This window comes from Aegilops tauschii, chromosome 2, assembly GCF_002575655.3.
Source record: "Aegilops tauschii subsp. strangulata cultivar AL8/78 chromosome 2, Aet v6.0, whole genome shotgun sequence".
Taxonomy (NCBI): domain Eukaryota; kingdom Viridiplantae; phylum Streptophyta; class Magnoliopsida; order Poales; family Poaceae; genus Aegilops; species Aegilops tauschii.
In genome coordinates, this window is record NC_053036.3 from 541413834 (window position 1) to 541485922 (window position 72089).

Below are 72089 nucleotides of genomic sequence, written 5' to 3' on the forward strand. Positions count from 1 at the left end.
ATGCTAGGAAACAAGGCCTAGGGTTCATACTTTCACTAGTGCAAGTTCTCTCAACAATAATAACATAATTGGATCATATAAATATCCCTCAACATGCAACAAAGAGTCACTCCAAAGTCACTAATAGCGGAGAACAAACGAAGAGATTATGGTAGGGTACGAAACCACCTCAAAGTTATTCTTTCGAATCAATCCATTGGGCTATTCCTATAAGTGTCACAAACAGCCCTAGAGTTCATAGTAAAATAACACCTTAAGACACAAATCGACCAAAACCCTAATGTCACCTAGATACTCCAATGTCACCTCAAGTATCCGTGGGTATGATTATACGATATGCATCACACAATCTCAGATTCATCTATTCAACCAACACATAGAACCTCAAAGAGTGCCCCAAAGTTTCTACCGGAGAATCACGACGAAAACGTGTGCCAACCCCTATGCATAGGTTCATGGGCGGAACCCGCAAGTTGATCACCAAAACATACATCAAGTGAATCACGTGATATCCCATTGTCATCACAGATACGCACGGCAAGACATACATCAAGTGTTCTCAAATCTTTAAAGAATCAATCCGATAAGATAACTTCAAAGGGAAACTCAATCCATTACAAGAGAGTAGAGGGGGAGGAGCATCATAAGATCCAACTAAAATAGCAAAGCTCGCGATACATCAAGATCGTGCCCAATCAAGAACACGAGAGAGAGAGACATCAAACACATAGCTACTGGTACATACCCTCAGCTCCGAGGGTGAACTACTCCCTCCTCGTCATGGAGAACGCCGGGATGATGAAGATGGCCACCGGTGAGGGATCCCCCCTCCGGCAGGGTGCTGGAATAGGGTCCCGGTTGGTTTTTGGTGGCTACAGAGGCTTGCGGCGGCGGAACTCCCGATCTATTCTGTTCTCCGATCGTTTTAGGGTATATGGGTATATATGGGAGGAAGAAGTACGTCAGGGGAGCCATGAGGGGCCCACAAGGGTGGAGGGCGCGCCCGGGGGGTGGGCGCGCCCCCCTGCCTCGTGGCTCCCTCGTTTCTTTCCTGACGTGCACTGCAAGTCTATCGGGTAGCTTTCCTTCCAAAAATAACTTCTCCAGAAGGTTTCATTCCGTTTCGACTCCGTTTGATATTACTTTTCTTCGAAACACTGAAACAAGGGAAAAAACAGGAACTGGCACTGGGCTCTGGGTCAATAGGTTAGTCCCAAAAGTAATATAAAAGTGTTTAATAAAGCCCATAAACACCCAAAACAGATAATATAATAGCATGGAACAATAAAAAATTATAGATGCGTTGGAGACGTATCAACGGCGGGGCATGACTCAATGTTCTCTCCATCGAGACGTTCGACCGCCTCCAAGTGCCATATGATAAGCTGCAGCCCACCAAGCCGTTCTCAGGAGTGACTGACGGCTCCACCACTCCGATAGGGCAGATCCGCCTCCCTGTCACCTTCGGCACCGAGCTCATCGACTTCGACGTCGCCCACATCAGCCTACCGTACAACGCCATCCTTGGGTATTCGGCCCTGGCCAAGTTCATGGCGGTCACCCATCACGGCTACAACGTCCTCAAGATGCCAGGGAACCACGACGTCATCACGATCGCCTGCGAGGAGAAGGACGCGGTGTGCTCTCTCGAGCGCGCCTACCAGGCCGCAGCGGTTGAGAACCCAGACAACGAAGGCGTCGTTTACCCTCCTGAGGCTGTCCCCAAGAAGAAGAAACAACTGCACTGCCAAGAACCTCAGGAGAGCCGTTTCTCCAGCCATACCACCTCAGGACCAGCACCCACAGATGGGGCGCCTCCCTCCCTCACATAGGAAGGCGCACCCGGCGCCCTCCTTGGGCTGGGCTCGGGGGCTCTCTTCTGGAGGGCCTCAGACTTAGCCAACATCACGAGTGAGGCGCTCAGGCACCACATGGAGGCATGCTTCATCGCACGCTTCCCTCATGAGGGCGTGAGGCACGAGGTGCCTGGCGCTCAGGAGTTCATCACCAAGGCCACCAAGGAGCTTCAAGAGGCGAGAGCCATGCGCAGCGACCGCCGCCCACCACCTGGCGCAGCTCCTTGTCCTGGCGAGGACGACGAGCCGCGCTTCTGCGTCAACATTCCAGAGCTCAACCGGGCCGCTTCTCAGGAGCGCTTCTGGCCACCGCGTGTTGGTCGGTGCGAGGGCCCCCCTCACAGCTACGTTCGCATGCCTTATGGCCTGCCGAACGCGGCTGTCATCTTCCAGTGCCACTCGCGGCGTGTCCTAGCGGCTCAGGAGACCAGGCACCACACAGTCCTGGCGGAAATGGCGACGGTCCTTCACGAGCTTCCTGAGCCTCCAAAGCCTCCCGAGGCTCAGGGCCCTGGCGGCTCATGAGGAGCAACCTCTTCAGCACGCGTCTTCAGCTACAACAACATCTCCCCAGCAACGGTGCCAGGTCACATTTTCTGGTTTATTCAGTTGGGGCGCCCCTCGGGCTGCACTATCCCCAGGTCGCACGGGTCTGCCCCAGCGACATGTATCCTTTGGATTCTTAGTTTACTTGGTTGGGGGTGCCCCTCGGGCTACATCATCCCCAGGCTGCACGGGTCCGTCCCTGTGGCATGTATCATTCTTGCACCTACTTGAATTAGCATTACATTCTACTTCAAGATAACTCCTGCTTGCCTGTTACCCTTCACGGTCCTCCCGCGTTGCTGACCGGCCTTCTGCTCATCCCGCTATGCATGCTGGCACGGCGCTTGTGCTCGGGTCCGTCCCTGCAACGCTGACAACCCTGAGAGATTGAGCTCTGGCTCGCGGCCCGCCCCGCGTACGTCACCTCACCAGATCCCCAGCCTTCATCTTCTTGCGGAAAGATCAGCGGCAGGACAACAAACGCGATTTTGAGCTATGTTCTTCCCTCAGACTAACCCGCAGGAACCTCCAGAGCTTAACTACGGGTGGCCTCGCCGGCTGCCCCCCTTTTTCACGTGATTCGCTTGCGCGTTAAAGGGGGGGCTCCTGAGCATCGCGACTCAGGAGCTCTTACTGACTCTCCAGCCCTCACCCCATGGCCTTGACCACGGCACCGCGACCTGGCATACCAACGGCGACTGAGCCTCGCTCGAGGGTCGGGACCCGAGGACGCAGAGCACCAGGATGAGCAAGAAAAGTGGGAGGCTGGAGTGAGTCGTACCTAATATCACTACTGACGCGACGTGGATGGGGCGCGCTCCGTAGAAGATCGCTTCAGGCTCATTAAGATAAGTCACATGTTCATGTCAACACGACACTGCAGTTCGGGAATTTCGACTTCGGCAGCCCTGCTCCGGCAATGTCGCCCTCCTGTTCAGCCTTCAAAGAGCTGCTTGCATGCCAAGGGGGACCTCTTGAGCATCGCGCCTCGGGAGCTCTTACCGGACCTCGGGCCGCTCACCTCCTGGCCTTGACCACGACATCGCGACCTGGCATACCAGCGACGGCTGAAGCCTGCCTGGGGACTGGGGCCCATCGGCGTAGAGCGCTAAGCTACCGCGGGGACGAACAGGGGGAACAATGTCGTAGCATGACATGCATCCACCATATCATAATAGGAGTAACGAGCATTGAGGCAAAAGCGCTACATGTCCTTTACACACCCCCACAGGGTTCATTCCAATTCCTCGCAGGGAACAAAAGAAGAAAAACTTAAGGGGTCCTAACTACGGGCGCCGCCACTGACGCCATAATCAATAGTGGGCCACAAGAGGCCAGCCCCAACTCCATCCAGATCATCAGCGACGGCGGGCGAACGTCGCTGCCATGCTCCGCGCACGGCGAGAGCTCGGAGGCGCGTAGCTGTTGTCGCTCGTCTCCGGAGACTCGTCAGGCTCGGGAGAGTCGCTAGACTCCCAGGAGTCATCGCTGCTGCAGGAGGAGCTGTCGGCAGGGACGGGGGTAGGCGATGTGCCTGCCGCCGCGTCATCCTAGCGGCTCCCTCCAGGGCAACACTCCAGGCGACGGCCTTCCTCGTCGAAAACCTTGAAGAACAACGTAGAGGCGCCGTCGTACTCGAAATGGATGGCGAGGGCCCTTCCACGCGGCAAGCGCGGGCGACCTCGCCCCATCCTCGGGTCATGAAGATCTTGCCTCCGGGGACTGCTTCAACCTCGGCCCCTGTGGCCAGGTTGCAGCACCCGGCGTGCTGCAGCCACAACTCAAGTGCCCCCCTCGGCGGCATCTCCTCGGTGAAGAACTGCGGGAACTGGATCCACGTGCGCGGGGGCATCACCGCCCACAACACGAACTCGCGCGAGGATCCTTCGGCGTGAACGCACAGGTCTGTTGCCCGTACGGCCCCGGCTTGGCCATCATGGCCGCTGCCGGGGCGGTGCGGGGCGCTGCTGCCTTCTCCGGAGCCTCGCGCTTGCGCGTACAGCGGAAGCGGGTAGCCGGGAGGAGGTCGCTCATACCAAGGCCGCGCCACCGCTGGCCCGTCGCCGGCGTCACGGGGGCGGCTGAACCTCTTCTTCGGCAGAAGCGGCTCCTGTTCCTTGCAGGGGGCTTTCCCTTTCTCCGCGGCGGAGAACCTCCTGATCGGCGCCATGGGTATTGTGGCAAGACCGCGAAGCGAGGAGGAAGAAGAAAGAGCAGACAACGAGAAGAAGGAGATGAGCAAAAGGGGCTCCACCCCTCTCTTCATTTATAGCCAGGAGGAGGCCAACCGCCGGCCTCCACAATTGCACGTAATGATGATTTTTCCTCTGCATGCAGCAGAGTCTCGTCAAGTCGAAGGGTTGCCGAGGCAACATGGGGAGGGGAGGCGCCCACATCCAATCAATCACCATGCGTCGATCGAGGCTGCAGGCAGTTGGGCCCCACGACGCTCCGCACTTGCCCTTTGGCTTCGCCTCGAAGCCAAGTCCGAACGCGCCTTGTGTTGAAGATATGCCCTAGAGGCAATCATGTATGATGATATTTCCTATGTGTTTATGAATAAAGATAGTCCTTGGACATTATCAATGATGTGTATCAGCAAGTACGTGACTTGTTTGTGGGACTATGCATTGTATGATGACTGTCCTAAAAAGGTCCCTAGTCGAAAGGGCTGTGTGGACACGCAACCGACTAGACTAGCATATGACACAGTCGATGACTTGGTCTCACTAGCCATGGAGCATTGGATGCTAACCGGATAATATGGACTTGGAAGGATCTAGTCGGATTCGACGTAGTCGGATCCGAGTCGAGATAAGGTCCGAGTCGGACAGACCCAACTATGAGACACAGCGATATGTCATCTGTGAGTCTCTAGTACAACATATATTCTATGTCCTAAGACCTGAGCTGGCACATGCACTCGGGATGGTGACAGACCTGCTTTGGGCCGACCAAACGCTACTCCGTGATTGGGTAGTTACAAAGGTAGGTTTCAGGCTTGTCCAGACCCATGCCGCGAGACATGGTCGAGCAAGATGGGATTTGCCCCTCCGATGAGGAGAGATACACTCTGGGCCCCTCGTGTGATCCGACCAGGATAAGCATGGCCATGCGACAAGGATTATGAGATAATCCGGTTTGTGGTCGGCATCACTGGAACGAGAAAGAGGTCGGGCTAGTACAAGGATGACAGACTCGCCTTGAGCCCGACAACATATATCGTGTGGGAAAAGGAATGGAAGTATGATGTATAGGTTCGCTAACCAGCTTCATAGTCTGCTTGGTGTTAGGCATGCCTTGCTAGAGGCCGCTACCAACTGTGCAGTTCAGAGGTGATCCGAACTACGACCAAGCCGGCTTGAACCTAAGGGGTCGCGCGCTTAAGGGAAGGAACCTACGAGGTCGGATCCGAGGACACTGGTCGGGCGTGATCCGAGCTGTATTCGGATTGTGGCCGAATAGACTTATGGGCTTTAGGGTCCGTGCGAGGCCCAAGTGTTGAGCCCATGACGGGCGCCTATATAAAGTGGGGTGCGGCACACTCATGTGGTTGATCGCTTCGGCGCTGTAGGGTTTGCATGTGTTGCGAATAGCCACCTCCACTCGCCGCCGGTTGTGTGATCGGACCTAGCAGTCCGCCGCACAACGTTCCTCCTGCACGCGCGGATACCGTTAGAGGCGGTGCACTTGCGCCGCTCCAGCAAACCTGTACGTTGGAACCGATGACCGGCTGTTCGAGGGAGATCGGACGTGGAGGAGACGATCCACGCGGACGCGCTGCCCCAACTCTTCTTCCGCTGCATGGCACTACGCGTCTAGTGGTAATGAACTGTGATCCATCTCCCGTAGCATGTTCTTGGTTGTTCTGCGCGTAGAAAAAAATTTAATTTATAGTCGACGCACCCTATGGTAGAACCCAACAGTGGTATCAGAGCCTCTGCTATAGGATTTGGTTTCAGATCGTATGCATATTAGATATGTGGAGGCGGCAGATGAGATCTGTTGTCGTTAATGAGATCGGCTGTGTGCACGGTTGATGAGATCAACTGCACATGGGGGTCGATGTGGCTATGTTTTCTGATGATCGGAGTCGATGAGGTCGTGACACAACCTACCCCTACCGGTCGGTATCCGCCATCAGGGTTAACAGTGAAACGTAAATCCGAATCAGACTCGCGATGATCGATAAGATCGGTCACATCAGAAAATTCGGCGGGACCGCCGTGTTTGTAGCGCCTTGTATTTCTTACACGATCACTCAAACCGGTAGAATGCGATTCTATGCATAACTTTATTTTGTAGGGTTTGATGTGGATAGTATGGCTCATGTTTATGTGATGCATGTGTGTAAATTATACATGGCCTGCGTGTCATGTTTGTCAGCCGGCAGGAGCCAAAGTGCTGTCATTATATTGTATAACGACATGCGTGTCGACTTGTGACTCTATGTAAAATTCATTACTAGCTGTAGTAGTTGGATAATAGAGATCAGGTTGGTGGCTTGGCGTCCCGGCGTGACAAACAAGATGGAGTTCCTAGATGGTCATCGGAGTCGGAGCCGACCTAGAAGAACATCCATGAAGGAGCCATACTATTTCACAATATGTGTTTATTTGTGATTGTTATGCTTCCTTCTTTCTATGCATGTTAGAATGGTAGAAAGATCCATCATGAATATCAAGCGAATTGCCATCCCCGATGTTGCACCTTCGCACGTCAAGTACGTCTAGTAGTGGGCTCATAAAATTGGGGTGGTGCTAGGTGTCCTTGAACTGAAGGGTTTGTGTCGGACACGGACATGCACTGCGTTAGGTTAACTTGACAATGCTATCAAAACGGTTTTGGGCCTTGTGGCAAAGGAGGTTGGGGGCCGGGGTATGAGATACCTTCCCGACCGACAGGAGTCGTATAGAGATACGATTAGCAAGGAGTTGCTTACCGGATAGGCATGTTGTCTAGTAGTGATGCTAAAGCTCACTAGTCGCATGTGCTAGTCGGATCCTGAATCACTGAGAGTTTGCGGAGGGATGCTGACTTCAGTGGGAGTATTTATGTTTAAGGCTAGAATTACTCTACATAAACACATTACTTAGTGATTGCATATTTTTCTGTTGTAGATCATGGCACCACCTGCTCAACCCAACTTTGCATTGAAATCAATTCTGGAAAAGGATAAACTGAATGGAACAAACTTTACCACCTGGTATAGAAATATGAGAATTGTTCTCAAGCATGATAAAAAGGAACATGTTCTAGAGGATACACTTCCAGGGGAACCTGCCAATAATGCTAATACCACAACTAAGAATGCCTACCAGAAACTCGTTGATGAATCAACGGAGATCAGCTGTCTGATGCTGGCTTGTATGGAGTCCGATTTGCAACAGCATGTCGAAAATGTTAAGGCTTACAATATGATCGAGAGTCTCAAGAGCATGTTTCAGACACAGGCTAGGACCGAAAGGTTCAACGTCTGGCGATCCCTGATGGATTGCAAGCTGAAGGAAGGTGATCCACTGAGCCCACATGTGATCAAGATGATCGGATATGTGCAAGCTTTGGATCGGTTGGGCTTCCCGCTCTTGGATGAGCTGGCTATTGATGCTGTTCTGGGTTCTCTTCCGCCGAGCTATGGGACGTTCATCTCGAACTATCATATGCATGGCATGGATAAGAAGCTCACTGAATTGCATGGGATGCTCAAAGTGGCAGAGCGGGATATTAAGAAAGGCACGCATCAAGTGTTGATGGTGCAGAAATCGGCTAAGTTCAAGAAGAGTTGGTCCAAGAAAAAGGCTAAGGCAAAGGGCACGGAGACGGTAACCTCCGCCGCTATGCCAAAGTCTGGACCGGACTCGAAGACCATTTGCTATCATTGCAAGGAGATCGGTCACTGGAAGAGGAACTATAGCAAGTGGCTTGCAGAGCATGGCAAGAAGGCCGGGAATGCTGCTTCAGGCAAAGGTACACTTGTTGCATATGTTATAGACATTTACCTTGCCGACATACCTAGTAGCTCTTGGGTATTTGATACTGGATCGGTTGTTCATATTTGCAACTCGATGCAGGGGCTGATAAGAACTAGGCGTGTGGCACAAGGGGAGATTGACATCAGGGTCGGCAACAAAGCAAGAGTTGCTGCGTTGGAGGTCGGCACGATGCAGCTCCAGCTTCCTTCTGGATTTATTTTGGAATTGAATAATTGTTATTACATTCCTGCACTTAGTCGGAACATTATTCCTGCCTCATGTTTCATGAGTCAGGGTTATGAATTCAATTTAAAGGACAATGGTTGTTCGTTTTATTTGAATGGTATGTCCCACGGCTATGCGCCCATTGTTGATGGGCTATTTATATTGAATCTAGAACAGGAACCGGTCTATAACATGAATGTCAAAAGGCATAAGCCTAATGAGATAAATCCGACATACTTCTGGCATTGCCGGCTTGGACACATTAGTCTGAAATGCATGAAGAAGCTCCATGATGATGGGCTCCTAACTTCGTCCGACTTCAGGTCGTTCGAGACATGTGAATCATGCTTGCTCGGCAAGATGACTAAGTCTCCTTTCGCAAAGAGTTGCGAGAGGGCGTCCGAGCTCTTGGAGCTTATACATAGTGATGTATGTGATCCAATGAGCACAACTGCCAGAGGTAGCTATCAGTACTTCGTGACTTTCACCGACGACTTGAGTAGATATGGATATATCTATTTGATGAGGCACAAGTCGGAAACTTTTGAAAAGTTCAAAGAGTTTCAGAACGAGGTTGAGAATCAGCTCGGCAAGACTATAAAGCTTCTACGATCTGATCGTGGAGGTGAGTACATGAGCTAGGAGTTTGATGATCATCTGAAAAGCCGAGGTATAGTACCTCAGCTCACACCCCCGGGTACGCCACAAAGAAATGGCGTGTCAGAACGGAGGAATAGGACCTTGTTGGACATGGTTCGGTCTATGATGAGCAAATCGGATTTACCCTTGTCATTCTGGGGATACGCTCTAGAAACTGCAGCTTTCACACTTAACAGGGTACCATCAAAATCCGTAGATAAGACACCACATGAGATGTGGACCGGGAAGACTCCCAGTTTGTCTTTTCTAAATATTTGGGGTTGTGAAGCATTTGTCAAGCGACTTATGTCGGACAAGCTTACACCTAAGTCGGATAAGTGCATATTCGTGGGATATCCGAGGGAAACCTTGGGATATAGCTTCTACAACCGGAAAAAGAACAAAGTGTTTGTTGCTCGGAACGGGGTTTTCCTTGAGAAAGAGTTTCTCAGTCGGGAGGCCAGTGGGAGGACGGTCTGACTCGAAGAAATTCGAGGACCACTCGGGGATGGCTCGGCTGGTGATGAGATCATACCGGAGTCAGTCAGGGAACCCGTAGTGGAAGCGGCACCGGAACCACGGAGATTGGAGAGATTGCGCAGAGTGTGTGATGTATTGTTGCTAGAAAGCGACGAGCCGGCTACATATGCGGAAGCGATGGTGAGCCCTGATTCCGAGGCATGGCTAGAGGCCATGAGATCCGAGTTAAAGTCCATGGATGAGAATCAAGTCTGGGACTTGGTTGATCCGCAGCCTGGCGTAACAGCCATTGGTTGCAAATGGGTCTTTAAGAAGAAAACCGATGTGGATGGAAATGTTCAGATCCAAAAAGCTTGGCTTGTCGCTAAGGGTTATGGACAAGTTCAAGGAATTGACTACGACGAGACTTACTCGCCAGTAGCGAACGACGAGACTTACTCGCCAGTAGCGATGCTGAAGTTGGTGAGGATCGTACTAGCTATAGCTGCATATTTCGATTACGAGATATGGCAGATGGATGTCAAGACGGCTTTCCTTCACGGAAATTTAACCGAGGACGTGTATATGATACAGCCCGAGGGTTTTGTTGATCCGACTAGCACTAGTAAGGTATGCAAGCTCAAGAGATCCATTTATGGGTTGAGGCAAGCATCTCGGAACTGGAACATTCGTTTTGATGAGGTCGTCACTGGTTTCGGCTTCATCAAAAGCGAAGAGGACTCTTGTTTATACAAGAAGTTAAGTGGGAGCTCGATAGTGTTTTTGATCTTGTATGTGGATGACATACTACTGATCAGAAATGATGTTTCGATGCTGAACTCGGTCAAGGAGTCATTGAATGGCAAGTTTTTGATGAAGGACCTTGGTGAGGCAATGTACATTTTAGGCATTAAGATCTATAGAGATAGATCAAGGAGGCTGCTCGGCTTAAGCCAAAGCACGTACATAGATAAAGTGTTGAAGCGGTTCAACATGAGCGAGGCAAAGAAAGGGTTCTTGCCACTCTCACATGGTATAAGGCTAAGCGAGACTCAGAGTCCTTTGACATCTAATGAGCGAAGCAGGATGAGTAGGATTCCATATGCCTCGGCAATCGGATCCATCATGTATGCCATGATATGTACGCGGCCCGATGTTGCTTTTGCAATAAGCCTAACAAGTAGATACCAGGCCAACCAAGGTGAGAGTCACTGCGCAGCGGTAAATACTATTTTGAAGTACCTGAGAAGGACTAAAGAGATGTTCCTAGTTTATGAAGGTGAGGAAGAGCTCGTCGTAAGGGGTTACGCCGATGCTAGTTTCCAAACCGACAGAGATGATTGTCGATCACAGTCCGGATTCGTGTACGTCATGAATGGAGGAGCAGTGAGCTGGGTGAGTTCCAAGCAAGATACGGTGGCTGATTCTACCACAGAAGACGAATACATTGCGGCTTGTGAAGCTGCGAAGGAAGGTGTTTGGATCCGGAACTTTCTGGATGATCTTGGTATTTTCCCAGCCTCGGTAAAACCGTTGGACCTTTATTGTGATAATTCTGGTGCCATCGCACAAGCCAAGGAGCCGAGAAATCACCACAAGGTCAGACACATAGATCGGAAATATCACCCGATACGAAAGAATGGTGATGTAGAGTTATGCAAAATTCATACGGATGCAAATGTTGCAGATCCGTTGACTAAGCCGCTTCCACAACCCAAGCATGAGGGGCACGTTAGAGCTATGGGCATTCGATGTCTATTTGATTGACTCTAGTGCAAGTGGGAGACTGTTGGAGATATGCCCTAGAGGCAATCATGTATGATGATATTTCCTATGTGTTTATGAATAAAGATAGTCCTTGAACATTATCAATGATGTGTATCAGCAAGTACGTGACTTGTTTGTGGGACTATGCATTGTATGATGACTGTCCTAAAAAGCTCCCTAGTCGAAAGGGCTGTGTGGACACGCAACCGACTAGACTAGCATATGACACGGTCGATGGCTTGGTCTCACTAGCCATGGAGCATTAGATGCTAACTGGATAATATGGACTTGGAAGGATCTAGCCGGATTTGACGTAGTCGGATCCGAGTTGAGATAAGGTCCGAGTCGGACAGACCCAACTATGAGACACAGCGATATGTCATCTGTGACTCTCTAGTACAACATATATTCTATGTCCTAAGACCTGAGCTGGCACATGCACTCGGGATGGTGACAGACCTGCTTTGGGCCGACCAAATGCTACTCCGTGACTGGGTAGTTACAAAGGTAGGTTTCAGGCTTGTCCAGACCCATGCCGCGAGACATGGTCGAGCAAGATGGGATTTGCCCCTCTGATGAGGAGAGATATACTCTGGGCCCCTCGTGTGATCCGACCAGGATAAGCATGGCCATGCGACAAGGATTATGAGATAATCCGGTTTGTGGTCGGCATCACTGGAACGAGAAAGAGGTCGGGCTAGTACAAGGATGACAGACTCGCCTTGAGCCCGACAACATATATCGTGTGGCAAAAGGAATGGAAGTATGATGTACAGGTTCGCTAACCAGCTTCATAGTCTGCTTGGTGTTTGACATGCCTTGCTAGAGGCCGCTACCAACTGTGTAGTTCGGAGGTGATCCGAACTACGACCAAGCCGGCTTGAACCTAAGGGGTCACGCGCTTAAGGGAAGGAACCTACGAGGTCAGATCTAAGGACACTGATCCGGCGTGATCCGAGCTGTATTCGGATTGTGGCCGAGTAGACTTATGGGCTTTAGGGTCCGTGCGAGGCCCAAGTGTTGAGCCCGCGACGGACACCTATATAAAGTGGGGTGTGGCACACTCATGCGGTTGATCGCTTCGGTGCTGTAGGGTTTGAATGTGTTGCGAATAGCCACCTCCACACGCCGCCGGTTGTGTGACCGGACCTAGCAGTCCGCCACACGACGTTCCTCGTGCACGCGCGGATACCGTTAGAGGGGGTGCACTTGCGCCGCTCCGGCAAACCTGTACATGGGAACCGACGACCGGCTGTTCGAGGGAGATCGGATGTGGAGGAGACGATCCACGCGGATGCGCTGCCCCAGCTCTTCTTCCGCTGCACGGCACTGCGTGTCTAGTGGTAACGAAATGTGATCCATCTCCCATAGCATGTTCTTGGTTGTTCTGCGCGTAGAAAAAAATTTAATTTGCAGTCGACGCACCCTACATTAGAACCCAACACCTTGGGCCCGGGGGCAACTGTCGGCGTCCTGGGAATGGGGGTCCCAGACTTGCCTGCCTGGGCCCACTACGTGGCTCCATTAACGGCCTGGTATGGCCCAGCTTGAATAGCAATAGCGCAAGACCCTCACGAGGGGCCAAGGCTTGTGAGGCAGACGGCACCAAGACCTCCCTGGGGTAGCCTCACTAGGCTAGCTCCCGAGGAGCGGAGATATCTATGAAAGGTGCACCTCGCGAGCTTCACATGACGTGAGCCATGACGACCAAGGCCATGCGGGCGCCAGCGGGCGTAGTGTACCAGTTTCCCCTTTGGTGTTAAGGAGGCAAGCGCAGGCAAGGAGTCCTGAGGAATCAAGCAAAGGTTTCCTTCTCGGTGCAACGAGACCAAGACCGCCAGGACGGCAGGACAGAGGTCATCGCAGAGCCCACAGCAGCGTCACCACCAGAGCCTTTGGCAGGCGAAGACTACTTTTGTCAGGATAGCTTGTACTAGTTGTCTCCCTTCAAATTTGGCCGTTGTGGGATCCTTCCCGCCTACATTTGGGAAGAGGACCAAGGCCGCTATAAATAGGACTTAGCCACCACCATAGAAAGGGGATGGATCATTCAGATCACCCTCACACCCACCAGCTCATCGAGCTCAAGAACACCTCAGCTCCTGAGGCTGTTCATCCTTTGTACTAGTTCATCCTCAGCCCCTCGAAGCAATCCATCACTACACTGGAGTAGGGCATTACACCGCAAGGTGGCCCGAACCAGTATAAACCCCTGTGTCTCTTGTTCTTCGGGTTCGACGAGCTAGGCCGTGGAATCGCTAGGTAGGCAGGCTGGGGAGAGAGTGTTCTTTGTGCGCACCCCAGAGTTTGAACCTCTCAAGGGTCTGCGGAACCCTGAAACCGACAGACGCCAAAAATTCTTATAAATACCCAAACCTCCGAAAAGAACCCTAGATCGGAAGTTCACCCGCTGCAAGCCTCTGTAGCCACGAAAAAACAATCTAGGCCCTCTCCGGCACCCTGCTGGAGGGGGCCATCATCACCGGAGGCCATTGAGGGAGACCTGGATTCGGGGGTCCTCAGGTGTCCGGCCTATTCAAGAATGGGCCGGGCTAATGGGCTGTGAAGATAAAGCGGAAGGCTATTCCTCGTGTTCGGATAGGACTCCTGGATGCGTGGAGTGCAAGACTGGAGTCCGGGTGTATTGTTTCCTTCCCTTGTAAACCGCCCCTGTACCCCTCCGGTGTATATATAAACCGGAGGGTTTAGTCCGTAGAGGCTATCAGAATTCATATTGGCTAGACATCTAGGGTTTAGCCATTACAATCTCGAGGTAGATCAACTCTTGTAACCCCTATACTTATCAAAGTCAATCAAGCAGGAAGTAGGGTTTTACCTCCATTAAGAGGGCCCGAACCTGGGTAAACATCGTGTCCCCTTTGTCTCCTGTTACCTTCGATCCTCAGACGCATAGTTCGGGACCCCCTACCCGAGATCGACCAGTTTTGACACCGACATTGGTGCTTCCATAGAGAGGGAAATCAAGTCCCCGCCGATCACCCATCTGGTAGCGGTCTTGGATGAACAAGCCAAGAATAGTTCTCTCCCTAAGCTAAGAACAAGCTCTGTTCGAATTTCCGAGCCCGGCGAGCCGGATATCCATCTTCAGGAAGTGACCCCATGTCCTCCGAACATAGAATTAGGTGTTGAGCCCGAAAGTCACCAGGATTCTTTGGATCCTGGACTAACGACCTCGAAGATTCTTCAAACTCCGGATCCAAAAGTGGGCCAGGGTTCGGATTTCAGCCCGCCCACCGACCACAAGCAATATTCCCCAAGTAATTCAGGTCCTCCAGACATATGTGACCTAATGTATGTGCGGCAGCAACCTCAGGAAACGGTCCATCACTTCTGGGCCAGATTCCTCCTTATTAAAAACAAGATCAAAGATTGCTGCGACGACGACGCGGTTTCATTTTTTTGCCGCAAGTGTACAGACGAGGGAATCCTCAATGCCCTTAACTGCCGCCGCATACTGCACTTTGCAGAATTGGCACCCATAGCACAGAAGTACTGCACAATGGAAAGCGCTTGGAAAGCTCGGACAGGCCGGTGGGAACCTCCTCCCTTTAAGCAACCCACCGGATGGTCAAAAAGGATGCACCCTTACGGGGCACCCGATCATCATCCTATGGACAAGAAAATCAAGCCCTTCACGGGACGTAGAACTGTCCTTGACGAATTGCCTAACAAGCCCTATCAGATACACACGACGCCGAATACCGAACCAACACATAGCCTTCGGGCATGTTGGGTACTCCGGCAGGTGGCTAAGAGCGGCGAGGCCATCCTCACCAACACTACCTTAGAGAAACACTCTTAGGAGGGTGACGATCTCAATAATTTCATGGTCTTCAAGACCTTTTCTTCAAATAATCGGCGCAAAAGGGCACTCCGTGACCTCGCCGAAGTCAACCAAGTAGCTGCAATAAATCCTTGGAAGGATACAGCAATAACTTTTACTGCCAATGACGAACCAAGGGCCCGATCAGTCCAAGCACCAGCCGCCTTAGTCTTAAACCCAATTGTGGATGGTTTTCGTCTCACTAAAGTGCTCATGGATGGCGGCAGCGGACTGAACCTCATCTACGAAGACACGCTCGATAAAATGCAAATGGACAAGAGTCGCATCGAGCAAAATAGTACAACCTTTTGAGGCATTATCCCTAGCCGAGAAGCACGATGCTCGGGGAAAATTAAACTTGATGTAGTATTCGGCACGCCGGAGAACTATAGGTCCGAAGAGTTGCTCTTCCATGGGGCACCTTTCAATAGCAGATATCACGCCCTATTGAGGCGAGACACATTCACACACTTTCAAGCCATACCCCATTACGGGTACATGAAACTCAAAATGCCAGGGCCCAACGGAGTTATCACTGTCACCAGTGATCCAAATATAGCACTCCGCGCTGAAAACAAAACTGCATCCTTGGCCCTCGAGTCACTATCTGAGGCCCTCGCAGCCGAGGAGCTAACCACTTTGCGTTCCACAATGGACAAAGACGATGTAATCCTCGATAAGAGACCTAAGTCCACTTCTTTCAAGCCAGCAGACAAAATAGTCAAATTTCAAGTGCACCCGACGGATCCTAACAAGACAACCTCCATTGGAGCACAGCTGCATCCGACGGTCGACGTCGCCTTGCGTGCGTTCTTGCGTGAAAATTGGGACATCTTTTCCTGGCACCCTTTGGATATGCCAGGGATCCCACGCAGACTAGCCGAGCATAGCCTCAACATAATAAAGGGGTTCAAACTAGTCAAGAAAACATTGGGGCGATTTTCCGAACCGAAGCGACAAGCTATGGGGGAGGAGCTAGCCAAACTACTTGAAGCCGGGTTCATTAGAGAGATCAAACACCCGGACTAGCTAGCAAACCTGGTCATGGTGCCGAAGAAGGACAAATCCTGGCGCCTTTGTGTTGATTTCAAAGACCTCAATAAAGCTTGCCCTAAGGATCCCTTCTCGCTGCCCCGCATTGACCAAATCATTGACGCGACCGCGGGACATGATTCACTGTGTTTCCTCGACGCATACTCCAGACACCATCAAATTAAGATGAAGGAATCCGACCAGGCCGCAATGGCATTCATTACCCCGTATGGGCCTTTCTGCTTCAACACTATGCCTTTCGGACTCAAAAACGCCGGCGCCACTTACCAACGCATGATTCAAACATGTCTGGAAAGGCAAATTGGCAAGACGGTGGAGGCATACATAGATGATGTAGTCATCAAGACTAAACATGTCGAATCATTGGTGGACGATTTATGCCTCACATTCGACAACCTCCGAACATATGACATACGGCTCAATCCTGGAAAATGCGTTTTCGGTGTTCCAGCCGGCAAACGGCTCGGGTTCATTTTTTCCAATAGAGGAATCGAAGCAAACCAAGCCAAAATACGAGCCCTAACACAATTGGCAACGCCAATAGACCTAAAACAGGTCCAAAAACTAGCTGGGTGTGTGGCAGCCTTGAGCCGCTTTATCTCCAGATTGGGAGAAAAAGCACTGCCACTTTATCACCTGCTCCGATGCACCGACCACTTTGAGTGGACGGATGCGGCTACAGCCGGATTGGAAGAAATAAAAGCTTTGTTAGCAAGCAACCCAATCCTTGCCGCACCAAGTGTCGGCGAACCTATGTTGCTCTACATATCTGCAACTCACCAGGTGGTGAGCGCGGTACTCGTCGTCGAACGAGAGAAAGAGGGACACAAATTCCCACTCAAAAAACCAGTATACTATGTATCGACGGTCCTTACACCATGCAAATCTCGATACCCACACTTTCAAAAGATAGCGTATGCGGTCTTCATGGCATCCCGGAAGCTGCGGCACTACTTTCAAGAGTGTTCAATCACGGTGGCATCCGAAGTACCACTCAACGACATCATAAATAACTGGGATGCCACCGGCCGCATAGCCAAATGGGCCATCGAGCTCTTGACATTTGACATAACATACAAGCCACTCTGAGCTATTAAATCCTAGGTGTTGGCCGACTTTGTCGCCGAATGGACGGAAATCGAACTCCCTAAAGAGTACAACACATACTCCAACTGGGTAATGTACTTCGACGGCTGTAAAATGTTAGCTAGATTGGGAGCCAGTGTCATCTTAACATCCCCTACAGGGGCCACAGTCCGCTATGTATTACAAATCATGTATACGGACTCCAACAACGCGGCCGAATACGAGGCACTACTGCATGGTCTCCGAATGGCTGTTTCTATGGGCATACAACGCCCCGAGTTGCGTGGGGATTCGAACCTCGCAATATCCCAAATAAATGGAGAATTCAATGCAAAGGATCCAAATATGGCGGCATACTGCAATGCTGTACTAAAAATATCAGCTCGGTTCGAGGGGCTCGAGTTTCATCATGTTGCTCGAGATAGTAATCAGGCAGCGGACATCCTTTCCCGAATGGGCGCTAAACGCGACCCCGTCCCGCCTTGTGGAAAGGCTCTTCAAACCATCTGTGGTATGGCAGGATGAGAGCGGCAATACTAGTCCGGAGCCGATCATACCCCCAGATGCCGAACACAATTCTGATATCGTCGGGGGCTCGGAAACCGAAATGACACCTTCTGCCCATGTAATCATGCTTGTCATTGCTCCATGGACCAAACCCTTCCTGGCCTACCTTATTAGGCGGGAGCTCCCCGATGACCAGAATGAGGCCCGTCGCATAGTTCGACGCTCGAAAGCCTACAAAGTTCATGAAGGAGAACTCTACAAGAAAAGTACTATTGGAGTTCTTCAAAGATGTATCTCAGAAGAGGAGGGACGGCAACTCTTGGCCAAAATACATGCTGGTCTCGGTGGCCATCACGCCTCAGCTCAGGCCCTCGTAAGCAAGGCCTTCCGTACAGGTTTCTTCTGGCCAATGGCCCAAGCGGATGCACAAGCCCTTGTACAACGCTGTGTCGGATGCCAGCTTTTTGCCAATCAAAGTCATATGCCGCCCACTGCCCTAAGAACAATCCCCATTACTTGGCCTTTTGCAATCTGGGGGCTAGATATGGTCGGAACCCTTCAAGGGGGAAGCCATAAGAAGAAATATTTGCTGGTCATGGTGGATAAATTCACTAAGTGGATAGAGACCAAACCAGTCAAAACGGCTGAAGCTAGGCCAGTGATCAACTTCATATCCGACATTGTACACCGTTATGGTGTCCCGCACAACATCATTACTGACAATGGCTCCAACTTCACAGCCGATGAGGTAAAAAATTGGTGTGCTAACCTGGGCATCAAGCTCGATTACGCCTCCGTATATCACCCCCAAACGAATGGTCATGTCGAACGGGCTAATGGCCTGGTAATGAGCAGCATAAAACCCAGACTAGTGCGATCCCTACAGGAGTAAGATAAACACCGGGTTGAGGAACTTGATTTCGTACTCTGGGGGCTGCGGACCACGCCCAATCGCATGACCGGATACACCCCCTTTTTCATGGTGTACGGTGTGGAGGTTGTCTTGCCCTGCGGCATTATTCATGACTCACCTCGAGTGCGTATGTATGAAGAGCGAGAAGCCGAGCTCGGTCGGCAGGATGATCTAGACTGCCTAGAGGAGGAGCACGATATTGCAAAAGCCCGTTCCGCATTCTATAAACAACAGGCTCGGAGGTACCAAAGCAGAGAAGTGCGGGCCAAGACTTACAATGTCGGTGAACTCGTTTTACGCCTCCTAGAGAAGAAGAAGGACAAGCTCAAACCAAAATGGGAGGGTCACTTCATTATAGATGAAGTTCTCACAAGAGGAGCCTACCGCCTTCGTAATGCATCGGATAATTGCCTAGAGCCAAATCCATGGAACGCTGCTCGGCTCCGAAGATTCTACGCATGAGTTCGCCCATACCTCTTTTTTCATTCCTTTTTTTCCTCTTAATTTAGTTTTTTAGTTTTTATACGACTTCTAGGATATGTTCGGATAAGCCGAACACTTAAGGGGTACACATCCTTAAATATATATACCCCACTATGACTGGGGGCTTCTTTAATCGAAGCTTATTCTTATTCGGAGCCTGGAGCTCACAACATATGTGCCATTTGCTCATATATATATATATACCTCTATGACTTAAGTTTTTGCCAAGCTGGGTTGCCTTGCTCCTGTGCTTATGTCGTACGTTCCGGTTGTTCGGCTAGGGTGTAAAGGGAGCACCTCTGCGATTGTTACAACCAGGTTATCCAGACATGTACCTCAGATGGGTGAAGCCGAAAGCTAGCGTTCTTAAGAGAATAATTGGTCGGCAATCAAACGACAAATAGTTACATTATTGTAACCACTTTAAACAGTGTAAGACACTTTTTCCGTATTACGAACCAAATGCCCCAGCACGCATAATTACAGTATGCCGGCCCAAGGAAAGGAACCCTTAACGGAACTATTTTCCTTGGAAGATGTTTCTTACATATGTAATATAACATACATCCCGAACTCAAATTTTTGTCTGTTCGAGCACAATGACAGGGTTGCCTGGTTTCCGGACATAGCAAATACTTCTTTTCATTTCGAGTAAGTATCCGGAAACACTCCACCATTTTGGTTCGGAGGTTAAAGCCGAAAGCCTGCGATGACAAAACTTTTCACATGTTCGGATGAAGATACAGGTTGATCATAAACGTACATTAATACATTACATCAAAAGCCTATTCCTTATCTATTCATCTATAAGACTGTCTAACCTACAGTCTTCCTGTGAATATTTCACAGCTATCATTACTTGGTCATACACCAAATTCAATGGAATTTCTTTCTCGTCTGGTCCCTGTGGTCCCACTCGGGCCATATGATTTGGAGTCAGTTTGGTGAAACGTGTTTTCACCATGGCATAGGCTTCTCGCGTGCCTTCACGACAGGCGGATGTCTTCCATAGCTCAGACCGGTGCCGGGCACCTTTGAACAAGTTTGCCAAATCCTCCATACTCTCTGGAGGGGTATCAGAGGGCCATAATGCCTTCACCATACTCTTCATTGCTTTCCGGGGCCGAGCATGTACGACGGACAGTTCTTTCAGCACATCGCCTTGAAATCCGGATACTTCCTCTTCCGGTCGGCCAGTTAACAGACCTGTGACAACAGAGTCATGGCATTCTGAATTATGGACTAAACATGAGCACCTAGGGTGGTTTTCAATAAGAGAGGAAGACATACCGAATATGCCGCCTTTTAGCTTCTCATTTTCTTTCTGCGTGGCCGATAGGTGAGCCCTTAAGCTTTCTATCTCTTCGTCTTTTTCGTCTTTTTCCTCCTCGTGTTTTTCTTCCCAGACGCGCTCATTGCGGCCTTTTTCATCTCCGGTAGTTCGGCGGTGACGGCATTTAGCTGCGTATGATTTACTTTTAGCTCCTGGGACAACGCAATATTCTTTTCTTTAAGAACCTGCAGGTCATATTGATCCTTAAATCGGTTTGCTTCACCGCTTCAAGTCCCGGGGGCTACTGGCATATGACTATTAAAATTGCGTAAACTTTTACCTGTATATCCTTTGATAATAACTGAGTGACTCCGGCAAGTCCTTCTCGAGCGGATCGGATGTATGCATCCACCGAGCTAAGTGCGGTAAACTCTTGCTCAGAAAAGGCCGGAGCACGCATGCCCTCTTTCAATCGATGGTGATTCATCACACTCTCCACTTCGGAATTCATGACAGATACGTCGTCTGAATCATCATGAGGCGGTGGGACTGGCGTTGCATCGGCTCTCGTCCTATTTGACGAGTCCGGCACCGGATTGGTGGACATTTGGCTAACATGGTGTTTTCCCACCGTCTGCCGCGTGTTTCTCCTGACATTAAGGATAAAAGAGACTTTACACAATCCGGACTCATACCCATGCATGTATTAAAGCGGACATACCTCTTGGAAGGCTGTGTGGTTTCTGCAGTACTTCCGATCCCCTTTCGTTTCGAACGACCACCCCATGTAGGGGATGCCCTGGAGGAAGTACGATCTGCCGAGCGCCGATCCTATTACAATTCGGATTAGCATAATGGGCAAACGTACAAATAGGGATTCTCTTTTAAAGAGCCCTCCGAATACTTACGATGCAGAAGGGATAGAGTCGGGGGTAATCAGTGGTGATAGCCACTTCCGAGCCGTCAATGCTCGCTTGATAAAATACCCCATCATCGAACCCTATGTATATGTCCGGATCCTCGCGAAAGCCTGGGTCTCCATCGCGGTTATGATCCTCTGGCTATGGAGCGGGACAGTGGACGTCCTCGGTCATCTTCCTCCATGACTGTTTATGGCAACAAAGGGAAAACTGATTAGTATCTGTGACAGCAAAAAGGCAACACAGACAATCGAAATCTTACCCATTCTATGTGGTTGTACATGGAATAGCCTTCCCGGCAGTTTAAGCGAAGGAAGTCTTCTTTTTCACCCTTATACAGATCGGCCAAGATTGTGGCCAATTCGGCACGGGTATCCGGACCCTTCTGTCTGCAACGAGACGTGTCATCTTCTCCGTTGTAACACCATAAGGGAGTTACTCTGGATTGGAGAGGCTGGACGCACCTCTTTATTGCGATAGCCAGGACCTCGATTATCGAGAGCTCGGTATGGGCCAGTAACCTGGCCTTGCTAACCAAACTTTTTATTTCCACATTGTCTTCCTCTTTGGGACTTCGGCGAGGCCAGTTGAAACGCTTCTTTAAAGGAGCGCTGGAAAATTCAGGAAGGCAGTGGCGAACTGGGTCCGGCAGTGGGACGTCATCCATGTAAAACCATTCCGAAGACCACTGTGGGTATACCTCTTTGGGAGTTCCTATGAGGTATCCGGATCCGGCTATACGCCATACTTCAAATATGGAGCCTCCTTGATGGCGGGGGACGAGGCAAAAGAACTTCCTCCATAGTTCAAAATGGGCCTCAATGCCTAAGAACAGTTCACAGAGGGCAACGAAACCTGAGATGTGCAGAATCGAACCTGGGGTAAGGTTGTGTAGTTGGATGCCGTAAAATTCCAGTAGGCCCCTGAGAAAGGGATGGATTGGAAATCCTAGGCCTCGTAACAGGAATTGGACGAAGCACACCCTCTCCTCCTCGTTGGGGTTGGGGAAATTCTCAGCCATCACATCATTGCCGATTGAGGCCAACCCAGCTCGAATGGAGACTAGATCTGTGAGGGGAAGATAGCCCTGCGTCTGGAGTCGACTCAGCTGAAGATGAGGCACCGAGCAACTCTGCCAATCACCCTCCTGAGGGCCATGGGGGCACGAAGAGGAGCCTGGAGTGCTGGCCATGTTGGAAGGTTTTTTGTTCGTAGCTAACCTTGGCGGTTTTTCCTTTGTGCGGTGTGAGATGGCATTTAGGGATCTAGGTCTCCTTATATAGATGCCGTCCAAGCATGGTGAGGGGCCTGTTTGCAAATAAATCATGGACCGTTCGTATTCATTCAGTGCACGGAAATTGAAGCGACAACAGGAAGGAATCATAAAGACAACACATCGAGGTCAGAGCCAGACTGTCATTGGTCCGAAGTATAATGAAGAACCCGCCTTGCAAAGCCGAAGACATAAGCTGGATACTACGTCGTCATTGAAGGCAAGTTCGGGGGCTACTGAGGGAGACCTGGATTCGGGGGTCCTCAGGTGTCCAGCCTATTCAAGCATGGGCCGGGCTGATGGGCCGTGAAGATAAAGCGGGAGGCTATTCCTCGTGTTCGGATAAGACTCCTGGATGCGTGGAGTGCAAGACTGGAGTCCGGGTGTATTGTTTCCTTCCCTTGTAAACCGCCCCTGTACCCCTCTGGTGTATATATAAACCGGAGGGCTTAGTCCGTAGAGGCTATCAGAATTCATATAGGCTAGACATCTAGGGTTTAGCCATTACGATCTCGAGGTAGATCAACTCTTGTAACCCCTATACTTATCAAAATCAATCAAGCAGGAAGTAGGGTTTTACCTCCATTAAGAGAGCCCGAAGCTGGGTAAACATCGTGTCCCCTCTGTCTCCTGTTACCTTCGACGCACAGTTCGGGACCCCCTACCCGAGATCGGCCGGTTTTGACACCGACAGCCATGGAGGAGGAAGCTAGAGGGGGTGTCAGGATCCCGTTCCTAAGTCACACCGATCTAGCATGTAAAACATCATATCACTTTGCGGCATCACGCACGGTATTCCCATGACTGCAGCCTTACCTAGGCCGAGACCGTTTTCACCTTTTGGCTCATGTATATGATTGTGTCGCTAGCATCCGTATGACGGAGAACCCTGGCCGACATGACTAGTCGTGAATCCAAGGTGGCACAAACTTACAGGTACAGGCATACGTAACCCAGCAATGAACGTGTCGGTCATCAACGTATGAACCCAAGTCGTAGTAAGCTACAAGGACTTAAAGGAACAACGCGTGACATTTCCCTGAAGGGACAGACACATGAACAAAGAAGGATACATGCCGGCCAACCTAAGTGTTCCGGAGCAGTAGCGAGCTACCATGGCTTAGTGGAAGCACTAGGATACATTTCCCCATAAGGAAGGCTACCAAGAATAAACAAATAGGTGTCGGATCCCACACATAGCAATACACGTTACATGTAAAAATAACATGCAAGTATGTGAAGTACAACATGGCATCACAACATAACTCAACAACTCATATAGATAAAGGCCCAGAAGAGCCATCATAGCATTTATTACAAGCGGCGAGTCTCATGACCCTTCACTCAAAGTCATACAAGCCAAGCGGAAGCATAAACATGTCTGAGTACAGACATATGAAAAGAGAGAAGGCTAGAAAGCCTGTCTATCTACAAGACCCTCCAAAGGAACCAGACCTCTGTCCTGGATTCCCAAGCTAATTTCCGAAGCCCACAAAGAACTACTAGCGAGACTGAAGTCTCTTTGCAAAACATAAATTAAGCAAATGTGAGTACAAATGTACCCAACAAGACTTACATCAGAACTAGCTACATATGCATCAGTATCATCAAAGGGGGTGGTGGAGTTTAACTGCAACAAGCCAACTGACTCGATGGCTATCCTAAACTATGATTGTTAGTAACTTCTTTGAGGTGGCGCACATGAGTCCACATATTCACCATATCAAGACACCACCATAGATCCGCTCCAGTCTCCCCACGAGAAGGCCATCCATAGCACTCCCGCTTATCTTGCGCATTTTAGAGTATCCACTTCAAGTTATCTATGAACAATATATGCGTTCCAAGTAGTCCATATCCGCGGATGCGACTATTCGAATAGATCATTTATAACCCTGCAGGGGTGTAATTCTTCACACACGCTCTCACCACTTATCGCCGTTTACATGACATGTACTCGGCAACCTTCAAGCGAAAGCCCAGCGAGGGTGTCGGCCACGACCTGACTAACCACACGAGACTCTAGTCCGGGTTTATTGCCTATTTGAGTTCCATCCGCAAGGAGGTCAGGCCAAGGTTTCCACTACGGCCCCAAACGATGAGAGCAGAGTTCCCAAGAGCACCGTTCGGGTGTCATCCCGGTACACCGTGCCTCGTGTCTCTACAGTATCATAGTCCACCGCTAGGGTCAACGCTACACACGGCCTCCAACACATATCCTACAAACACCAGAAACTAGTTGTAACACCTGGACAGAGACCAAGGCGATTAATAAGTTGAGAGGGTCAATTAAGTATCCCAATGCATGGTAGTAACTGTCTTGGATCACAAACATGGAACTCAGTTCCTGAGGACGGTCCCAATGAGACAACCCACCATGTACTCCTACATGCCTCCTCATCGCTACCTTTACGAAATTGTGTTCACACAGTTAGCTCTCAACAACAGGACATGTTTACCACCATTCCAATCCATCCCAGATGAATCAGACCTGACATGACTCTAAGCATAGCAGGCATAACGAACAAGCATGAATGAGTAGGCACATCATGGCTCAAACAACTCCTACTCATGCTAGTGGGTTTCATCTATTTACTGTGGAAAAGACATGTCATGCAAAGGAATGGGTTCAACTACCACAACATGTAATAGTTGAATCGTTGTTGTCCTAATGTAATAAAAGAGAGCATGAGCAGAGAATGGGGTTCTATCGAAATGATCAAAGGGGATTTGCTTGCCTAGCATCACTAAAGATAGTATAGCTCTTCATTGGTGTCAACGATCACAACATTGGATTCGCCTTCTACCGAGAAGGAACAACACCGACAAACAAGGGAAGGACCACAGTCAATGCAATGCACATCCAAATGAATGACATGACATATTATGGTGATGAATTGACCTAGTGCAATAGTTAGTCATGTTAATTGAATGGAATTCAAACATATAGCAAATTCCAACTCCAAAACTAATTACCATATATTCCATAATCATGGATTGTCCTAGTTGGTGATGTTAACTTGTTCAAACATGCATGATCATGGCATAAACAAATTCTTCATATTTCTCTGATAATTTTTCATATATAAATTATTTCAATCTCAGCTACGGTTGAATTACTATGAATTTTTGAAGTTTATAAACAATTTCTGGTATTTCCTGGATTATTTTTAATCCAGGAAATTGTTAACTATGTTAGCATGACGTCATCACTGTGTCAGCAGGTCAACGGCGCTGACCAGAGTCAAACCTGACATGCGGGTCCCACCTGTCGTGGACAAAGTGGCTAAACCATGATTAGTTAGTGATATGGGGTCCACTGTCAGTCTCTACGGGGTTAATTAGCAGGTCATTAGGCTAATTAGGTGTGCCACGTCAGCGACTTAACACCGGAAACACACAGACGCGTCGGTGGCTCGCCGGAGCGGCGCTAGAGGCTGCGGTTGGTTGCACTGAGGCCTCCAGGGGCAAGCCCTTGGTCCCCCGCATCCAAGGAGCTAACAGGAGGTCGCGGGGGTGGCCGGAACGAGACCGACGACGAGCTGTGCGGCGGCAGTGCTATGGTGGCAGCAAGCGATGGCGCTGGGGCACGTTTCCGAGCAAAAGAAGAGTCGGGAGAGCATCTACAGAGCACGAGGAACACGGTGGTGGAACGCGTTCGAGCAGAAGAGCTCGAGAGCGTCGAGCTCGTCGGCCATGGCGGCTGCCGAGCTCGGTGCTCATGGGGCGAGGGCTAGAGGACGCGAAGAACAGCAGGGAAATGGGGAAAACGCAGCAGCAGCTCACATCGCATTGGACGGGGGGCTCGATGGCTCGAGTAGGCCCGGTAGGTGGTGAATCGACGGTGGAGATCTCCGGCGGCCGACGGTGAAGAAGACAGCAGTGGCGATGATGGAGGCCGTCCGAGATTGTTCTCGTCGGTGAGGAGTTGGAGCAGAGGACGGCGAAGCTACTGGACAGCTCGGGGAGGCGAGGAGATGGCGGTGTGCACGTTGGTACGCGGCGACGCACTCCGGCCCATTTGGGCGGCCGTGAGAGAGAGAAAGCAGAGGGGAGGGGTGGGGCTGCGTGTGAGAGGGAGAGAGGGGAGGGGGTGCATGGCGTCGCGATAGGCATCGAGGGAGTGGAGAGGGCATCCAAGCAGGGAGGACGTGGCCGGCGCGCGTCGGGCACACACCGTCCTGCCCACTGGCAGGAGGTGGAAGACGACAAGGGGGAGCCGCTGGTGGGCTGGGCCAGAACAAGAGCTGGGCCGGCGCTGCTGCAGTTAGGGGCCCCAGTTAAGTCTCTCTTTCTCTTTTGTTTTTGTTTTGCTATTTTATTTTTCTGTTTTGACTTAGTTTCTAAACCAAATCATTTTTGTAGCTTCTGAAAAATATTATGTGTCCTGATAGAAAATATTCAGAGCCACTCACAAGTTTTCAAAATTATTGGAGTTTAAAAGTATTTATAGGAATTCATATCTCCAATTCAAATAAGTATTGATTTAATTCAAAGACCAAAAATGTCCTGGAAAAATGTGGATTATCTCTCGTTAAGGTTTTCACCTTTCTCCATAAATCATGAACATTTTGGAAGGGCATTTGGTTTCAATGAATTTTTTTTAGGTTGAACCTGTTTAAATTTAGTTGGTGCTAGGGTTTGGACATCCCCCATTTCAAGTTTCAATTAATTTACACATGATGCAGGCTGATCATGCAATGACAAGCAAGGCTAATGCTAGGGCTGTGATAGGGGGCACTACTGCAGGATGCTGCTAACGCGACACTACGATCAGAGACCCTTCGACGAAACTATGTGCGATGCAATAATCGCAAACGATGGTGTAAAAAACCGTCAAAAAGGTGCAAAACGTTTGCGATGATGGATGCATCAAACACGGTTCGGATTTTAGTTGCGTGTGTGATGCAGGGCATACGGTTCAGCTCAATGAACTGTTTGTGGTGAGGAAGAAGAACGGAAACGGCAGCCACATTAAGGCGTGTGCGATATATGGCATACAGTTCAATCAGATTATCTGTTTGTGATGAGGCGGAACAACAGAAACGGGCAGCTAGATAAAGGTGTGTGCGATTGAGGGCATACGCTTCAGAAGGATTAACTGTTTGCGATTAGGCAACAAAACAGAAACGGTCAGCCAGATGACAACCCACAAGTATAGGGGATCGCAACAGTTTTCGAGGGTAGAGTATTCAACCCAAATTTATAGATTCGACACATGGGGTGCCAAAGAATATTTGAAGGTATTAGCAGCTGAGTTGTCAATTCAACCACACTTGGAGATTAATTTTCTGCAGCAAAGTGATCAGTAGCAAAGTAGTTTGATAGTTTTGATAATAGTAACATTAGTAATGGTAACGGTAACAGTGATAGCAGTAGTTTTGTAGCAAGTGTAACGGTGACGATAGCAGTAGTAACTTAGCAAGAACAATATATGATAAATTCATAGGCATTGGATCGGTGACTTGTTGGATGATATTCATCATGAGACATTTATAACCTAGGGCGATATGGCACTAGCTCCAGTTCATCAATATAATGTAGGCATGTATTCCGTAAATAGTCATACATGCTTATGGAAAGAACTTGCATGCCATCTTTTGTCCTACCCTCAGCGGCGTCCATATTGGAAACTAAGGGATATTAAGGTCTCCTTTTGATAGAGAACCGGAACAAAGCATTAACACACGGTGAATACATGAACTCCTCAAACTACGGTCATCACCGGGAGTGGTCCCGACTATTGTCACTCCGGGGTTGCCGGATCATAACACGTAGTAGGTGACTATAACTTGCAAGATCGGATCTAGAACATGGATATAATGATGATAACATAAACGGTTTAGATCTGAGTTCATGGCACCCGGGCCCAAAGTGACAAGCATTAAGCATGGCAAAGTCATAGCAACATCAATCTTAGAACATAGTGGATACTAGGGATCAAGCCCTAACAAAACTAACTCGATTACATGATGAATCTCATCCAACTCCTCACCGACCAGCGAGCCTACGATGGAATTACTCACTCCCGGTGGGGAGCATCATGGAATTGGCGATGGAGAAGGTGAAAGATCGTGGATGTCGCCTAGGGGGGGGGGGTGAATAGGCGCTTTAAAATAATTACGGTTTAGGCTTGAACAAATGCGGAATAAACCTAGCGGTTAATTTGACAAGCACAAAACCTACAACAACTAGGCTCACCTATGTGCACCAACAACTTATGCTAAGCAAGATAAACAACTAAGTGATAGCAAGATATATGACAAGAAACAATATGGCTATCACAAAGTAAAGTGCGTAAGTAAAGGGTTCGGTTAAGAGATAACCGAGGCACGTGGAGACGACGATGTATCCCGAAGTTCACACCCTTGCGGATGCTAATCTCCGTTTGGAGCGGTGTGGAGGCACAATGCTCCCCAAGAAGCCACTAGGGCCACTGTAATCTCCTCACACCCTCGCACAATGCAAGATGCCGTGATTCCACTAAGGGACCCTTGAGGGCGGTCACCGAACCCGTACAAATGGCAACCCTTGGGGGCGGTCACCGAACCCGTACACTTTGGCAACCCTTGGGGGCGGTCACCGGTACCCGTCAAATTGCTCGGGGCGATCTCCACAACCTAATTGGAGACCCCGACGCTTGCCCGGAGCTTTACACCACAATGATTGAGCTCCGAACACCACCAACCGTCTAGGGTGCCCAAGCACCCAAGAGGAACAAGCTCAAGGGCACCAAGCACCCAAGAGTAATAAGCTTCTCAACTTGTAACTTCCACGTATCACCGTGGAGAACTCAAACCGATGCACCAAATGCAATGGCAAGGGCACACGGAGTGCCCAAGTCCTTCTCTCTCAAATCCCACCGAAGCAACTAATGCTAGGGAAGAAAATGAGAGGAAGAACAAGAAGGAGAACACCAAGAACTCCAAGATCTAGATCCAAGGGGTTCCCCTCACATAGAGGAGAAAGTGATTGGTGGAAATGTGGATCTAGATCTCCTCTCTCTTTTCCCTCAAAAACTAGCAAGGATCCATGGAGGGATTGAGAGTTAGCAAGCTCGAAGAAGGTCAACAATGGGGAAAGAACACGAGCTCAAAGGATAAGGTTCAATGGGGAAGAAGACCCCCTTTTATAGAAGGGGAAAAATCCAACCGTTATGTGCTCAGCCCGCACACGAGCGGTACTACTGCTCCACGAGCAGTACTACCGCTCTGGCGGAAGAAGCAGGGAAAAGGAGCAACCAAACATGAACCTTGGGGCGGTAGTAGCGCTTATAAGCGGTACTACCGCGCACCCCAGCGGTACTACCGCCGGAGGAGCAGAACACGGGACCAAAAATGCAGTAGCGGTACTACCGCCCGACCGGAGCGGTACTACCGCTTATAGGCGGTACTACCGCCCATCAGGGCGGTACTACCGCTTATAGGTGGAACTGCCGTGCCTTACTGCCGTGCAACTACTACAAAACTCGACACGAAAAATGCAAGACCCAAAATCGAGGCGGTACCAGCGCGGAACCGTAGCCGTACTACCGCTTATGGCCATAGGCGGCACTACCGCTTTGGACAGCGGTACTACCGCTTGGGGCGATAAGCGGTACTGCCGCTCTGGCCGCGGTACTACCGCTAGGAAGCCAAAACTGCCATAACTTCTGCATATGAGCTCCGAATTGAGCAAACTCAAGCTTGTTGGATTGAGAAAGACGAGTAGCATCAAAACAGCGACGATATAATATGAAAAACAACGACGGTATGCCAAAAAAATAGAGGAGTGAAACCTCCAACCGAGAAGAACCGGCATAACCTCCAAAACATCATAGAAGATGCGAGTGAACTCCGTTTTCGATGAACTCGAGCTTGTCATCAAGATGACCATAAGCGCCAAAACTCACAAAGAGAAGAACCAAACAAGAACCAACAAAGATGATGCAAGGATGCAATGGTTTGAGCTCTCTATGAACGATATGATCAAGCTACTCATCGAGAGCCCCCCTTGATAGTACGACAATCGATCCTATAACCCGGTCTCCCAACTACCATCATGAGACCGGTAACATAGAAAACCTATCAAGAGCAAACCTTTGCCTTGCACATGGTCCACTTGAGCTAGATGATGACGATCTTGACTCCCTCAAGTTGGACCACCTTTCTTGGTTGTGTTGGCTCGATGAAGACTAGTTGATTTCTCCCCCATACTCCACTATGGGTGAGCCACTCTTCCGCACATCTTCACAAGTCCATTGTCACCACAATGGACGGCAAGCTTCAAGCATTTGATCTCTTCATGATGCTTCACTTGAACTTGCGCACCGCAACATCTTCACAAGTCCATTGTCGCCACAATGGACGGCAAGCTTCAAGCATTTGATCTCTTCATGATGCTTCACTTGAACTTGCACACCGCAACCTAACCCCACAAAGAACTCTCACAAAGATCATGGGTTAGTACACAAAGCGTAATCGACAATGCTTACCACACCATGGGATCGCTTGATCCCTCTCGGTACATCTTGTGCGCTTTGTGTGTTGATCAACTTGATTCACTCTTGACTTAGTCTTGATCAACCTTGACTCTTTCCAACTCTCTTCATTTGGATGATGTCTTGAAGGTAAACATGAATGATCACACAATCTTCTTCTTCAAGACATGCTTGCAATAAGCTCTACTCTCACATGACCAATCTTTGGATAATTCCTTAACAACACCTTGGTCACCACATAAACTCCTTGAAACCAACACATGGACTTCAAGAAAAGCCTATGGACAAATCCTTCAAATATAACTCAAGGCAACCATTAGTCCATAGAGATTGTCATCAATTACCAAAACCAAACATGGGGGCACCGCATGTTCTTTCAGAAGGGTTGGTGATGATGAAGAACGAAGATCCCCCTCTCCGGAGCCCCAAACGGACTCCAGATCTGGCCTCCCGATGAAGAACAGGAGGTGACGACAGCTCCGTCTCGTGGATCGCGATAATTCTTTCTCCCTGATTTTTTTCTAGAAAAATAGGATTTTGTAGCGTCGGTTTCAGGGTCTGCGGGGCCACCAGGTGGGGACAACCCACCTGGGTGCGCCTGGGGGGGGGGGGGCAGGCGCGCCCTGGTGGGTTGTGCCCACCCAGGTGCCCCTCTCTGGTAGGTCTTGGCTCCAGAAATTCTTGTTTATTGTATAAAAATTCATCGCAAAGTTTCCTTCCATTTCGAGAACTTTTATTTCTGCACCATGGTAGTCCTGCTAAAAACAACGTCAGTCCGGGATTAGTTTCATTCAAATCATGCAAATTAGAGTCCAAAACAAGAGGAAAAGCATTAGGAAAAGTAGATACGTTGGAGACGTATCAACTCCCCCAAGCTTAAACCTTTGTTTGTCCTCAAGCAATTCAGTTGATAAACTGAAAGTGAAAAAGAAAAACTTTTACGAACTCTTTTGCTCTTGTTTGCATAAATAAGCTTAAACAACACCCAGGTTTTCAGCCAACATTATAACTAACCATGCTGACAATAACTCTTAAAGATTATATTAACTCATATCAATGACATAATCAGCTAGCGGGCAATAATAAGGTATCTCAAACGGCAACACGTTATCAAAACAACCATGATATAATATGACAATAGTGGTATCTCGCTAGCCCTTTCTGAGGCCGCAAAACATAAATGCAGAGCACCTCCAAAGTTCAAGCAGCGACTAAACATTGTAATTCATGGTAGAAAAGATCCAGTCATGATGCACCCAACATTAGCTACACACAATGCATAAGTCATGACAGCTGCGCTCTCAGGTTCTGGCGCTTATTTTAGAAGGTGATGACACAACATAAAAGTAAATAGATAGTCCCTCCACAGAGGGAAGCAGTGATTTGCAGGGGTGCAAGAGCTCAAGTTTTAAAACAGAGGTAAATGAAATTTTGAGACATGCACCCTTCTCATTTACTTCACGACCATCAATTATCAATATCTTCCATGCTAAGCACGCTAGTGGCGGTTCCCAAGCGATAAAAGTAAAGGTTTACTCCATTGGGAGTTTTTGTTTGATTATTTGAGAGATCATTTCTTTTGCAGTTTGGGACTGGGCATCCCTACTACCGCCCTTTTCTCGTGCGATGGCGAGTGAATAAACACTCGACCTCAGAATAACCCGCTTAGCATGGAAGATACCAACCACCTCCTGTCGTTGTATGAACGATCCAGGCACACAAAAAAGGATATTTCTTTGAAGTTTTTAGAGGTAGCACATGCAAATTTACTTAGGACGGCAGGGTAATACCGCATATAGGTAGGTATGGTGGACTCATCTGGGACAACTTTGGGTTCAAGGTTTTTGATGTACAAGCAGAATTCCCACTTAGTACAGGCAAAGGCTAGCAATTAGATTGAGAAGCGGCCAGCTAGAGAACACTAACGGTCATAAACATGCATTATGCATAAGTAACATTGGACACTAGCATGAGTAGGATATGAACACCATGAACATAAATATCATAGAGGCTATGTTGGTTTTGATTCAACTACATGCATGAACATGTGCCAAGTCAAGCCACTCGAACATTTAGAGGAGGATACCATATCATCATACTACATCACAATCATTTTCATGCAATGTTGATATCCAAGATAAATCATTATCCACTCCTGGCTACATATGCATGGCATGAGAAACTATAATCTCTAATTGTCATTGCAAACAGGTTTGATCATAATGAGCTGAATCATGGATACTAGGTTAAACATATTTACGAAAACAGAACAAGTCAAGTTCATACCCATTTCTCTCTGCGACGGCCAGTTCATCGAATATCGTCATTATTTCCTTTCACTTGCACGACCGAACGATAAGAAAATAATAATAGTGCAAGAGTGACGTGGACTAAGCTGGAATCTGCAAACATTTTATTCATCAGGAGAAGACAAGGTAAAATGGGCTCTTTAATAGATCAACAATTATGCATATGAGAGCCACTCATCATTTTCATCGTGGTCTTCTCCTTAGTACGACTCGATAAAAAGAAAAGAAATTCAGGGAAACACACTTATTTTGGGAGTTTTTGATTTTCTAGAGGAAGCAAAACAAAAGGGAAAAGCAAAAACGAGAAAAAAATATTTACACGGGAAAGCTCCCAACAAGTAAAAGAAGAACAAGGAAATCTTTTTGGATTTTCTTTTTAGCGCTACAGCTAACTACTCTAGAAAGAAAAATAAAAAAGAAGCAGGAAATATTTTTGGATTTTCTTAAAGTTTTTCAAACACACAAGAAGAAAGCGAGAAAATAAATTTAAGCATGGATAATACGATGAAAAAGTGTGAACACCGACAACTGAAATGAAATGTGTGAACATGAATGTAATGTCGATGAGAAACACGTACTCCCCCAAGCTTAGGCTTTTGGCCTAAGTTGGTAATCAATCAGTAGCCTGGATAGTAGTCGGGGTGCTGAGGAGTGGGCATCCACGGATCCCACTGTTGAGGCTCCTCCTTTGTTGCGGCCTGGTTGTTTCGGTAGGCGATGATATCCGCAGGCATAATCCTGTATCCGTCCCTCAGGGGGATTATTCCTAGGAAGGAAATTAAAACTTTGAACAAAGGTGTTTGTGAGGAGATGATATTGTTCACATTCAGCTGCGATAAAGTTAGTGAGGCCGGCATTAGCAGCATATTGTGCAAACTCTTGAAGGATTCCAGCCTCTTCCGTGAACGGGGTATGCGGCCATTCGCATGGCCGTACCTCCGCCAATCTCCGGGGGTGGAGATCACTATCAGATGACTCCCCAATAACTCCCTTGGAGTTCTTCTTGGAAGCAAATTTCCTAAAGATAGTCATCCTTTTCCAAGCAACAATCCCCTGAAACAGTTTCGGAAACGGAGCTTCGAGCAAAGAGATCGAAATCTGCGGGTCTGAGAGCAAGAACACGAGAGAGAGAGCAATGGTGAATTTTTTCTGGAGGTAGGTGATGATGTGGTGTGAAGAGATAAGTGAGGGGGGCCACGTGGGGACCACAACCCACCATGGCGCGCCTGGGGGTCCTGGCACGCCCAGGTGGGTTGTGCCCACCTGGTGCACCTCCCTCTGATATTATTTGCACCAGAAATTCTTAAATATTCAGAAAAAACTGTATTAAATTTTTAGAGCATTCTGAGAACTTTTATTTTTGGGTCATTTTTTTTATTGCACGGAAAATTCAGAAAACAGACAAAACATGACATTTTATTTTTTTAACTAACAAAAAAAAGAAAAGAAAAGATAGGGACGGAAGGTAGTGCTTACTATAAATTCATCAACCTCATACCTCTCAAAAATGATTCATTAATAAGGTTGATCAATGCTTATTAACAACCACTTTCTATTAGCATGAAACCGAAGAACTTTCGTAAATCACTAAGTTACCTCAATGGGGATATGAATGTCCCCAACAATAAGCATTTCATATTTCTTTTTGACACTAGGTAGAGGTATTTGAAAACTTCCAATAGTGATTGTCAGAGATTTTTCAATAACATTAATACCATTCACTTGGAATTGCTTCTTCGGAAAGTGCACCGTATGCTCATTACCATTGATATGAAAAGTGACCTTGCTTTTATTGCAATCAATAACATACCCTGCAGTATTCAAGAAGGGTCTACCAAGGATAATCGACATGTTGTCGTCCTCGAGCATATCAAGTATAACAAAGTCAGTCAAAATAGTAACATTAGCAAAAACAATGGGCACATCCTCACAGATACCGATAGATATGGCAGTTGATTTGTCAGCCATTTGCAAAGATATTTCAGTAGGCGTGAGTTTATTCAAATCAAGTATTTTATATAAAGAGAAAGGCATAACACTAACACCAGCTCCTAAATCACACAAAGCAGTTTTCACATAATTCTTTTTGATAGAGCAAGGTATAGTTGGTATTCCCGGATCTCCAAGTTTTTTAGTGATACGTCTCCAACGTATCTATAATTTTTTATTGTTCCATGCTATTATATTATCTGTTTTGGATGTTTAATGGGCTTTAATAGGCTCTTTTATATTATTTTTGGGACTAACCTATTAACTGGAGGCCCAGTGCCAGTTTCTGTTTTTTGTGTGTGCCTATTTTAGTGTTTTGCAGGTAAGGAAATCAAACGGACTCCAAACATAATGAAACCTTCGCGATGATCTTTCTTGGACCGAAAGCAATCCAGAAGACTTGGAGTTGAAGTCTGGAACTCCGCGAGGCGGCCACGAGGCAGGAGGACGCGCCCAGGGGGGTAGGCGCGCCCCACCCTCGTGGGCCCCACGGAGCTCCACCGACGTACTTCTTTCGCCTATATATACTCTTATACCCTAAAAACATCAGGGGGAGCCACGGAACCAATTTTCCACCGCCGCAACCTTCTGTACCCATGAGATCCCATCTTGGGGCCTTTTCCGGCGATCTGCCGGAGGGGGAATCAATCACGGAGGGCTTCTACATCAACACCATAGCCTCTCCGATGAAGCGTGAGTAGTTTACCACAGACCTTCGGGTCCATAGTTATTAGCTAGATGGCTTCTTCCCTCTCTTTGATTCTCAATACAAAGTTCTCCTCGATGTTCTTGGAGATCTATTCGATGCAATACTCTTTTGCGGTGTGTTTGCCGAGATCCGATGAATTGTGGATTTATGAGCAAGTTTATCTATGAATATTATTTGGTTCTTCTCTGAATTCTTATATGCATGATTTGATATCTTTGCAAGTCTCTTCGAATTATCGGTTTAGTTTGGCCTACTAGATTGATCTTTCTTGCAATGGGAGAAGTGCTTAGCTTTGGGTTCAATCTTGCGGTGTCCTTTACCATTGACAGTAGGGGCAGCAAGGCACATATTGTATTGTTGCCATCGAGGATAAAAAGATGGGGTTTATATCATATTGCTTGAGTTTATCCCTCTACATCATGTCATCTTGCCTAATGCGTTACTCTGTTCTTATGAACTTAATACTCTAGATGCATGCTGGATAGCGATCGATGTGTGGAGTAATAGTAGTAGATGCAGAATCGTTTCGGTTTACTTGACACGGACGTGATGCCTATGTTCATGATCATTGCCTTAGATAACTTCATAACTATGCGATTTTCTATAAATTGCTCGGCAGTAATTTGTTCACCCACCGTAATACATGCTATCTTGAGAGAAGCCACTAGTGAAACCTATGGCCCCCGGGTCTCTTCCTTATTATATTGCATCTCTTTTATTTACATCGCATCTCGTTTACTATTTTGCTATCTTTACTTTCCAATATATACAACAAAAATACCAAAAATAATTATCTTACTATCTTTATTAGATCTCACTTTTGTGATTGGCTGTGAAGGGATTGACAACCCCTTTATCGCGTTGGTTATAAGGTTCTTGATTGTTTGTGCAGGTACTAGGTGACTTGTGCGTAGTCTCCTACTGGATTGATACCTTGGTTCTCAAAACTGAGGGAAATACTTACGCTACTTTGCTGCATCACCCTTTCCTCTTCAAGGGAAAACCAACGCATGCTCAAGAGGTAGCATTTAGGTACTCCATCTTCAAAAGTATAATTAGCAAGCATAGTGGAGATTTCAGCTTCCGGTAATTTTCTCTTATTAGTGATGATGTCTTTCATATACTTTGCATAAGGAGGCATTTTCAAGATATCATTTAAGCGAGTACGCAAAAAGACTGGCCTCAACATCTCAGCAAAGCGTTCAAATTCTTCTTCATCTTTCTTTTTAGTTGACTTAGGTGGAAAAGGCATAGGTTTTTGAACCCACGGTTCTCTTTCTTTACCGTGTTTTCTAGCAATGAAGTCTCTTTTGTCATACCTTTTATTCTTAGGTTGTGGGTTATCAAGATCAATAGGTGGTTCTATCTCAACATCATTATCAGGTTCTTTTTCATTGTTTGGTTGAGCATCTTCATGAACCTTATCATTATCATTTTCATTATCAGAAGGTGAGTGTTCATTACCAGACTGAGTTTCACCATTAGAGATAGAAGTTTCATTATCATTATCAAGAGGTTTTTCTATTTCAGGTTCACTAGAAGCAGGCAAAGTCCTATCATTTTTCTTCTTCTTTTTCTTTTTAGAAGGACTAGGTGCACTAGTGTTATTTCTTTGTGAGTCTTGTTCAATTCTTTTTGGGTGCCCCTCAGGATAAAGTGGTTCCTGAGTCATTTTACGTCCTCTATTTGCAACTCTAACAACAAAGTCATGTATATTATTATTCATTTCATCAAGCAATTCTCTTTGAGATTTAGCAACTTGTTCTAACTGAGTTTGTACCATAGAAGCATGCTTTCCCACACCTCTAACATCATTTAAGATTCTAAATAGCAAGTCACTCAAGCGAGCAATCATATCATAATTATATTTCAATTGTTTCATAACATTTGCATTGAAGTGATCTTGCTTTCTAATATAACTAGCGGGGTGGCCCGCGCATTTGCGCAGCTAGAATATTACTTGTTTGTTGTATGTCATTTTCAACGTCTATTGTTTTTGTAATGAACCTCTTTTTGTGCAGTGACTTATGGAAATTAAAAGCATAATATTTGTATACTTTTTTACGTGAATATGGCAATCCACCGACTCCCGGAATCTGCGGAGCGAGGAAACTGCAGCTCCATGATTTTCAACTACGGCTCCGCCCGCTTCGGAAGCGGAGCGATTCCGAACGGGACGTAAGTATCAATACCCAAGTTCCTTGGCTTGATGGTGATCAAGGCAATTCAAGTTGTTGTTAATTACAAAGTTGATCATTCTAGTTCCCTGGCCATGCAACCAAGCCATATAAGCAAATCATGCATGTAAGTCATAATTATTTTTTCTATACATGCAGCACTGCCACATCATCGACCAATGCATTTATTTATAATTCATTTATTTTTGCATAAGATTCCGTATTTACAGTAAATGTGTTTGGCAATTTCAGCATACTCTCAAGTTTATTATTCATATTTTTGTTAGAAATATTATCCTTTTAACTGCAACTCAAATGTTTTCTCCCCTTTCTATATGCTTTGTATTTTTTGTTGTTTTTAAGCTTACGACATTTGCTTCATTAATGTGGCAAACCCATCTCCCAGTGAAATATAAATCCATATAAATTTGTCACTTCATCACACGCATGATGTAAATATCCAATATATACTCTTCTCACTTGGTATGCAAGATGTTGCAAAATGTATGTGTTGAGATAACATGACTTGTGGCCTACTGAACGTAATGCAAAATTGTGAGGTTCATAAATCTCCTAATTTTTCTCTTCTACTCCTCAGCTCTCAAATTTTTAGTTGAATTTACATTATTTTAAGAAATTTTCATAAAGGATAAAAGGTGAACATAGTTTAATCTTACCTTTTCATCGTCTATTCCCTTCATAAACAAACAATATTGCAGTTGATTTTTCTCGTTTATTGCAATCTCGATGTCAAATATGTGTTACTCACATCTTAGCCAATGTAATTATGAGTGCATATTGATCGAAAATTATTAAAACATCTGTTCTCACTCACTCTTTTTATAGTATTGATCTTTTGAACGATTTTCAAAATTTTCCTAAAGATAGATTTATTGCCAATTTGCTCTAAATTTGAAGTCACTTTTCACTTTATTTATGGACTTCATATCATTCATTGGGCTAAATTTATGAATAAGTATCACCCGCAAAAATATGGATAAATATAAATTGTATGTTTTATTCACCTAATAGGAGTTTTCTTATAATTAACCTAATATAGGTTTTATCTTAGTCCATGGCTTTTATTCTGTTTAATGCACGTCATCGCCACTGTATTGTGCTGCCCGGTTGCTAAGGTGCAGGGATATTATGATGTGTTCGTTATACCTTATTTTCTCAAAATATTTTCTTCACGTGCGTATCTTTTTATTGGTGGTCTTTTGCTAAAAAAATCGGAAAAACTAACGCCCACACGTGTGGGTGTTTGTACATCGCCCACACGCCTCCATCACCAATCATTTTGCCACGTATGAACAGATGACATCAGCAGAAATCTTTTTGGTTTTCGGCTTAAAAATGTTTTATCTCCTAATTAAAAAATCAAATTAAAAATTTATTTTCACCATTAAATCCGTCTCGACGAGATCTTCAAAACTAGACCCCATGTTGATATGTTTCGACGAATTTTTTTCCCAAAAGTTGCCATGATGTTTACACTGTAGTTGCCATAGTGCTTAAGCTAAAGTTGCCATGTGGCAATTTTAGTTTGTAGAGCATGGCAATTTTAGTTTTTTTATGATGGCAATTCCAGTACTTTGACCAAGAATTTTTTTTTGTATGAACCATGACAATTTTAAGTGCATGTATCATGGCAATTTTAGTTTATGGTGCATGGCAAGTCTAGTTTCTTAATTCCCCGTTTATAATTTGTCAAAATCTACTTTTAAATGTAGAAGAAAATAGCTGAAATATATCATGGCAACTTCAGTGTAAACATCATGACAATTAATGTGCAATAGACATGGCAACTTTTAACCCAAAAAAAATTTCGTCCAAATATATTGATATGAGATCTAGTTTCAAAGATCTCGTCACGAGTGATTTAATGGTGAAAACGGATCTTCAATCGAAATTTTCATTTACGAGATAAAACATTTTAAAAACTCAAAATCCAAAAAAAATCCCACATGCATACATGCAGTGACATGGCGTAGTCTGTGTATTATAGGACGTGTGGGCGGGTTTGACTCCCACCACATGTGTGGATGTTAGCGTTGTCCAAAAATCATAACATCTGCTAGGCTTTGCGGTGCAAGTATAGATTTGACCATGTATGCCGTATGTTAGCATCCTATAGTTCGCATGTGTGCATGCAAAAGTTGCATGCAAGTATAATTCCAGTTGGACTCCAGATATCCTTGTGATCCGCACACCACGTATCCATCCAAATACACATGATACACCCCTACAAAAAAGAATACACGTGATACATGTCCAGGAACGACTCCATCTAGTATTTCCTTGTCACATGAGGCATGTACATTCGACCTCCACATCTATCTCTCCCTAATAATAAAGCACGGATTGATTTTGTCGGGTTCACCGTCACAATACGCTTTTTCCATGATTTTACACTTTTAGTTTGGATTTAAAACATATTCAAAGTGGTACTAAATTTTCGTCCGTTCACCTTGCTCCCATAATTTTCGTCCAGTTTCGTACGTAACGATTCGCGAGCACACCTGGGCCTCAACCCGCTGTTATACGGGCCAGCTGCCGTGGCAGCTCAGGAAATACATGCGACCCGAGAGACAAAAAAAATACGCTGCCATAAAGGATCGAACTCCCGACCAACATCAAATTTCAAAGCTTATGGTCAACCAAGCCACCTAATGATTGTGTGTCTAAGATAGGATTCATCCATATATTAATTAGTCCCACCTCGCTTTCTTGCAACTAACCCCATCAATTTATATTCATCTATGAATTGAAATTAGTAAGTCTCTCCCTATAATAATAAAGCACGGATTGACTTTGTCGGATTCACCGTCACAATACGCTTTTTGCCATGATTTTACGCTTTCAGTTTGAATTTAAAACATATTCAAGGTGGTACTAAATTTTTGTCCGTTCACCTTGCTCCCATAATTTTCGTCCGGTTCCGTACGTAACGATTCACGAGCACAACTGGGCCTCAACCCGCTGTTATATGGGCCGGCTGCCGTGGCAGCTCAGGAAATACATGCGACCCGAGAGACAAAAAAAAATACGCTGCCATAAAGGATCGAACTTATGGTCAACCAAGCCACCTAATGATTGTGTGTATAAGATAGGATTCATCCATATATTAATTAGTCCCACCTCGCTTTCTTGCAACTAACCCCACCAATTTATATTCATCTATGAATTGAAATTAGTAAGCCTCCTCAAGAATCAAAGCATAGGTCCCGATTGCGCTCAAATATGAGAAGAAGGAAAAATCTAGTGGCCCGAAGGAATAAGGGAAATAAAAATTCTCGTGTCTGCCTAAGGAAGAAAAAGATGTGCCTAGGAAAGAAATATGAGGAGAGAAAAATCTAGCGGCCCAAAGGAAGGAAAGGAGCAATTAAGGAAAATAAAAAATCTGAAAGGAAAGCAATTAACAGAAATAATAATCTGGCGTGTGCCTAAGAAAGGAATGAAATTAAGAGGAATAATATCAGGCCTGCCTAACTAAGGAAGGAAAGGAATTAAGAAACAGAATAAAACTCTTATGTCGGGAAGGAAAGAAATTAAGCCAAACATTCTTGCTAGGATGGAATATACGATTAGAATTAATATTTTCATACCTTTTTGTGTTATGTGTTATTTAAAATGTTTTGCCTTGTGAAAAATGATGTGTAATTTTTAGAAATCGTTCATGCATTTTAATTTATTTTGTGAAGTTTTAAAAAAAGTTTTCACGTCTTAAACTAATATTCATATAATTTGAAAATTATTCACCCTTTTCTAAAATAAAAAGTTCATGTAATTCTGAAAAGTGTTCACAGGCTTAAAAAATTCATAATTAAAAAATAACCATTCTCTTTTAAAAAGTTCATGTGATTTAAAAAGTGTTAATATATTCTAAAAAGAATATTGTTGCATTTTGAAAAACTAATATACAATTTAAAGGAATAGTGTGTGGACTAGGTGTAGGTTGTAGCGGGCGGACGTCACGTCCAACTCGCCGAGATTAGTTTTAAAACAATTGGAAATTCACTTGTGATGGTGTGGTTCAGTCGCAAGTGTAAGTGAGTTTTATTCGCAAAAAAAGGTGTGAGTGGGTTTAGGGTTCAGGCAGTGGCCGAGATCATCAGCTTGGGATTGGTCACGTTCGGACGCAATGCGATCAGATGGACACCACGATCATGGTTGATGAAGGCGTGAATGAGAATAAGCAATAACATGGATGAGGCGTTATGTTAAAATAGATAACGTGGATCTATGAAGGGGTTTTGAGTCGTGCTTATTATGTTAGAAGCAGGCGTTTTATTTTCCCGTTGCAACGCACGGGCATGTTTGCTAGTTGTTCTAAAAAACAGTAATACATGTGATATATGTCCAGGAACGACTCCATGCAGTATTTTATTGTCTTTTTTTAGGTGATGTAGTATTTCCTTGTCACATGAGGCTTGTACGTTCGACCTCCGTGTCTATTGTTATGTGTACTTCTTAAATCGTTTAATCTAAGTGGTTACAACTAAAATCAACGGACTATATATTATTGCGTGTACTTTCCCTTTAGGCAGCCGTTGTACATAGTTGGCACGTTTCATGTACTATTGGTCAAAGTTTTTAAACGGGCGGGGTCTTCATCGGAAAAGCTCCTTCGCGATCGCTCGCTGGAGCGGTCGAATCGACCTGAACGAAGCGTCCTTCGACAAATTCCTCATATCACGCTGGGGGCCCACCACACGATCGCTAAGAAGTGCCAAGACGTGCAAAGCCCACCCAATAATCTCCATATAATCTGCCCCCCTGATTTTCAGGGGGGCGAGGGGGGCCCACACTAATTACCATAACCCTTACCCTGATCATAAACGTAACCTGGTCCACACCTTCCAAATCGGGAGATCCTGGCCTGTCGGAAAGCGAGCGTTGGTCTTCATATGCATATTCATTGGAGATGCTTTCATGTGCTCCTTCTCATGACTATTTTTTCAAGATGAATACTTAATTCAAATTGAAGCATTTTTTGTGGGAATTTAAACTGAAGCATTGGCATGCTTTGTTTCTTCCACTGCTTTTTAGAATATTAACCATTGTAATTAGAAAACACACGATGATTCATCGGAATTTTTGCAAGAATTAAATATTTAATGTTGGCACTTAGATTTTCACATATTTCATGCCTCGGTTGTCCATCCATGATTTAATACAATTAACATTCTATTTTATTATATCAAACAAAAGTATATTTGTAATTTATTTGTCCCAGTTTCTTTGATATGTATATATACATACACATAATTTTTTTCAAGCTGGATAGAGAAAGACTGTTATCCCAAACGTGAAGCACTAAAGCTGAGTCTGGATAACTTTGCTAAGAGTATAGATGGCGTCAGATCTATTTTTGTTATTCTATTAGAAATCAACACACGTATCCTATTAGGACTCTTCTTTCCATGGTCGGACTCTCCCCTTTTTTCTGAACTGAACTCTTCCATAGCTGCTGGCAGCCGAACGTGGTTTTCTGTTTCCATATGCACTTGTGTAACGCCAACGTAAGTAGCCTTTTTTTTTCTTCTATTTACACGTGTTAGTCTTTCTTCTTTTTTCTATGAGACCACGTTTTTTTCTTATAATATGTTGAACTATTCGTATATGATACGTGACATGTCAAACTGTTGTACGTAATAATATTTGAATTTTATGGTCAAGATAATTTCATCTATGTGGATTAACGTGATGCCTTATTTGTCTTCTATCTTAAGTATATACTTCCTCCGGTCCTTTTTAGTTCGCATATAAGATTTGTCTGAAGTGAAACATCGTAAACTTTGACCAAATTTATAGGAAAAAACACCAACATTCAAAATGTGAAATCAACAGCATTAGATGTGTCACAACTTTAGTTTTCATATTGTATAAATTTAGCATTGTGGATGCTAATATTTTTTCATATAAATATGGTCAAACTTTACGAAGTTTGACTTCAGACAATTCTTATATGCAAAGTAAAAAGGACCGGAGGGAGTAGATTAAGAACGATTGCTTAATCTATGAATGAAATCTATGCTTAATTACCGAATTTTAGTTGCAAAAATTAAATACTGATAGTGATTTTTAGCTTCATATTTTGACAAATCGCAGTGTTACAAGGATTGACAAATGGCAATGTTTTTTTTGAAATGGCAATGTTACTAGATCAACAAATGTTAATCTTTCCAGTTTGACAAATGGCAACATACCCAGTATGACAGATGCAAATCTTACCAAAGTTTTTGTACGTGGTTGCACACGGGTCATCCAAACACAACCGTTTGCGTTAAAGGGATGCACAAATCCTGCGCTGGGAATTTTCCCTCGACTTAAGGGAAGACCATAGCTCTCACTTTGCATACGGCTGTTCTATCTAAAACGTTTGCGATCAAGAGCTGCAGAAATCATGTTCGACACATTTTCTCTTGGCTTCCTGGGGAAGCTATCGGTTCGCATACGGGTGTTCTAACTAAAATGTTTGCGATCAAGAGCTGCACAAATTCTGCTAGGCACATTTTCCCTTGGCTTACTGGGGAAGTTGTCTGTTTTGCATACGGGTGTTCTAACTAAAACGTTTGCGCTGAGTGTTTTATATTTTAAAACCGAATTAAACTGCGGCTTGGGCGCCATTAATGGAGAGGATGCGAGCAAGGCGGGCGGCCATGGAAGTGAAAGGGCTCGCTTTTCGGTGAGCCTGCGCGGCGTACAGCTTGCACGCTTCCCGGTGAGCCTCCGCATTGGAGTACAGCTCGCATGCCTCCCGTTTAGTCAAGCACTCAAGCACCTGTCCACACGGCACCTCCTAGCCATTAAAAGAGTGAGGCGTGGTGTCACGTGAATGGTTAACAGAAAGCACACAATTTATATGCACTGGAGCATGTGCATGTAGTTCAAATTTGAATTATGCACATAAAATGTCTAGAAAATCCAGTTAATGTATAAAAATATCCAAACGAACCCCGAAAAATTCAAAAATTAAACAAAACACTCCTGTTGTTCTATGTTGACACTAGAAATTTTTTGAAAACAATAAGAGGCAACGAATATCGTTTCGTCCCCACAGGTGGCACGTTCCCTACCGAAACCATCACGCTTGTTGTGAGAAGCTCTGGTTTGTGAGACACTTATACCCAAACCTGCCCCCAAATGGGACAAAAAATTTACCACGACATGTTGATGCCGCTCCATGATAGCATGCCAAGTTTCATGAATTTCAGACGAGTTTTGGATTTACTAGAATTTAAAAACCAAGTATCTCATTGTTTGCGGCCGAGTGACGGTGACAGGGTGTTTGAAATTCATTCCAATTTTTGCATGGGACCTAAGGATGCAACCAAGGACACAGATTTGATTTTTCAACCAGTTTATATGCACTGGAGCATGTGCATGTAGTTCAAATTTAAATTATGAACCTGAAATGCCTAGAAAACCAAGTTAATGTATAAAAATGTCCAAACGAAACCCGAAAAATTCAAATATTAAATACAACACTCCTGTTGTTCTATGTTGACAATAGAAATTTTTTGAAAGCAATAAGAGGCAACAGATATCGTTTCATCCCCAAAGGTGGCACGTTCCCTACCGAAACCATCACGCTTGTTCTGAGAAGCTCTAGTTTGTGAGACGCTTATACCCAAACCTGCCCCAAATGGGACAAATTTTTTACCACGACATGTTGATGCTGCGCCATGATAGCATGCCAAGTTTCATGAATTTCAGACGAGTTTTGGATTTACTACAATTTAAAAACCAAGTATCTCAATGTTTGCGGCCGAGTGACGGTGGCAGGGTGTTTGAAATTCATTCTCATTTCTTGCATGGGACCTAAGCATGCACTGAAGGACACAGATTTGATTTTTCAACCAATTTATATGCACTGGAGCATGTGCATGTAGTTCAAATTTGAATTGTGCACATAAAATGCCTAGAAAACCCAGTTAATGTATAAAAATGTCCAAACGAACCCCGAAAAATTCCAAAATTAAACACAACACTCCTGTTGTTCTATGTTGACACTAGAATTATTTTGGAAGCAATAAGAGGCAACGGATATCATTTCGTCCCCAAAGGTGGCATGTTCCCTACCGAAACCATCACGCTTGTTCTGAGAAGCTCTGGTTTGGGAGAAGCTTATACCAAACCTGCCCCAAATGGGACAAAAATTTTACCACGACATGTTGATGCCGCTTCATGATAGCATGCCAAGTTTCATGAATTTCAGACGAGTTTTTGATTTACTACAATTTAAAAACCAAGTATCTCAATGTTTGCGGCCGAGTGACGGTGGCAGGGTGTTTGACATCCATTCCCATTTCTTGCATGGGACCTAAGCATGCAACCAAGGACACATATTTGATTTTTCAATTAGTTTATATGCACTGGAGCATGTGCATGTAGTTCAAAATTGAATTATGCACCCGAAATGCCTACAAAACCAAGTTAATGTGTAAAAACGTCCAAATGAACCCTGAATAATTCCAATTTTTTTGACAACACACATATAGTTGCATGTTCACTGCAGATAAAAGTTCTAGCAATTTAAACACCATCCTTTGCAGCTGTGACCCCATTACGTAATTCAAATAAAGACGTAAAATCAAGTAGATCGCACACAGTTTATTATCACCAACCGTGTGAGATGAAGCACAAAATATCTTGGAGCACCGTCGGTGTATAGTATGCCCATGGCTTACGCAAGAAGGTGCGTCGGCTACAGTCCACAGCCGGCGTGTCAAGCACACTAGCTCACTCCCCAAATATCATTTCAATGTTCAATCATCGTCGGTGAAAGATGGGGACGTGGACCCACGTCGTGAGGGGAACTTCGGCGGCCCACTTCGGCGAGAGCGCGGCCGCAGCCGTCAGGCGCGTGCTAACAAGATTTGTGAGGGCGACCGCAATCTGCGTCCAGGTGGCCAAGGCAGCCCAAACGGCCGCTGTTGCTTCTCAGGCAGAGGCAGCAGCATCTGCCTCGGGGATAGCAACTAGCGAGCGCGGCACAACAGCTGTCCGTTCCGTAGCGGTGGCCTTAGCTCTGATGGAGGCCACCCACCACCATGTCGAGGCCGTCCACGCCCAGCTCGTGGTACTCACCTCACAAATCGAAGGAAGTTCTCCGACAACGGTCGGCAATCCACGGCCTAAGAGTTGGCAATCGCCGAGAGAGTTCGAGCAGCCATCCGTTCCTGCACGGCATACCTTGCCACGATGGAGCCCGCCAAAGCCCAGATCGCGGCCGCCCACGCCCACCTCGTGGTAGCCTTTTCCAAAGATATGGCGGACGCGGATGGCGAGATGCTTGCCGAGTATGGTGCGATTGATGCCATGGAGCCCCTTCCCCAGGAGACCGTCGGGTGCGAGCTGGACATGGAGGCGGCGACAGAGATCGACGAGCACCAGCCGTAGTAGTACTCTTTGTTTTGTTTAATTAAGAGCACCGGTCTTTAATTTGTTAGAGTAATGTTTAGGCTAGCTAGCTCTGTTAATTGCTGAACTCGCTCGATTAGGAGTATGTTATATTGTGCAATGTGGTGCTCAGTTAATGTTTGGTTCATTTGTTGTGGTGTTTAGTTAACTGCTTGGTTCAATTCTGCAATGCAATGTCCAATTGTCGTGGGTAGAATTTTGTTTTGTTGTGCATGTGAGGAATAAATCAAATTTGGCTGCACTTAATACATGGGAAACATATACAAGTGCTATATTTCCTAGTTCTTAATCATGCTTGGTTTGGATAAATGGGTTTTCCATGTGGCTTGAATTAATCTGATGAATCTGCAATGTGCTTATTTTTCATCAACATATTTTACTGATAGCATGCGGACCCTTACTTAACCTGATGACTAACTACCTTATATGTGTTGCAGGGAAACAATGGAAAGCACTGAGGTTTACAATCGAGGTTAGCACGTGCATGGTTCGTTGTCTAATAGCACATTATTGTGCAATTGCAGGAACCATTCTAATATTTTGGTTTTTAACAATTTGGTCTTGCACATGTAGGTCCTGCTGTCAGAGGTTTTGACCCACTGTTCGACCCTTTTTGCATATGGGTAAATGAGTTGTCCATGAATATCAGTCAAGTCAAGAAACTTAGAAAGATTGTTAGGATAAAGAAATTAGTGACAAAAAACAACAAGATCTTTGTCTGCACAATGAAGAAGACATCAGTTCACTACAGGATGATACTAGCTATTATACCTTGCCTTTTTTATTCCTTTGCCCCATTTCCAATATAGAGAAGATATTTATGCACATCCTTGTTTTCAGCCTTTCCAAAGCAGTTCACTGATGATTACCTCTCAAACCACCTGTATGGTCGGGAGGCGAGGAAGGTATTCATACAACACCAATGTTCAATATTGAAGTGTTCCTGAAGAGGACGAAGGATGGACGGTCAATCATCCACAGGCACTGGCCTAAAGTTACAAAGACCTTCAACATCAATGAAGGCTCAATATTCGCCTTCTGCTTCGCAGTTTTCCAGATGAGATACATCTGTCTATGTACCATCTATGATGCTAATTTCGAAAGGTTAGAGATGTTGCATGTGAAACTTGGTGCTGGTGTAGTTGTATAATGGGGTAGTTGAGTGCTGAAGCTATATGATGTAGTACTCTGATGTATTTCAATTATGAAAATGAAATATATTGTGTGCTTAATATGAAATGTCAATTAGATTAACAAATGGATTATTAATAATCGCATAATTAGCCTGCTAATTGGGTTTTTCTATTGCAAACGGTTATTGAGAAAACACCGTGTGCGATGCATTCAATAACGCACACAGTTTCTAGGAATAAACCGTGTTAGATTAATGAACAATCACACACGCCATCCTCTTAAAAACTGTTTGCATTAGGCCACCTAGCGCAAACGTTACCACATAAAAACTGTGTGTGATTGTCATGGGATATCCGTGGCCACCTATGGGACCGGGCGGCCCCTTGCTGGTTCGGCGGGGGGACGTCGCTTTGCACAAAGAGCAGATCAGCGCACGACAGCACGTCAAAGAGCACACGAGCAATTTACCCAGGTTCGGGCCGCTGCGAGGCGTAAGACCCTACTCCTGCTTTGGTGGATTGATGGTGGAATGGAAGTGGTGGCGTGTAGTACACTTGCCCGGCAAGGGCTGCCTCTAAGCTACGGTGACTACGACCGTGTGGTGGCTTGGGTTTGTCAAGTTTCCAACCATGTAACCCCTCCTACGAGTGCCATGGGCCTCCTTTTATAGATTCAGGGGTCACCACAGTGGCAAAGTGGTCATTACCCACTGATATGATGGCAAACAGTGCTATCATACCTAACTCTGCGGGCTGAAAGGGTGCATTAAATGCACCGCTTAGCGTCACATCACTGGCTGCCCGGCAAGGCCTGCCGGGCTATCTCGCCAGCTCCGCATCTATTCTCTTGACACGTCGCAGGACAGGTGTCATCTGTGGGTTTCTTCTGTAGGAGATGGCTGCGATGTGGCGAATGCTGCCACTTAATCATCTTGCGGCTTGACACCGCACCAATTGACGACGTGGGTCGTGCTTACGTGGTTGGCGGGGTGCTCCAGCCCCCGTAAGCCTCGGCAAGCTCTTTCGGGGAGTCTTGGTTGCTTGCTCCTGGTGGTGGCCTGGCCCCTTGCCGGGCTCGCCTGCCCGGCAAGGGAGGCCCTTTCCTTGCAGATATCTTCTCCTCTTGGTTCGTCCTTGGTTTCTCTGGGCTGCATGTTGGTTCTTCAAATCTCTTGATTCTCCAATCTTTGGCCTGAGCAGATGCTTCATCCTTGATCTTGTGACTGTGCACAGTTGGTCAACATACCCGGAGTTTGTTGCACTGACAGAAGCCCCCAGGCCTGCCCCGAACGCGCCGCGAAGTGTCGTCGGGGTAGGGCCTAATAAGTGCACAGGCAGGGGTGTCGAAGGGGTTGGCCCCTTGAAGTTTTCCGTTGCTGCTTCATTGATCTTGATTTCGGGGCGGTTTCCGATTCCTCCGTGTGTGGTGTGAAGCCAATAGTGGTGGGGCCGTGACAGTGATGGCCCCCGGGCTCCTGCTTGAGGCAGCTGTTGCCTGATGTTGATGTTGATGCTTGGGGAGTGAGCCTGGTCCTTGGCGCGGTGAGTTTCTTGGTCTCTTCGAGGCTCGGCCGGGAGGCAGAGCTCGAGATCATTGGTAATCCCAGCATTGCCCCTCTCGGAGGCCTTGGGGTCGTTGTCGACGAGAGGCGCGCCTTCCTGCCCGCCAAGGAGGGGAGCGGTGTGCCTCGAGCTCCCCGGCTGCCCCGACTGCTTGCTGTTTCTCCGCTGGAGGCGTCGGACCGGGGTCTTGGCGCTTCCCGGGAGCAGCGGTGGTGAGGAGAAAGCGAGGGAAGACGGAGAAGGCGGGTGACAGGGGGTCAGGTCAGAGTATGATGGCATGGATGCCTTCGTCTCCGACCGTCGTCCTGCCACCTCATCTTTCCGCTCTTCCCTTCCCTCCCCGGCATCGTCATCACCAGCCTCTTCGGGTGGTAGCCAGGGAGGGATGTTCTCTTGGTGCCTTCTCCTCGCCTCCAGCAGTCTTCCGACTGAGCTTTGGTGGATGACTCCACCGGTGCTCAAGCCGGGGCATCTTGCTGGCCCTGGAGGTGACGACCAGAAGGCGCCACTTCGCCCCCTGTGCTCTTCCTTCGCAACCTCGCCACTCCCGATCTTGTCAAGCCGTGCCCGACGGGCCCCGACGAGACCATGGTGGGCTCCTGCTTGAGTGCTCCTTTTCTCGTCTTTTCCTCCTTCCGCTGCAGTGCCTGAAGGAGGGAGAACGAAAAGAGGAGATCACGGGGCACTTATATTTTTTCAATCTTAAACTTGTAGGCAATTGCCAAATTTTAATTCAAGTAATGTAATCTCTCAAGTCCTTCTTTGTATTCGGTAATGCTTGTACTTGCATATGAATGAAAAAGATGAATCTTGTCGGGAACCCGTGCATGTGTATGTCCATACAGAGGTGAAGTGCCTCTTTAATAGAATAAACGAGTTTTACCCAGCAGGATATCCTGCCGGCACCTCTTTCGTCTGCCGGAGAGCCACGTCTGCCAGGGAACAGACAGAGGGGCAGCCCCCTGCCAACTCCTTTCTTCCCAAAGGCCACTGCGACCACCATGACCGAAGCAACGTTCGAGTCATGGATGGGAACACCTAAGTTCCAAAAAAGAGAGGCGAGGTTTCCTCATGCAAAGTTATAGCTTTACAGAATACTAATGGACAAGAGGTGAACTTATCTATTTTTGGCTTGCCGGGGACCGCTATGCCGTGCAATCTCCTCGTCCTTTGTCGAAGCCAAGTCCACGGCAGGAACCTGCAACTTCATGTAGAGGAGAATGAATGCAGGATGCAATCCTATCTATATGCATATGCAAATGCTCATGAAATGCTTATGCAGTGATCTGGGTGTGCTTGTGCATGCATGCAATCTTAGTTGGGGTCCCCCTATAGCGCTACTTTATTTTCTCTTGCACGGGGTCATTGCCCCGGCTTGTACAGGGGGTTACATGCAACTTCGGCAAGTCCATGTACAATGGGTGGCTGCAGGGCAGGGCCCGGCAGCCTCTGCGCCTTACAGGTAGAACTTGCGGAGATGCTCAATATTCCATGAGTTTTGCAATGGTGTGCCATCTCCGGTCTCCAGTCGGACTGCACCAGGTCTGGTGACTCATACTACCCGTAAGGGCCTTCCCACTTTGGTGATAACTTGTGCTACCCTTGGCGGACTGAACGCGCCTAAGGACAAGGTCACCTTCCTCAAAATACCGGGCACAAACCCTGCGGCTGTGATAGCGACGCAGGGCTTGCTGATAGCATGCAGCACGTGTAGCGGCCCGGAGACGGTTCTCCTTGAGTAGCACAACATCGTCACGCTGGTGCTGATCTTGCGCTACTTCATCGTAGGCAAGCACCCGAGAAGACCCGTAAATGAGTTCCGTGGGGATAACTGCTTCTGCCCGTAGACCAGGGAGAAGGGAGTCTGCCCGGTAGCTCGATTAGGTGTCGTTATGAGGGACCAGAGAACTACCGGCAGCTCCTCGATCCACCGCCTGCCGTGCTTCTGTAGCGTATCAAAAGTTCTTGTCTTGAGTCCACGAAGCACTTCAGCGTTCGCCCTCTCAGCTTGTTCATTGCTCCGGGGATGTGCCACAGAAGTGAATGAGATCTTGCATCTGAGGGCTTGAACATATTGCATGAAGGCGTGGCTCGTGAACTGGGTGCTGTTGTCAGTGATGATCCTTGCCGGAACTCCGAAATGACACACCAATTCTTTCAAGAACTTGACAGCTGACTGGGCAGTAACCTTCCTCACGGGAGTCACTTCCGGCCACTTTGTAAACTTGTCAATGGCAACGAACAAGAATTCAAAGCCCCTGATTGCTCGGGGGAAAGGGCCGAGGATATCGAGCCCCCAGACCAAAAATGGCCATGAAAAAGGGATTGTCTAAAGAGCTTGGGCAGGCATGTGTGTTCTCTTGGAATGGAACTGGCAGGCTTCACATGTCGTGACAAGCTCAACTGCATCTTGGAGGGCTGTGGGCCAATAAAATCCTTGCCGGAATGCTTTCCCAACTAATGCCCTTGATCCAATGTGTGAGTCGCACATTCCTCTGGGAATCTCAGCCAGTAGTTCCTTCCCATCCTCCCGGCAAACACACTTCAATTTCATCCCGTTGGGCCTTCTTCTGTATAGAGTGTCATCAACAAACTGATACACACTGGCCCTTCAGGCTACTTTTTCAGCTTCATCTTGGTCGTCGGGTAGTTCTCCGGTTTGGAGGAAGCGGACGATGTGCCTTGCCCAAGTTGGAGCCCGTGGATCGGCAACGAGGACTAGCAGCACCTCCTCCGCTGCGGGAGCACCAGCCTCGTACGCTGGGTCCATAGGCCCGGCTGGAGGGGGTGGTCCGGCAGGCTGTGAGGAGTTGTTTCCGGCAGGGTCTCTGTCGGGAGCGGGTGGCTCGATCGGGAGAGGCTTATCGGAGTCCAACTTTCTCCTTTTCCGGGCCATTGTGGCTTGTGATACGGAGGGTTGAGAGAGATGGAGAACAAAAGTTCATGGTTCCATAGGAAGCTTCTGCACAGCCCACTTGGATAGGTGATCAACTATGCTGTTTTCCGCACGGGGTACATGCTCTGTTTGCAACCCATCAAAGTGCTCCTCCAATCTCCTTACTTCCTCAACGTATGCTTCCATCAATGGGCTTTGGTAATCCTTGTTGACTTGTCTCACCATTAGCTGTGAATCTACTCGAATGATCAACTTCTTGATCCCCAATTCTGCTGCAATCCTGAGCCTGGCAAGGAGCCCTTCATACTCAGCTGTATTGTTGGTGGCTTCTTCCCGGGCAAAGTGCATTTGGATGACGTACTTCAAGTGCTCCCCAGAGGGGGTGACAAGAAGCACGCCAGCCCTGCACCTTGTAGGAAAAAAGCACCATCAAAATACATAATCCATTCTTGGGGCGATTTCTTGCCGGGGAGAGCCATTTCTGACACTTCCTCATCAGGGGTTGGCGTCCATTCTGCAATAAACTCTGCCAGCGCCCTGCTCTGAATGGTTGAAGTGCTCTCAAACTTCAAACCAAAACTGGATAACTCCAAAGCCCACTCCACTATTCTGCCAGTAGCCTCAGGGTTTCAGAGTATCCTTTGCAATGGAAAATGAGTGACAACCGTGATCTCATGGGCTTGGAAGTAGTGGCGCAGTTTCCTTGAGGCCATGATGAGACCAAAGATCAACTTTTGCACACCAGAGTACCTTGATCTAGCTCCTTGTAACAAGGAGCTGACAAAGTAAACTGGGCACTGCACCACTTTCTTCCTTGCCGCGTCCTTGAGGTTGCTTTCGTTGCCGTGCTCAGTGCTATCCTCATCCTTTGCTGACTCTGTCGTGAACTGGCCACGTTTCGCCTCATCCACTTCTCGCTGCGCCACCAAGGCCGCATTGACCACTTGGTTGGTTGCCGCCAAGTAAAGTAACAACGGCTCATGGGGTTTGGGTGCAACCAAGGTGGGCACAGACGATAGGTAGGCCTTCAATTCTTGCAAGGCTGTTTCTGCTTCCGGGGTCCACTTCATAGGCCCTGCCTTCTTCAAAATCCTAAAGAACGGTAGGGCACGCTCGGCAGACTTGGAGATGAATCTGCTTAGAGCAACAACGCATCCCGTCAAGCGCCTTACATCCTTGACTGTCCTTGGCACTTGGATGTGCTCAATGGCCTTATTCTTGTCGGGGTTGGCTTCAATTCCCTGATGGGACACGAAGAATCCAAGTAGCTTGTCGGAGGGGACACTGAATATACACTTCTCCGGGTTTAGCTTCAAGTTGATCTTGCGCAAATTGGCAAATGTCTCCTCCAAATCTTGGATAAGGGTGGCATTATCCTTGGTCTTAACCACAATGTCATCCATATAAGATTCTATGTTTCTGTGTAACTGTGGCTCAAAACCGATCTGGACTGCTCGTGCAAAGGTGGACCCAACACTCTTCAATTTGAAAGGCATGGGGACAAAATAGTACTTACCACATGGAGTGATGAATGATGTTTTCTCCTCATCTTCTTTGGACATGAAGATCTGGTGATATCCGGAGTACGCATCCAGGAAGGAGAGAAAATTACAACCTGAAGTGGAATCCACAATCTGGTCGATGCGCGGCAAGGGGAATGGGTCCTTCGGGCAAGCCTTGTTGAGATCTGTGAAATCAATGCATAGCCTCCATTTCCCATTCACCTTCCGAACTACCACTGGGTTTGCCAACCATGTAGGGTGCAATACTCCTTTGACCAATCCAGCTGCTTCTAACTTCTTGATCTCCTCGACAATGAACTGCTGCCGCTCCAAGGCTTGCTTCCTAACTTTCTGCTTGACGGGCCGGGCATGTGGGCAGACAGTAAGGTGGTGCTCGATTACCTCCCTGGGAAAATCGAGGATATCAGATGGTTGCCAAGCAAACACATCGATATTCGCCCGCAGGAAGGCAACGAGCGTGCTTTCCTATTTGTCATCAAGGGTGGCACTGATGGTGAAGGTACCATCAACGCCAGCCAGCCCTGCCAGGACCTTCTTCACTTGAGGTGCAGCAACCTTGGATCTCTTGCTGTTGGAACACTCTGGCACGTTGTCAACGGGTGCCGTGCACTCGGAGGGGGCATGCTTCCCGGACTCCTTGCCGGAGGTCCTACAGTCCCTCTTCTTCCCTTTGCTTTCCTTGGCGGGAGCTGCTGCTGCCGCAACCTCTGCTGCGACTGCATCCCGATACATCTTGTCTATGCAGATAATTGCATCCTTCTCATCTGATGGGATAGTGATGACTCCCAGTGGCCCATGCATCTTTAGAGTGTTATAAGCATAGCGAGATGCTGCCATGAACTTAGTCAAGGCCAGGCATCCCAGAATCCCATTGTACGGCAGGGGGAGCTCAACCACATCAAACATAATCTGCTCAGTCCGGTAGTTCAGCTCTCCCCCAAACGTCACCGGCAACGTAATCTTTCCCTTGGGACGGCTCCTGCCGGGATTGACTCCTTGAAATGTGCCGGTGTAGGGGAACACGACAGAAAACAAAAAATTTCTGACCTGCGCACCAGCCCAGGACCACTATGGAGACTGCATACATGGTTTGATCCTTTTCGTTACCGACTCGTGGCGCAGCGGGAAGTAGAGTCGATGAAGATCGGCGGTGCAGATCCCCATAGCTAGGATTTACAACATCCCTACCGCGAGGATGTATACCCTCATCTGCACCTCACACAGCCCTCCGGGAGACGGTCGAACAGCCCCCCAGACGGTGTCACGGACAGCCCTTCGGGAGGACCTTCGAAACTTGGACGGTCACACGGACAGCCCTTCGGGAGGCACTCACGAACTAAGACCGAAACTACGATCTCTCTACAGAGTTGCACACATACGGTGTCATCTATCCGGTAGGGCTTCGCCGTCCAGAACTAGTTCCTGCCGGAACCCAGACAACCTTACGGCTCTACGAAACTATTTCGCTGGGAGGGAGGGAGAAGCCAGATCATGCATGGCACTTGTATGTGAGAAAGAGTGAGTGTGGAGGGCTGCCCATCCACCTCTGTTTATAGGAAATCCCAAGGGGTAGGGTAGTTTAACACAAAAACCCAAAATGCACATGAATCAAGTCCTTCCTCAAGGGCATAAGAGTGAAACCAAGGAACAAGAGGGGCTCCAAGGTGGAGCCCCAAGTGTGGCCGGCCACACCCCTTGGGGGGCCCCCATGAGGGCCTCCCAATCCATCCATGTCATCCCTAGATCTTTTGGGAAAAGCCCCAAAACGTGGCTTTCCATAAAATATCCCAAAAAGCACTTTCACTATTCACGACGACATTTTTCAGCGTCCGTTCGAACTGAAAATATTTATGTGGGCTTAGAACATTTCCAGTACCCACCATAATAATTTTCAACGCGTTCTGGAACAATTCCAGTTTAGTGATTTTCATCTGCGAAAAGCATCTAAACCGGTTCCTGCAGCTCCGGAACATTTCCGGTTTTTATTTCTGAAAATTCCAAAAAGTTTCCAGAATGATTCTGGCACCCTCCAAGAATTATCAGGCATGTGCCGAAACCATTTTGACTTAATGGAATACCCCAAAACAACTATTTCGGTTTCACCGGAACTCATCCGGTGACCTCTCTCTGCGGAACTTTTCCGCTGTCCGAAACTTTTCGGTGTCCGAAACTTTTTCGATGATTTTCTCTCAGACTCCCTGTCTAGTATTCAGCAGATAGATGACCCTTAAGCGTGTGACCCTATAGGTTCGGTGAAGTATAGACATGACCCAGAACCCCTTCCGATCAATGATCAACATGGGAGCCGTGGACACCCATATTGACCCCTATACCCGCACGAATGAATATTCGAGTGAACCTCCAGTTGCAGTGAGCTATTCCTGTTGCTTCGCGATATGTCACAAACACCCGAGGTGAGATTTGTTGCATCCCCGTGGACGAACAATTTGTCCACCATGCAAGTTACCTCGTTACCGATTTTGTTCTCTTTTCTCGTTTCCGTGTTCCGGCATCCCAGTGATCAAATCACACTGTGTCTGGCCAGACGATGATGGATACCGTAATACCGAGAGGGCCCGAGAATATCTCTCCATCGTCGGAGGAGGAAATCCCAATCTTGAGCTATCAAGTTACTTGACACACTTTTCCATGAACCCGTAAGCCGCCGTAATAGCCACCCATTTACAGATGACGTTTAACAAACCCCAAAGTTCATGAAGCAAGCATGAAGAAACTCGATACTCTCATGGTCTAAGGAATCATGCAAACGTTAACCATCTCTGTGTTATGCACCATTAACTTGTGACGCATGAATCTCTTAGCATAACATCAATCCGGGTCGATTCAACACAAATGTTCTCTTAACATTGTGCCCTCAAAATTGCTGGCATAGACATGCCCATGATCAGGAAAACAGAACCATCATGCAACACTTGAGCTAGTCTTAGAGGCCAGACTAGGAATACTTCTTACCGTTTATTATTCCACACGTGCATATGAGTCTTCCTCCGAGCCTCGTGGATATTGCAGACTCAAGAATCATTGCAGTTATAGCATGGAACATAAACATAATTATGAACTCGGAGATAAATAATATCATTTATTATTGCCTCTAGGGCATATCTCCTACAGCCGGTAACCTCTAGCTCTTCCTCTCCTATCTGAAGCTTGCTGATAATTGCTGGTGAAATCATATTCAACCCGGCCCCGCCATCCACTAACATCTTTGTGACCTTGAGGTTGCGAATTGTTGGGGAGACCAACAACGGCAAACACCCTACCATAGTGGTGCGGCCAGGGTGATCATCTTCATCAAAAATGATGGGCATGCGGGACCACTTGAGCAGCTTTTGGGCCTCTGGCGCCTGCTCCACAACATTGACTTCTCGTGCCCATTGCTTGAGCTGACGATGGGAGGTGTGCAAAGATGCACCTCCATCAATGCATAGGGCGTCAGTGGCCCTCTGAAATTCCTGCTCACTGGTTTCCTCTTCATTCCCTCCATCACTCACATCATCATAGGTTTCCTTCTCTTGGCCCTTGGCGGGTTTTCCTTGGTTCCGAAAGGGTTTGCCGGTGCGGTTTGCTTCACCACCTCGGCCCTTACCGCCAGCAGCATTCTGACCTTTCTCCTTATCACGTTTGTCATACTCTACTCTCTCTCTCTCTCTCTTGACAAGCTGCTCAACTTGATACATTCATGAAGGTCGTGGCCTTTGGTCCGGTGGATCTTGCAGTACGGCCCATCACTTTTCCTAGCTTTTTCCACGGCAGCGGCTTCCCGGTAGGCTATGCACGCGGCAACTTCCTTGGGGGGGGGGCTCTGCCTTGGCCTTTTTGCCGGTACTATGTGTGCCAGAACCTTCTATAGTCATCACTACTTTATCTCTTGGCTTCTTGTTGCGCTTTTTGCCCTTTTTCTGACTAGTTGATTCATCCTCATCCTCTGAATCAACATTGACGCAATCCTCCTCTCCGGGCAACTTCCTTCCTTCCTCCACCCGAGCACACTTATCCACTAGTGTGTACAGCTCCTTCACAGTCTTGGGAAACCGCACATTCATATTAGAATGAATGCGACGGTTGCGCACACTGGAATGGAAGGCTGCTATAACAGCTACTGGATGGATATTTGGAATATTCCTATGAACTTTACTGAATCTTTGTAAATACTTACGGAGAGTTTCTCCTTCCTTCTGCTGGAGAAGTTGTAGGTCGCTGGGCCTGCCAGGCTCCTTGTGGCCACCAGTGAAGGCACCGATGAACTCGTGGCACAGGTCTGCCCATGACGAAATGAGTCCTCCGGCAGATGCATGAGCCAAGACCTCACGTTAGGCTTGAGGGACAACGGGAAGTAATTGGCGAACACCTTCTCGTCTCTTCCCCCGGCAGCCTGAACAGCGACGGTGTAGATGCTCAGGAACTCTGCCGGGTTCAGTCTCCCGTCGTACTTCTTGGGTATCTCTGGCTTGAACGTGCGAACGGATGACCAACGGACTTGCCGCAGCTCTTGTGTAAAGGCAGGGCAGCCAACCTCGAAAGGTAGGCACCCGCCAACACCGAGCACAGGCTCGTCAGCGTTGAGGCCGCCGTACCCGTCGGTCTGGCGGGGGTTGTCGAGGCGCCGCTCTACGATGACGCAGGCGTCTCCCCGCCGCCTATCCTCCAGGGTTTGATGTTGGCCTGGACGTGCTCGAGGGTCGGAGGAGGCCATCGAGACGTCGTCAGGGTCTTGGTGTTGCTGCGCCCGCGTCGGCTGTCGTGGCGTGGACTGCACCGTGGGGACGGCCCCCTCCGTTCGGCCGTCGGTGCGGGCGATCGCTGTTGCTTGGGGAGGTCGTGGCGGGCCAGCTTGTCGCGAGCCCCCAACTTCGGCAAAACTGAGCAGGCTCTAGATGGTAGCATGCCACTCATCCATCTGCTCGGCTGCTGGCGGGAACCTCAGTAGCAGCTGGGCCCGCGCCATAGCCTTCGTGGTGGTGCTTGGCATGGATGTTGATGACTTCGACCGCACCGTCGCCCTGGCTCCTGATGGCGCCTGGGGTGGCGACGGCAGCGGCGGCGTGCCCGCGCTGCGGTGGGGTGACCACTTGGGCAGCGGGGTCGCGTGGCGAGGGTGCTCGTGGGTTCGCGGCTCCGTCGGGCAGAGTTGTTGGGTTGGCTCGCCCGGGAGGAAGCACATGTGCCACGACCGCCCCCGCGGCGGGGCCGGCCGGAGGGCGATGGTTCACTCTGGACCGAGCACCGTTGATGTGGCTGCGTCCGCCGGTGGGAGGAAGGGGCGTGAGCGGAGTGATCCTCCCGTCCGCACCTTGCGGAGCGTGACCGTCGAGACGCTGCTGAAGCTGTTCTTCCTCGACGCCTTCAGCTCCCGGGTTGGCCGCAGGGGGAGTGGCGATGGTGCCACCTGCTCCTGCCACGCCATTAGCGGTGCTCACGTCCTCGCTTGTCTCCGCATCCCCCGCGACGTCCGAGGCCGCGGGCGGCGGAGCCTTCGAGGTGGATGACTGGGCCAAAGGGCCGGACTTCTTCTTCTTGGATGCCATGGTCGATGGCATCATTGAAGAAGAAGATGGCGATGAGGATGATGCTCTGCGCATGCTTTCAGGTTTGCACAAGCGAGCCCCCTACCTGGCGCGCCAAAGATGTCGCAGGATATCCGTGGCCACCTATGGGACCGGGCGGCCCCTTGCTGGTTCGGCAGGGGGACGTTGCGTTGCACAAAGAGCAGATTAGCTCACGGCAGCATGGCAGAGAGCACACGAGCAATTTACCCAGGTCCGGGCCGCCGCGAGGCGTAAGACCCTACTCATGCTTTGGTGCATTGATGGTGGAATGGAAGTGGTGGTGTGTAGTACACTTGCCCGACAAGGGCTGCCTCTAAGCTATGGTGACTACGACCGTGTGGTGGCTTGGGTTTATCAAGTTTCCAACCTTCTAACCCCTCCTACGAGTGCCATGGGCCTCCTTTTATAGATTAAGGGGTCACCATAGTGGCAAATTGGTCATTACCCACTAATATGATGGAAAACAGTGCTATCGTACCTAACTCTGCGGGCTGACAGGGTTCATTAAATACACCGCTTACTGTCACATCACTGGCTGCCCGGCAAGGCCTACCGGGCTATCTCGCCAGCTCCGCATCTATTCTCTTGACACGTCACAGGACATGTGTCATCTGCGGGTTTCTTCTGTAGGAGATGGCTGCCATGTGTCGAATGCTGCCACTTAATCATCTTGCGGCTTGACACCGCACTGATTGACGATGTGGGTCGTGCTTACATGGTTGGCGGGGTGGTCCAGCCTCCGTAAGACCCGGCAAGCTCTGCCGGGGAGTCTTGGTTGCTTGCTCCTGGTGGTGGCCTGGCCCCTTTCCGGGCTCGCCTGCCCGGCAAGGGGGGCCCTTTCCTTGCAGATATCTTGTCCTCCTTGTTCGTCATTGGTTTCTCTAGGCTGCATGTTGGTTCTTCAAATCTCTTGATTCTCCAATCTTTGGCCTGAGCTGATGCTTCATCCTTGGTCGCGTGCCTGTGCACAATTGGTCAACATACCCGGGGTTTGTTGCACTGACAGTGATGGACAGCCCTTGACACACAGTTTGTTCTACGCACCGTGTGTGATGCGTTCAATAACACAAACGATAAAATTGTCAATACCGTGTGCAATGGAAACGCTCTCACAAACGATTTAACAGGGAAAATTGTGTGTGATGTACTTGCGAACAGAAACGTTTTCCTTGGAGCGACTGTGTGGGATGTTTATACGAACGGAAACGTTAGCGGTGACTGATTGTGTGGGATGTACTTGCGACCGGAAACAATTTCGCCTGTATAATTGTATTTTTGAGCTCTACTGTACGTATTTCTATATTTGAGCGCTCGCCGGTCGCACATGACCTCATTTTGCCGAGTGTGTGTGCCAGGAGGGCATATCCCCGACGGTTTTTTGGTCGTGTGGGAAGGACCCCCTATCGCCCACACTCACTAGGCGACGGTTCCAAATGTCGTCGCGGAAAGGGGTTAAAAACCGTTTGAATAGCACCTCGATGTACTAGTGACCCTTGTCGTTTCTAACCTGATTCCCACCATCAGGCAAGATGCCAAGCACCCGCCACGGCCTAGGTACTTGTCACCTTTAAACCCGTCCAGCATCACCTGCCCGATGTACTTCAAATATACTAACAGGTCGCTGTTACCTGTTATGCAGCTGGCAAAAACTACAAGGACGATGTTTCTTCTAGATCTAACAGCTTGGCCAACCAAGATCCTGGACTGAGGCATTGCTATGATCTTGTAAGTGCGTCTCTCTCTCTCTCTTGTATTGTTGTGTGCCTACCAGCGTGCTTTGCTAGGATTTTCGACCAGTAATCCCTTTGTGCAGACAATGATTTCTACTACTGGCTGCTAAATTAGATATGTAGATGTCATACATGATACTACCTCGTACCTCGGTTCCTAAATATAAGTATTTCTAGAGATTCCACTATAGTCAACATACCGAGCAAAATGAGTGAATCTACACTTGAAAATGCATCTATATACATATGTATTTGGTCCATACTGGAATCTCTACAAAGACATATATTTAGGAACCGAGGTACATCACACAAAATCGTAGGTGGCATGTAGGAATTCCAGTGCACTACATTAGGCTCCCTTAGAGTGCTTGCTAGTCCAGCACACAGAGTCATGGCTAGTTTATGCTATGCACACAATCGTTAATTGGTGGTTTAAACATGCACAAGGGATATGCAATGTATTATCATGTAGAGATGTCTGAAATTAGCCGTGTCAACTTGCAGATAGGGTTACACAATGAAAAAGTACAAGATGTATGTGGCAATTTCATGGAACATCGCAAAAAAGGAGAGGCAACAGTGAGCCTATACAGTGTGCTATGGTAGGTCACTCCTCCATTGCAATCATCGTGATATGTTATTTGTATGTCAGTTCTATTGGCAAAATTTCTTAGGGACAGTTATTACGAGTTATCCTAAGAAAATAAGCACCTGTGAATATTAGCTCCAGGTAATAAGCCAACCAGTTCTTTTCATTGCCTTCCTTTTCAGCTTATCTTTGGTATGATCAGTGAAAAGTCTAGATTGCATTATATTTTGTCATTTTGCTGCCCATTTGAAAATTAATTTGACTTGCAAACATCACAAATTTAACCCAGTGCAGTAATTAATATGATAGGAAAACAGACCATCACTATTTGTTCAAAATGCTAATACAAAGATACCATCTACTTGGCACAATCTACTTTGGTCAATGTCCTCCATAGAGATCCAATTGCCTAATTTAAATGAAGAACGCATGAGCCACATTTAAATGAAGAACAATTATTTATTGAAATTCGATGGCCCAAGTGGCTGGTTATTATCATATAGCAGCACCACCTGAAAGCATCATATAGCAGCAGCAGCTCATAGCAACTCATCATACAACAGCAGCAGCAGTGTGCAATTCATCATATACCAGCAGCAGCTCATAGCAATTCATCATATAGAAGTAGCAGGAGCAGCTCATAGCAATTCATCATATAGCAGCAACAGGAGCAGCTCATAGCAATTCATCATATAGAAGCAGCAGGAGCAGCTTATAGCAACTCATAAAGCAGCAACAGCTCATAGCAATTCATCATATAGTAGCAGCAACTCATAGCAATTCATCATATAACAGCAGCAGGAGCAGCTCATAGCAATGCATCATATAGCAGCAGCAGAAGCAGCTCATAGCAATTCATCGTATAGTGGATCAGAATGAAAATTTGGCAAAAAATTAGAGGAGATCCTCACGTTGTTGGATGAGCTCATCCTTCAACAACACCTCAAGGCCACGGACTGGGAGGAGGGTGATACGTCTCCGTCGTATCTACTTTTCCAAACACATTTGCCCTTGTTTTGGACTCTAACTTGCATGATTTGAATGGAACTAACCCGGACTGACGCTGTTTTCTGCAGAATTGCCATGCTGTTATTTTTGTGCAGAAATAAAAGTTCTCGGAATGACCTGAAAATCAACGGAGAATTATTTTGGAATATATAAAAAATACTGGCGAAAGAATCAAGACCAGGGGGCCCACACCCTGTCCATGAGGGTGGGAGGCGCGCTTGCCCCCTGCCTTGTGGGCCCCCTGGTGCTCCACTGACCTCAACTCCAACTCCATATATTCACGTTCGGGGAGAAAAAATCAAAGAGAAGGATTCATCGCGTTTTACGATACGGAGCCGCCGCCAAGCCCTAAACTCTCTCGGGAGGGTTGATCTGGAGTCCGTTTGGGGCTCCGGAGAGGGGAATCCGTCGCCGTCGTCATCATCAACCTTCCTCCATCACCAATTTCATGATGCTCACCGCTGTGCGTGAGTAATTCCATCATAGGCTTGCTGGACAGTGATGGGTTGCATGAGATTTATCATGTAATCGAGTTAGTTTTGTTAGGGTTTGATCCGTAGTATCCATTATGTTCTGAGATTGATGTTGCTATGACTTTGCTATGCTTAATGCTTGTCACTAGGGCCCGAGTGCCATGAATTCAGATCTGAACCTATTATGTTTTCATGAATATATGTGAGTTCTTGATCCTATCTTGCAAGTCATTAGTCACCTACTATGTGTTATGATCCGACAACCCCGAAGTGACAATAATCGGGACCACTCCCGGTGATGACCGTAGTTTGAGGAGGTAATGTATTCACTATGTGTTAATGCTTTGGTCCGGTACTCTATTAAAAGGAGGCCTTAAAATCCCTTAGTTTCCAATAGGACCCCGCTGCCACGGGAGGGTAGGACAAAAGATGTCATGCATGTTTTTTTCCATAAGCACGTATGACTATATTCGGAATACATGCCTACATTACATTGATGAATTGGAGCTAGTTCTGTGTCACCCTATGTTATAACTGTTACATGAATGATCGCATCCGACATAATTATCCATCACTGATCCAATGCCTACGAGCTTTTCACATATTTCTCTTTGCTTAGTTACTTTACCGTTGCTACTGTTACAATCACTACAAAACTGCTATCGTTACTTTTGCCACTGTTACTGTTACTATCATACTACTTTGCTACTAAATACTTTGCTGCAGATATTAAGTTATCCAGGTGTGGTTGAATTGACAACTCAACTGCTAATACTTGAGAGTATTCTTTGGCTCCACTTGTGTCGAATCAATAAATTTGGGTTGAATACTCTACCCTCGAAAACTATTGCGATCCCCTATACTTGTGGGTTATCAAGACTATTTTCAGGCGCCGTTACTAGAGAGCATAGCTCTATTCTTTAAGTCACTTGGGATTTATATCTGTTGGTCACTATGAGGAACTTGAAAGATGAGAAAACCAAAATTTATCCCTCAACTACGAGGGGAGGTAAGGAACTGTCATCTAGCTCTGCACTTGATTCTCCTTCTGTTTTGAGTAAACTTGCGACACCTAAACCTGATTCTGCTATTAATTCTGATATGTCGCATGTTATGGATGATGCCACTTCTGCTATGCATGATACTTATGATGAAACTACTTCTATGGTTGATAATACTGTGCCACTAGGTGAATTTCTCGATGAACAACTTGCTAGGGCTAGAGAGAATGAAATTTTTGAAACTGATAATATTGATGAAAGTGTTGATGAAGATTCTCCCCCTAGATACGAATTGCCTGTTGTGCCTGAGGGTTATGTTATGGATGAAGAAACTGCTAGGGATTTTATTGCTTGCAATGATAGGAATGATCTTAAGAAAATATTAGTTAAGCTGAAAGAAAAATCTCTGAATCCTAGAATGAAATATGACCCTGCTTATGCTACTTCACCTATCTTTGTTACTGATAAGGATTATGATTTCTCTGTCGATCCTGAGATAATTACTTTGGTTGAATCTGATCCTTTCTATGGCTATGAATCTAAAACTGTTGTGGCACATCTTACTAAATTAAATGATATAACCACCCTATTCATTAATGATGAGAAAACTCGCTACTATTATATCCTTAACTTATTTCCATTCTCATTAAAGGGTGATGCTAAGACATGGTTTAATTCTCTTGATCCTGGTTGTGTGCGTAGTCCCTAGGATATGATTTATTACTTCTCTGCTAAATATTCCCTTGCTCATAAGAAACAAGCTGCTTTAAGGGAAATATATAATTTCGTGCAAATTGAAGAAGAGAGTCTCCCACAAGCTTGGGGTGGCTTCTCCAATTACTTAATGCTTTTCCTGATCATCCTCTGAAGAAAAATGAAATACTTGATATCTTTTATAATGGACTAACCGATGCTTCCAAAGACCGCCTGGATAGTTGTGCTGGTTGTGTTTTCAGGGAAAGGACTGTTGATCATGCTGAGTTGCTATTGAATAATATGTTGACTAATGAAAATAATTGGACACTTCCTGAACCAACTCCTAAGCCAACTCCAAATAAAAGGGGTATTCTATTTCTCAGTCCTGAAGATATGCAAGAGGCAAAGAAATCTATGAAAGAAAAAGGTATAAAAGCTGAAGATGTTAAGAATTTACCTCCGGTTGAAGAAATACATGGACTTAATTTACCGCCTGTTGAAGAGATTCATCTTCTTGATAACCCGACATAGGTAGTAAAGGTAAATTCTCTCTATAGATATGATAAAGCTGAAATCCCACCTACTAAGTTTGCTAGTCAATGCTTAGATGAGTTTGATGACTTTATGGTTAAACAAGAAAACTTCAATGCTTATTTTGGTAGAGAGTTGTAACTCAATGCTTATATGATTGAACACTTGAGTGATTATATGTCTAGAGTTAAAGGTGAACTTAAACTCATTAGTAAACATGCTTCTATGGTTACCACTCAAGCAGAACAGGTACTTAAAGCTCAAAATGATTTGCTCAATGAATTAAATAGTAAGAAAAATGATAATGATGTCAGAGTTATGACTAGAGGGGGTAAAATGACTCAGGAACCTTTGTATCCTGAGGGCCACCCTAATAGAATTGAGCAAGATTCTCAGAGAACTAATGTTGATGCACCTAATCCTTCTAAAAGGAAGAAAAAGAAAAATGATAGGACTTTGCATGCTTCTAGTGAACCTGTTGTTGACACACCTGAGAATCCCAATGATATATCTATTTCTGATGCTGAAACACAATCTGGTAATGAACATGAACCTAGTGATAATATTAATGATGATGTTCATGTTGATGCTCAACCTAGCAGTGACAATGATGTAGAGATTGAACCTGCTGTTGATCTTGATAACCCACAATCAAAGAATCAACGTTATGATAAGAGAGACTTTGTTGCTAGGAAGCACGGTAAAGAAAGAGAACCATGGGTTCAGAAACCCATGCCTTTTCCTCCTAAACCATCCAAGAAAAAGGATGATGAGGATTTTGAGCGCTTTGCTGAAATGATTAGACCTATCTTTTTGCGTATGCGTTTGACTGATATGCTCAAAATGGATCCTTATGCTAAATACATGAAAGATATCGTTACAAATAAAAGAAAGATACCGGAAGCTGAAATTTCCACCATGCTTGCTAATTATACTTTTAAGGGTGGAATACCTAAGAAGTTAAGAGATCCAGGAGTACCGACTATACCATGCTCCATGAAAAGAAACTATGTTAAAACTGCTTTATGTGATCTTGGAGCCGGTGTTAGTGTTATGCCTCTCTCTTTATATCGTAGACTTGATTTGAATAAGTTGACACCTACTGAAATATCTTTGCAAATGGCCGATAAATCAACCGTTATACCTGTCGGTATTTGTGAGGATGTGCCTGTTGTGGTTGCAAATGTTACTATTTTAACGTACTTTGTTATTCTTGATATTCCCGAGGATGATAGTATGTCGATTATCCTTGGTAGACCGTTTTTGAACACTGCAGGGGCTGTTATTGATTGCAACAAAGGCAATGTCACTTTTCATGTTAATGGCAATGAGCATACGGTACACTTTCTGAGGAAACAACCTCAAGTTCATAGTATCAACTCTATTGGAAAAATTCCATCGATTATTTTTGGAGGTTTTGAATTTCCTCTTCCTACTGTCAAAAAGAGATATGATATTCTTATTATTGGGGACGTGCATATCCCCGTTGAGGTAACCTAGTGCTATTCGAAAATTCTTCCGTTTCATGCGATTCGGAATGAGTTTGTTAACAAGACCTGATCAACCTTGTTAGTGGATTCCTTTTGATGAGCATGAGATGGATGAAGTTAGAAAGCACAACTCTCTGTACCCTCCTTTTATTTTCTGTTATTTAGTTAAAATAAAGCAAAAATAGTATTTTCTGTCGGTTTTCTGAATTATCTATGCAATAAAAAAATACCCTGAAAATAAAAGTTCTCCAAATGCCCTGAAATTGAAATATGTTTTTTTCCAGAATATTTAAGAATACTTGGCACTGAGAACACATCAGGGGGAGCAAGCACCCACCCCCCTGGGCGCGCGCTCCTACCTCGTGGGCCCCTGGTGGCCCCCCTCCACTTATTCCAGCACCCACACACTTCTTCTTCCTCCCAAAAAAATTCACCAACCAGCTCAAGCACGAGTTCTTGCTCATCTTGCTGCCATTTTTGATCTCCTTGCTCAAAGCTCCACTCACAAAACTGCTTTGGGGGATTGTTCTTTGGTATGTGACTCCTCCAATGGTCCAATTTGTTTTTGTTCTAGTGCTTTATTTATTGCAAATTTTTGCTGCTTAGGTGACCATGTTCTTGAGCTTGCATGTCAAATTTATTTGGTCCCAAGTAGTTCTAATGCATGATATAGTCTCTAGACACTTGTGGGAGTAGTTACTATCAATTTAGTTTAGTTTGGTTCACTTTTATTTGAAGTTACTAAAAATTTCAGAAATTTTTCAGAGGAAGAAATATGTTTAGGAAAATGTACCAAGGTTGTTCTTCAAGGAAGCAAGGACCCAGGCCCGCAATACGTGAGCCGGACCATGAACCACCAAGAGAAGCTCAAGTGCGGCCCTGTGAATGGCCGTCAGGAAACTTCATTGTCCGAGCAGGAATTAAGGAGGAATTTGAGGCATATGTGTGTAACACTGATTTGGAGGGCTTCATGTCAGATAAGTGCCTCCAACACTACTACCTTACCGATTCCTTTGTGAGAAGATTCAGATTTTCATCTTCACGCAACTCTCACACGGTCCTGTTTGATCTTTATGATAAATCTTATACCATGGACCTAGAGGACTTTAATACTGCTTGTAAACTCCCGCAGTGGGGTAATGCTAGTGAACCTCACAAATCTGAGTTTAGAGATTTTCTTGCTAGTATCACAGTGGGGGAATCTAGAGAAATAACACAACCTACCATAGGGAGCATCCATTTTCCTGCTATACATTACTTTGCTCTCTTCATAGGTAGATGCATAAATGGTAAGGATGAAGCATGCCACATGTGTGTTCCTGACCTCAGTATTCTCAAGAGTGCTGTATTAGGAGATAAACAATATAACTTGGGAGCTATTGTTGCGCGTAGGTTGCATAATAATAGTATAAATGGAGATTTGTTTGGTGGAATTTATGCAACCCGTTTAGCTAATTATCTTGAGGTACCCATTCATGATTATGATATGGAATTGCCTCCTGCTTATCTAGATTTTAATGCTATCGTTCGCCATCAGTTTGTTGAGAGGAATGAACAGCCTCTCCAGTACCGACTAATCTTTGACAGGCGTCACACTGTCCATATTGCTCTCCTTGCTCCTACTCTATTTGACTTTTAGGCAAAGGGGAGATATGTCATAACCAGGGAGGAGGCAAACGAGTACGAGAGCAGCTCGCCTCCAAGCTGCAGCTCGTGATGCAGTAGCGGCTGCATCTCAGTACGACCCCAGTTACAACTTCGGATATCCGCCAGGCCAGCCGTGGCCATAAACCAACTTAGGCCAAAAGCCTAGGCTTGGGGGAGTACGTATTTCTCGCCGACATTACATTCTTGTTCACACACTCATGCTAGTTGTCGGTGCTCATACTTTTTCATTGTACTATCCATGCTAGTTTATTTTCCTTTTTCTTTTTATGCTTTGTTCTTGTGTGTTTGAAAAAACCTTAAGAAAAACCAAAAAAAATTAGCTGTAACTTTTAGCTAGTTTACTTTTCATGCTTGTAGTAGTAAAAATTAAAAAGAAAACCCAAAAAAGATTTCTTGTTCTTCTTTTGCTTGTTGGGAGCTTTCCCGTGTAAAAGGTTTTATTTCTTTTCTTTTCTTTGGGGGTCGATAGGAGAAGACCATGATGAAAATGTTAAAGTGGCTCTTATATGCATTATTGTTGATTTAACCAAGAGCCCATATTACCTTGTCTTCTCCTGTGTGTTAAATGCTTGCAGATTCCAGCTTAGTCCAATGCACGTGCACTATTATTATTATACACACCGTTCGGTCGTGCAAGTGAAAGGCAATAATGACGATATATGATGGACTGATTGAGATGAGAGAAGCTGGTATGAACTCGACCTCTCTTGTTTTTGTAAATATGATTAGTTCATCGTTCCTGATTCAGCCTATTATGAATGAAACATGTTTACAATGACAATTAGAGATTATAGTTGCTTATGCCATGCTTAATTTGCTAGGAGTTTATAATGGTTTACCTTGCGTGCCAACATGCTATTAAAATGGTTGTGATGTGGTATGATAGGGTGGTATCCTCCTTTGGATGATTCGAGTGGCTTGACTTGGCACATGTTCATGCATGTAGTTGAAACAAAATCAACATAGCCTCCACGATATTTATATTCATGGTGAATTATATCCTACTCATGCTTGCACTCAGTGTTGATTAATTTTAATGCATGTTCATGACTGTTTTCGCTCTCTAGTTGGTCGCTTCCCAGTCTTTTTCTAGCCTTCACTTGTACTAAGCGGAAATACTGCTTGTGCATCCAATCCCTTAAACCCCAAAGTTATTCCATATGAGTCCACCATACCTTCCTATATGCGGTATCTACCTGCCGTTCCAAGTAAATTTGTATGTGCCAAACTCTAAACCTTCAAATGAAATTCTGTTTTGTATGCTCGAATAGCTCATGTATCAACTAGGATTGTCTGTATCTTCCATGTTAGGTGGGTTATTCTCAAGAGGAGTGGACTCCGCTCCTCACTCACGAGAAAATGGCTGGTCACCGGGATGCCCAGTCCCATGGTTTAAGCAAATCGAATCGAAATAATTGCAAACAAAACTCCCCCAGGACTGTTGTTTGTTGGAGGCACCCGTTGTTTCGGGCAAGCCATGGATTGATGCTTGTTGGTGGAGGGGGAGTATAAACTTTACCATTCTGCTTGGGAACCGCCTATAATGTGTGTAGCATGGAAGATATCGAGATCTCTCGGTTGTTATGTTGACAATGAAAGTATACCACTCAAAATATTATTTATCTCTATTTCAAAACCGAGCTCTGGCACCTCTACAAATCCCTGCTTCCCTCTGCGAAGGGCCTATCTATTTACTTTTATGTTGAGTCATCATCCTCTTATTAAAAAGTACTAGCTGGAGAGCACCGCTGTCATTTGCATCCATCACTATTATTTTATATTGGGTATGACTATGATTGGATCTCTTTTACCATGAATTACAATGTCTAGTCAGTCCTTGATCTTTAAAGGTGCTCTGCATTTATGTTTTGTGGTCTCAGAAAGGGCTAGCGAGATACCATCTTGTTATATCATATCATGATTGTTTTGAGAAAGTGTTGTCATCTGAGATTTATTATTATTGCTCGCTAGTTAATTATGCCATTGATATGAGTAAACATGAGACCTAAATGTTATTGTGAATATGGTTAGTTCATAATCTTTGCTGAAAACTTGAATGCTGGCTTTACATATTTACAACAACAAGAGCAAACAGAGTTTGTAAAAGTTTTTCTTTATCACTTTCAGTTTGTCAACTGAATTGCTTGAGGATAAGGAAAGGTTTAAGCTTGGGGGAGTTGATACGTCTCCGTCGTATCTACTTTTCCAAACACTTTTGCCCTTGTTTTGGACTCTAACTTGCATGATTTGAATGGAACTAACCCGGACTGACGCTGTTTTTAGCAGAATTTCCATGGTGTTATTTTTGTGCAG